This window comes from Chionomys nivalis, chromosome 17 (genome assembly GCF_950005125.1).
Source record: "Chionomys nivalis chromosome 17, mChiNiv1.1, whole genome shotgun sequence".
Lineage (NCBI taxonomy): Eukaryota > Metazoa > Chordata > Mammalia > Rodentia > Cricetidae > Chionomys > Chionomys nivalis.
The window spans coordinates 55,183,502-55,255,590 of NC_080102.1; the positions used below are offsets into that span (position 1 = coordinate 55,183,502).

The 72,089-nt window shown below is 42.5% G+C and overlaps 2 protein-coding genes across 2 annotated transcripts; both read right to left on the reverse strand.

Annotated features, from left to right (window-relative positions):
- Positions 1-21,808: 21,808 nt before the first annotated feature.
- On the reverse strand, positions 21,809-22,738 carry LOC130889136 (olfactory receptor 8S1-like). Its single transcript, XM_057792693.1, has one exon. It carries the CDS (start codon positions 22,736-22,738, stop codon positions 21,809-21,811), a length of 930 nt encoding a protein of 309 aa, XP_057648676.1.
- Positions 22,739-46,391: 23,653 nt separating this feature from the next.
- On the reverse strand, positions 46,392-47,396 carry LOC130888410 (testis-specific H1 histone-like). The gene has a single exon (XM_057791311.1). The coding sequence runs from the start codon at positions 47,394-47,396 to the stop codon at positions 46,392-46,394; it is 1,005 nt and encodes a 334-aa protein (XP_057647294.1).
- Positions 47,397-72,089: the final 24,693 nt, after the last annotated feature.

The window sequence follows — 72,089 nt, forward strand, 5'->3', positions numbered from 1 at the left end:
TTCTAAGTTGGCATTTTCAAAAGCCAGAGATTCAATAAGTACTCATTTAGCATTTGGGTCTGTTACTCCTATTTTTTACAGCCTTAGTTATTATTTGTAAAAAGTGACTAAATGGTTCTCTTTGGCCCTGTTTAACCTTAGAATATGATTCCATTCATTTTCTTGTTCTTGAATCCTGTCCCAAGAATTTAAGGCTGCTTTGTGGCATAAGGACAAGACTTGGTCCTTGTAAAGAGCTTGAACCTGTGGGTTAGCATAAGTGCCCTCACCAAGAGTTTGATCTTGGGAAGTCTCAAGTCCTTTTGCTTTTCCCTGTTCTAAAATTTTTGCCTCTTCTCTGAAATAACATTTCCACAGTAGTTGGGGCCCATCATCCAGGACTGCTGAAGCTAACTGAAGCCAGTTGTGTGGGGTTGCCTTAATGCTAGAAGCCCATGTCTTTACCATCTTCCTAACAAATACAGAATGTAAGCCATAAGTTATTATTGCTTGCTTTTTTTTTTTAGATCATTCTTTTTTTTTTTTTAAGACAGGGTTTCTCTGTAGCTTTGGAGCCTGTCTTGGCTGGCCTCAAACTCACAGAGATCCACCTACCTCTGCCTCCCAAGTGCTGGGATTAAAGGTGTGCACCACCACCAGTAGATCATTCTTTTTAAAAAAATATTTATTTATTTTTAATGTGTACAATATTCTGTCTGTGTGCATGTCTGCAGGCCAGAAGAGGGTACCAGACCTCTTTACAGATGGTTGTGATCCACCATGTGGTTGCTGGGAATTGAACTCAGGACCTTTGGAAGAGCAGGCAATGCTCTTGACCACTGAGTCATCTCTCCAGTCCCCTAGATCATTCATTCTTATAAGTATCCATCTACCTTCTTTGGATCCTTTTGGACCTTTAGAACTTGATGCTTTGTCAGAGTAGATTATAGGGTAGAAAGCTAAAACCCTGGGTAATTTCATCTCTGACAGGTGCTGGTGATATTAAATCCTATCCTTATACCTTCTTTCCCTGCTCATCAGCTCCAATAATTTCTTCAATTATTTAAAATCTTTTTACTACTGTCTTTTGTAAAGCCTGAATCTCCTGGCCTGTATATATTTCTAGTGATTTTATTGAGGCACCTAGCCTCTGGTTCTCATTTTGTACATGTGATTCCAAGGTCTGAAGTATTTTCTTTAAAGATAAAATCTCATCCTTGGACATTATTTGAATACCATGCAGATTGCCTTCCTGGAGAGATACTCTGTTAACCTATCATAACTTTTTAACAGATTTTGATTGTCAAATTCAACAGTATGACTTCTTTCATATAATTTCTCAGTACCCTTTGACATGGATTGAATTTTGTCTGTAAAATTAATGTTATCCTTTTCAATAGTATTAATTTTTTCAGCTAACTTTTGATTTTTGATGGTATTAATCCTATAAGCTATCTATTCATTATTAGTCTGTAAAGACTGTATGTATCATTTCTAAAGTGCCTCATTCTTGGATCTGTTATCAAGCCATTTTCTTTTTTTTTTTTTTTTTTTTTTTTTTTTTTTTTTTTTTTTTAATTTTTTTTATTGTTTATTTATTTTTTTTTTTTTTTTTTTTCTTTTATTTATTTTTTATTCTTTTTTAATTAAAATTTCCACCTGCTCCCCGTCTCCCACCTCCCTCCCCTCCTCCCAAACACTGCCCCCTCCCCCCACTCCCCTCCCCCCATCCCCACTCCTCTTCTCCTCCCCCCACACCATTCCCCCTCCCTCTCGACACTGAAGAGCAGTCCAAATTCTCTGCCCTGCGGGAAGACGAAGGTCTTCTATCTACGTCCAGGAAGGTGAGCTTCCAAACAGGCTAAGCTCCCACAAAGCCAGTTCATGTATTAGGATTGAAACCTAGTGCCATTGTCCTTGGCTTCTCATCAGACCTCATTGACCGCCATGCTCAGAGAGTCCGGAATCAACCCATGCTTATTCAGTCCCAGACCAGCTGGCCTTGGTGGGTTCCCAATAAATCAGTTCCACTGTCACAGTGGGTGGGTGCATCCCTCGTGGTCCTGATTTTTTGCTCTTGTTCTCCCTCCTTCTGCTCCTCATTTGGACCTTAAGAGCTCAGACCGTTGCTCCAAATTAAGAATCTGTCTCTACCTCGATCCATCGCCAGATGAAGGTTCTAAGGTGATATGCAAGACATTCATCAGTATAGGATAGGGTCACTTCAGGCTCCCTCTCCCTCGTTGCCCAAGGTACCCGCTGGGGACATACTCCTGGACACCTGCAAACCCCTCTAGAGTCAAGTCTCTTGCCAACCCTAAGATGGCTCCCTTAGATAGGACATATACTTCGCTGCTCCCGCATCCATCCCTCCTATATCCCAACCATCCCAATCCCCCGAGCTCCTCCCATCCTCCCCTTCTCATATTTCTCATCCCATTTCCCCTTTGCCCCATGCCACCTCACCCGCAAGTTCCCAGTTTTTGCCCTGCAATCTTGTCTACTTCCCCCTCTCCATGCGGATGACTATATGATTTTCTTTGGGTTCACTTTCTTATTTAACTTCTATAGGATCACACATTATATGCTTAATGTCTTTTATTTATGGCTAGAAACCGATTATGAGTGAGTACATCCCATGTTCCTCTTTTTGGGTCTGGGATACCTCACTCAGGATAGTGTTTTCTATTTCCATCCATTTGCACGCAAAATTCGAGAAGTCATTGTTTTTTACTGCTGAGTAGTACTCTAATATGTATATATTCCACACTTTCTTCATCCATTCCTCCATTGAAGGGCATCTAGGTTGTTTCCAGGTTTTGGCTATTACAAACAATGCTGCTATGAACATAGTTGAACAGATACTTTTGTCATTTGATGTGGCATCTCTTGGGTATATTCCCAATAGTGGTATTACTGGATCTTGGGGTAGGTTGATCCCAAATTTCCTGAGAAATCGCCACACTGATTTCCAAAGTGGTTGCACAAGTTTGCATTCCCACCAGCAATGAATGAGTGTGTCTCTTTCTCCACAACCTCTCCAGCAAAGGCTATCATTGGTGTTTTTGATTTTAGCCATTCTGACAGGTGTAAGATGGTATCTCAAAGTTGTTTTAATTTGCATTTCCCTTATCGCTAAGGAGGTTGAGCATGACCTTAGGTGTCTTTTGGCCATTTGAATTTCTTCTGTTGAGAATTCTCTGTTCAGATCAGTGCCCCATTTTTTTATTGGGTTCATTAGCATTTTAAAGTTTAGTTTCTTGAGTTCTTTATATATTTTGGTGATCAGACCTTTGTCTGTTGCAGGGTTGGTGAAGATCTTCTCCCAGTCAGTGGGTTGCCTTTTTGTCTTAGTGACAGTGTCCTTTGCTTTACAGAAGCTACTCAGTTTCAGGAGGTCCCATTTATTCAATGTTGCCCTTAATGTCTGTGCTGCTGGGGATAAACGTAGGAAGTGATCTCCTGTACCCATATGTTGTAGAGTACTTCCAACTTTTTCTTCTATCAGGTTCAGTGTGTTCAGACTAATATTGAGGTCTTTAATCCATTTGGACTTGAGTTTTGTGCATGGTGATAGATATGGATCTATTTTCATTCTTCTACACGTTGACAACCAGTTCTGCCAACACCATTTGTTGAAGATGCTCTCTTTTTTCCATTGAATACTTTTAGCTCCTTTATCAAAAATTAGGTGTTCATAAGTTTGTGGGTTAAACTCAGGGTCTTCTACTCGGTTCCATTGATCGACTTCTCTGTTTTTATGCCAATACCAAGCTGTTTTCAATACTGAGGCTCTGTAATAGAGTTTGAGGTCAGGGATGGTAATGCCTCCAGACGATCCTTTATTATATAAGATTGTTTTGGCTATCCTGGGTTTTTTGTTTCTCCATATAAAGTTGATTATTGTCCTCTCAAGATCTGTAAAGAATTTTGATGGGATTTTAATGGGGATTGCATTGAATCTATAAATTGCCCTTGGTAGAATTGCCATTTTTACTATGTTGATCCTCCCTATCCAAGAGCAAGGGAGATCCTTCCATTTTCTGGTATCCTCCTCAATTTCTTTCTTCATTGACTTAAAGTTCTTGTCAAATAGATCCTTTACTTCCTTGGTTAGGGTTACCCCAAGATATTTTATGCTATTTGTGGCTATCGTGAAGGGTGATGCTTCTCTGATTTCCATCTCTGCTTCCTTGTCCTTTGTGTATAGGAGGGCAACTGATTTTTTGGAATTGATCTTGTATCCTGCAACGCTACTAAAGGTGTTTATCAGCTGAAGGAGTTCTTTGCTGGAGTTTTTGGGGTCGCTTATGTACACTATCATATCGTCTGCAAATAATGAAAGTTTAACTTCTTCCTTTCCGATTTGAATCCCTTTGATCCCCTTATGTTGTCTTATTGCTATTGCTAGAATTTCAAGCACTATATTAAAGAGGTATGGAGAGAGTGGACAACCTTGTCGTGTTCCTGATTTTAGTGGAATAGCTTTGAGTTTCTCTCCATTTAATTTGATGTTAGCTGACGGCTTGCTATAAATAGCTTTTATTATATTTAGGAACGACCCTTGTATTCCTAATCTCTCTAAGACCTTTATCATAAAGGGATGTTGAATTTTGTCAAATGCTTTTTCCGCATCTAATGAAATGATCATATGGTTTTTTTCTTTCAGATTATTTATATGATGGATTACATTGATAGATTTTCGTATGTTGAACCAGCCCTGCATCTCTGGGATGAAGCCTACTTGATCATAATGGATAATTTTTCTAATGTGTTCTTGGATTCGGTTTGCCAGTATTTTATTGAGTATTTTTGCGTCGATGTTCATGAGTGAGATTGGCCTGTAGTTCTCTTTCTTGGTTGTGTCTTTGTGTGGTTTTGGTATTAGAGTAACTTCAGCTTCATAAAAGGAATTTGGCAATGACTTCTCTGTTTCAATATTGTGAAATACATTAAGGAGTATAGGTATTAGGTCTTCTTGGAAGTTCTGGTAGAATTCTGCATTAAAGCCGTCTGGACCTGGGCTTTTTTTGGTGGGAAGGTTTTTTATAACAACTTCTAATTCTTCGCGACTAACAGGTCTATTTAGATTGTTCACCTGGTCCTGGTTTAACTTTGGTATATGGTATTTATCTAAAAAAGTGTCCATTTCTTTTACATTTTCCAATTTTGTGGCATACAGGTTTTTGTAGTAAGATCTAATGATTCTCTGAATTTCGTCTGTGTCTGTGGTTATGTCTCCCTTTTCGTTTCTGATTTTGTTAATTTGCGTATTCTCTCTCCGCCGTTTGATTAGTTTGGATAGGGGTTTATCAATCTTATTGATTTTCTCCAAGAACCAGCTTTTTGTTTCATTGATTCTTTGGATTGTTTTCTGTGTTTCTATTTTGTTGATTTCAGCCCTCAATTTGATTATTTCCAGTCTTCTACTTCTCCTAGGTGAGTCTGCTTCTTTTCTTTCTAAAGCTTTAAGGTGGGCTATTAGGTCTCCAATGTGTGCTTTCTCCGTTTTCTTTATGTGGGCACTTAATGCTATGAACTTTCCTCTTAGCACTGCTTTCATAGTGTCCCATAGGTTTGAGTATGTTGAGTCTTCGTTTTCATTGAATTCAAGAAAGACTTTAATTTCTTTCTTTATTTCTTCCTTGATCCAGGTGTGGTTCAGTAGTTGACTGTCCAATTTCCATGAGTTCATAGGCTTTCTGGGGATAGCATTGTTGTTGAATTCTAACTTTAATCCATGGTGATCTGATAAGACACAGGTGGTTACCGATATTTTTTTGTAACTGTGTAAGTTTGCTTTGTTACCGAGTATGTGGTCTATTTTCGAGAAGGTTCCATGAGCTGCAGAGAAGAAGGTATATTCTTTCTTATTTGAGTGGAATGTTCTATAGATGTCTGTTAAGTCCATTTGATTCATTACCTCCCTTAATCCTCTTATTTCTCTGTTAGGTTTCTGTCTGATTGACCTGTCCATTGGTGAGAGAGGAGTGTTGAAATCTCCTACTATTAGTGTGTGTGGTTTGATGACTGCCTTGAGTTTTAGTAACGTTTCTTTTACATAAGTGGGTGCTTTTATATTAGGGGCATAGATATTCAGGATTGAGACTTCATCCTGGTGAATTGTTCCTGTTATGAGTAAAAAATGTCCATCTCCATCTCTTTTGATTGATTTTAGTTTGAAGTCAACTTTCTTAGAAATTAGTATGGCCACACCTGCTTGTTTCTTAGGTCCGTTTGCTTGATAAACCTTTTCCCAGCCCTTTACTTTGAGTAGATGTCTGTCTTTGTGGTTGAGGTGTGTTTCTTGTAAGCAACAGAATGTTGGATCCTGTTTTCGTATCCAATCTCTTAGCCTGTGCCTCTTTATAGGTGAGTTGAGTCCATTGATATTAAGTGATATTAATGACCAGTGGTTGTTAACTCCGGTCATTTTTCCTTTCTTTCTTTCTTTCTCTTGGTAGTAGAGTTTGTGTGTTTCCCTTCTTCAAGTTGTGTTGGTGAAGGGTCATTAGATGTCTGAGTTATTGTGGGCATTGTTGGACTCCTTGTTTTGTGATTTTCCTTCAATTACTTTCTGAAGGGCTGGATTTGTGGCTACGTATTGTTTAAATTTGTTTTTATCCTGGAAAATTTTGTTTTCTCCATTTATAGTGAACGAAAGCTTGGCTGGGTATAGTAGTCTGGGCTTGCATCCATGGTCTCGTAGTTTCTGCAGTATATCTATCCAGGACCTTCTGGCTTTCATGGTTTCCATAGAGAAATCAGGTGTAAGTCTGATAGGTTTACCTTTATAGGTAACTTGACCTTTTTCCTTTGCAGCTCTTAATATTCTTTCTTTATTCTGTATGTTTTGTGTTTTGATTATTATATGACGAGGAGATGTTTTTTTCTGATCCAGTCGATTTGGTGTTCTGTATGCTTCTTGGACCTTCAAAGGAATATCTTTCTTAAGGTTGGGAAAGTTTTCTTCTATAATTTTATTAAATATATTTTCTGGACCATTGAGCTGTAGATCTTCTCCTTCTTCTATCCCTATTATTCTTAGGTTTGGTCTTTTTATTGTGTCCCAGATTTCCTGAATGTTTTGTGATGAGAATTTGTTGGTAATGCTGTTTTCTTTAATGAGAGTGTTTATTTTCTCTATGGTATCTTCAGTGTCTGAGATTCTTTCTTCTATCTCTTGTAATCTGTTGGTGGCACTTGTCTCTGTAGTTCCTGTTCGTTTATTCAAATTTTCCATCTCCATCCTTCCCTCGGTTTGTGTTTTCTTTATTACTTCCACTTCATTCTTCAAGTCTTGAACCGTTTCCCTTACCTGTTTGATTACTTTTTCTTGTTTCTCTTGGTTTTCTTGGGTATCTTTGAGAGATTTATTCATTTCCTCTACCTTTTTGTTTGTAATCTCTAATTGGTTGTGGCAGTTTTTCACCTCCTGTTTAAGGTCCTCTATTATTTTCATAAAATTCACTTTTGAGTCGAATTCTTCTAATTCTTCTGGATTAGGGTGTACACTTCTCATTTCGGGATTCCTGGATCCTGGTGATGTCACGTTGCCTTTCAAGTTGTTGGGGGAATTCTTGCATTGGCGCCTGCCCATCTTTTCCTTCAAATGGAGCCAGGAGAGGCCTGATGTCTTGGACCAGTCTTTGCTGTGACTAACTCTCTAGGTGTATCTCCTCAGTGTAGGGGCAGGAACCGTTCCCTTCCAGATGAACTCCTCAACACCAAAACATGGATGCGTGGTATTCCAATGACCCGCGTAAAGGAGGCCGAATGCAAGGGGTCGGGCAGGGTCGAGTAGAACACAGGCGACACTGCAGTACAAGCTGGAGGTGCCTGCGCTCCCTTTCGGGGGGTTGCTGAGGCCTGCCCGCTAGGCAGGCACTCACTGCTCTGGTTGGGTAGCCTTAGTGTAGGGGCGTTGTGCTCTCTACCGGGACCGTCCGCCCCAGGATAGTACACACTCACCCGTCCCGATGAAACTTCTCGGCACCTACACAGGAACTCCTGGATGCCCCAATGAGCCAGGGACTAAGGGAAGTAGGGCGCAGGCAGAGCAGGTCCAGGAGATCACAGCAGAGACTGCAGCCCCAGCAGCAGGGGCCCCGCTTTCCCTGGCGGGGACCTTGAGGCCTGCCCTCTAGTCAGGCACTCACTGCTCTGGGCTGGTAGCCTTAGTGAAAGGGCAGGAAACTGTTCCACAGCTAAGGACCATGCAGACAAGGCAGGCTTGGGGGTGGGGGTGGGGGCAAGTGTGTAGGAGAGAAAGCCCTGCAGCAGGAGCTGGGGGAGGGGCGTTTGTGCTCTCTGCCAGGACCTTCCGCCCTAGGATAGCACACACTCACCCGTCCAGATGAAACTTCTCTGCACCTACACAGGAACTCCTGGATGCCCCAATGAGCCAGGGACAAAGGGAAGTAGGGCGCAGGCAGAGCAGGTCCAGGAGATCACAGCAGAGACTGCAGCCCCAGCAGCGGGGGCCCGCTTTCCCTGGCGGGGACCCTGAGGCCTGCCCTCTAGTCAGGCCCTCACTGCTCTGGGTTGGTAGCCTTAGTGAAAGGGCAGGAAACTGTTCCACAGTAAAGGACCTTGCAGACAAGGCAGGCTTGGGGGTGGGGGTGGGGGGCGGGTGTGTAGGAAAGAAAGCCTTGCAGCAGGAGCTGGGGGGGGGGCGTTTGTGCTCTCTACCGGGACAGTGCGCCCCAGGATAGCACACACTCACCCATCCAGATGGGACTTCTCAGCACCTATGCAGGGATTCCTGGTGGCCCCAATGAGCCCGGGACCAAGGGAAATAGGGGGCAGGGAGAGCAGGTCCAGGAGATCACAAGCAGAGACTGCAACCCCAGCAGTAGGGGCCTGATTCCCCTGGTGGGGACCTTGAGGCCTGCCCTCTAGTCAGGCACTCACTGCTCTGGGCTGGTAGCCTTAGTGAAAGGGCAGGAAACTGTTCCACAGCTAAGGACCTTGCAGACAAGGCAGGCTTGGGGGTGGGGGTGGGGGCGGGTGTGTAGGAGAGAAAGCCCTGCAGCAGGAGCTGGGGGAGGGGCGTTTGTGCTCTCTACCGGGACCGTCAGCCCCAGGATAGCACACACTCACCCGTCCCGATGAAACTTCTCTGCACCTACACAGGAACTCCTGGATGCCCCAATGAGCCAGGGACAAAGGGAAGTAGGGCGCAGGCAGAGCAGGTCCAGGAGATCACAGCAGAGACTGCAGCCCCAGCAGCGGGGGCCGCTTTCCCTGGCGGGGACCTTGAGGCCTGCCCTCTAGTCAGGCACTCACTGCTCTGGGCTGGTAGCCTTAGTGAAAGGGCAGGAAACTGTTCCACAGCTAAGGACCATGCAGACAAGGCAGGCTTGGGGGTGGGGGTGGGGGCAAGTGTGTAGGAGAGAAAGCCCTGCAGCAGGAGCTGGGGGAGGGGCGTTTGTGCTCTCTGCCAGGACCTTCCGCCCTAGGATAGCACACACTCACCCGTCCAGATGAAACTTCTCTGCACCTACACAGGAACTCCTGGATGCCCCAATGAGCCAGGGACAAAGGGAAGTAGGGCGCAGGCAGAGCAGGTCCAGGAGATCACAGCAGAGACTGCAGCCCCAGCAGCGGGGGCCCGCTTTCCCTGGCGGGGACCCTGAGGCCTGCCCTCTAGTCAGGCCCTCACTGCTCTGGGTTGGTAGCCTTAGTGAAAGGGCAGGAAACTGTTCCACAGTAAAGGACCTTGCAGACAAGGCAGGCTTGGGGGTGGGGGTGGGGGGCGGGTGTGTAGGAAAGAAAGCCTTGCAGCAGGAGCTGGGGGGGGGGCGTTTGTGCTCTCTACCGGGACAGTGCGCCCCAGGATAGCACACACTCACCCATCCAGATGGGACTTCTCAGCACCTATCTCAAGCCATTTTCTTAAGGATATAATATGAAGAAAAAAACTGAGTCCCAATATCCAATAAATGGATTATCACAATAACCATATAAGCCTTGCATAATACAATCCATAATAGCAGCAAAAAGGTTACTAAAAATTTCCATGGTAATGTTGTCTGCAATTATATAACTTTCAAGTTTATTGATTTATTACTTAATAAAATATTTACCTATGTTATAAAGTCCGATAAATTGTTTTAGGTGTAATAATCTTTATTGTCCAGCAGGTGTCATGGTTGCAAGTCACAACCGGTGGCGCCACAGTCTTGCACCCCTATGGTTTTCTGCCTTGGTGCTGGTTAAATACTGACAAATATGCTTTGCTTGACAAATTAAAAGCAATTAAATTAATTCCATACATGGAGCAAGGAACCCAGAACTCTGGAGAAGGGAGCACAAACCAGAAGCTGTGCAAGTGGCTGTGCGGCAGGGAAGGCAGCAGTGTGGGGCAGAATGTGTGCAAGCTTGGGAAATTTCCAAGTCACCACATGCACTTAGCTCTGCTGTGGTGGGAGTTTTACAAAAAAAGCGCTTAGTAGGTGAAAGCAAGCCAAGCAGGCGAAGGTGGGAGACCTTCTGGGCTGTGGACCATTTGGGGCTTTTAGACCAGTCTACCTGGTAGGTGTGGTGTTTGGATCCACATGGAGCTCCAGATGAAGATGGACGCTAAAAAGAAACCTCACACTAGCTCAGAATTGAGTATAATAAAGAGTTATTTATTTAGGGATAGACTCACAGGTCACAGTCCTCTGCACGAATGGGGAACAGGAACTGAATCCAGCAGCTGGAAGAGAAAGGGAGCGTGCTCTTTACACTAGCATTTATAGTATAAACACATCCAAGTAGGTGGGTAATTTAAAGACCACTGGCTGTAGGATTTCCTACAGCATGGGTGCATTCTGACTGGATAAACACTAAAATGCTGGCATGCATGCATTCTGATTTGAGTGAGTTTTTGTTAAGAAGCTCTGGGCAATTTTGTTGTCTTCTTCCTGCTTCCTCATTTGCCTCTTTTGGTTCTAAGGATGATGCTGGTCAATCTGTGTGACTTTAATACTTTTTTTTTGTAGTTTTTTCCCCATTGGTTCCCCTTTGCCAGGTTGACTGTGGTGGGCAAATAAATACTTAGGGTGCTGTTTGTCTGGGGGAAAGTTCATATTCACAGAGGAAGTAACATGTGGGGGGGGTCTTCTTTGATCTTTAGATTATAACTCAAAGAAGGGTTCCTCAGAGGTCATCCTGTTCGCAGCCCAGTTCTGCTACACAGAGGAGTAACCAACTGATAGTGTGGTTGATTGACACTTTCTGAAAGGGAGGATTCAGTGGTATGCATTACCTTCATCTTGGAGCTTTAGCAGAAAGCCCAGTGGCGGTCACTAGATGAGTTTTTCCCTCTCCACATTATTATACCCACTTATCTCACTGTGGGGAGACCAGCATTGGTGTCATTGGCTTGCTTTGCTCTTTGAATGAACAGCAATAGCTGTTTTTGGCATATGTGCAAGAAAGCCTATTCTCCTGTAGACAGCATGATTTTGTGTAGGTCCTAGTGTCCTTCAGAAAACACTTGCCCTTGACACTCCAGTCCTGGCCCACTTCACATTCTCCCTTTGATGTGACCTGCAGCCTTAGGAATGCAAAGCAGCTTGCCAGAGACATGGTATTTGATGCCCACCTTTTCTCAAGAATCATATAGTCGTCCATGACCATCTGGCCTAAGGTAAAGAACCAGAGAAAATTTACCACATCACCTTATTGGAATTGTCTGCACGGAGGTTGTCATTATCTTTTTATCTCTGGCCTGACTTTCTAGGTTGTGATAACAGAACCTGTCAGTATGTGGAACAAAGCGTGTGTTGTGTGAAACCACACTGTCATGGAGAAGTGATGACAATTATAAAAATCCATTTGCAAGCAAGCATCTCCTCAAGCACTCCAGTCTCTCAGATGAAATAACGTCTAGAAACATGCAGATAATATACTTTATTTATACTTATGCCCCATCTCTTTTTTTAAATTTATTTTTTAAAGAACTATTTTTTCTCATGTTACATGCTATCCATTTCCTACCCCCTCTCCTGCTCCCTCACCCCCCCATCCACTCCTTAGAGAGGGTAAGGCTTCCATGGGGAGTCAACAAAGTCTAACATACACTGCTTTAAGGAAGGACCAAGCCCCCACCCCGCTATATCTAGGCTGAGCAAGGTGTCCCTCCAGAGAGAATGGGTCCCAAACAGCTAGGACATAAATCCTGGCACCCCTGCCAGTGGCCCGCACTCTGCCTCAGTCACACAACTGTCACCCACATTCTGAGGGCCTAGTTTGGTCCTGTGTTGGTTCCCTCGCTGTCAGCCCGGAGTTGGAAGGCTGTCATTTGCTCGGGTAAGCTGTTTCAGCGGTTAGCCCCGCTACGGTATTGACCTTTTCACTTGTATTCTCACTCCTCCCTCTCTTCACGTGGACTTTGGGAGCTCAGCCCAGTGCTCCACTGTAGTTCTCTGCATCTGCTTCCATCAGTTGCTGATGTAGGTTCTACGGTTACATTTAAGATAGCCATCAATCTGACTACAGGGCAAGGCCAGTTTGGGCACCTTCTTCGCTGTTGCTTAGAGTCTTAACTGGTCATCCTTGTGGATTCCTGGGAATTTCCCCAGTGCCAGATTTCTTCCTAGACCCATAATGCCTCCCTCAGTCAAGATACCTCTTTCCTTGTTCTCTATCTCTGTCCTCCCATCTCAACCATATCATTCCCTCTCTTCTTATCTCCTCTTCCTCCCCTTCCACCTTCTCTTCTCCCCCTACTCCCATGCTCCCAGTTTTCTCAGGAGATCTTGTCTATTTCCCCTTCCCTGGGGAATCTATGTATGTTTCTCTTAGGATGCTACTTGTCACTTAGCTTTACTGGGGTCGTGGGCTGTAGGCTCCTTATCCTTTGCTTTACAGCTAGTATTCACCTATTGGTGGGTACGTACTATGTTCATCTTTCTGGGTCTGGGTTACCTCACTCAGGATGGTTTCTTTTAGTTCCATCCATTTGCATGCAAATTTCAATATGTCATTGTTTTTTTTTTTCTGCCGAGTAGTACTCCATTGTGTAAATGTGCCATGTTTTCTTTATTCATTCTTCGGTGGAGGAGCATCTAGGTTGTTTCCAGATTCTGGCTATTACAAATAATGCTGCTATGAACATAGATGAACAAATGCCCTTGTAGTATGACTGAGCATCCTTTGGGTATATGCCCAAGAGTGGTATTGCTGGGTCTTGTGGTAGGTTGATTCCCAGTGTTCTGAGAAACCGCCATACTGATTTTCAGAGTGGTTATACAAGTTTGCATTCCCACCAGCAGTAGAATAGTGTTCCTTCACTCCACATCTTCTCCAGCATAAGCTATCATTGGTGTTTTTGATCTTAGCCATTCTGACAGGTGTAAGATTGTATCCGAGAGTCATTTAAATTTGCATTTCCCTGATGGCTAAAAATGTTGAACATTTCTTTAAATGTCTTTAAGCCATTTGAAATTCTGACCACACTGAACCTAATAGAAAAAAAAAGTGGGAAGTAGCCTTCAATGCATGGGTTTAGGAGATCACTTCCTAAATATAACACCAGTAGCACAGACACTGAGAACAACAATAAATAAACGGGACATCCTGAACTTGAGAAGCTTCTGTAAAGCAAAGGACACAGTCAATAAGACAAAAAGGCAGCCTATTGAATGGGAAAAGATCTTCACCATTCCCACATCAGACCGAGAACTGATCTCCAAAATATATAAAGAACTCAAGAAATTAGACATCAAAAATCAAATAATCCAATTAAAAATGGGGTACAGATCTAAACAGAGAATTCTCAACAGAAGAATTTCAAATGACCCCATCTCTTATTAGTTCCCTTCTTTCCAATTAATGGGTTGCCCCACAAGGTTATTTGTAAGCAGTTAGATCTTATTAGTAAACAGAAATAAAGACTAAGCCAAAGAGGAAGAAATGGAGGCAGTGTGGGAATAGTTCCACGTTGAGAGCCGAGTTGTAGGTGATCTCAAAGACAAAATACAGACTAAGTGAAAGGAAAGAGAAAAGTGTCCCAAGAGCTAGTATGAGATAGATACCACATCATGGCAGACCTAACTCCTGTCTTTTCCTATAGAAAGAGACTCCATGTGCTCTGATCTGTGAAGTGAGTATCTCAACAAGACTTTATCCGTAGGGAAAGAGCAACAACTATTGTTCTCTAGTAAGGTGCCTCCTTTGTCTGTCTAGGTGCCAGTAGGTGGAGGAAGAAACATGAACTCTGGCCCTGAGGCCATAAGGTCAGGAGAGCTGCCCCTGCCTGCCACCCCTTGCAGTACTCAGGAGAGCAGGCCCTACACCTTGCAAGGACAGCACAAAAGAGTCAATCCCATTGATGAAAGTGTGGGTGAGCCAGCCCAGAATTTGTGAGCATGGGATAGCTGTCCCCATTACTCACCTGCCAAGTGGTATCATGAGCAGAGGGGAGCTGGCCCTGAGATGGGAAGGGCAGATCTGCCACTGTTACCCCGCAGTTGCAACACCTGAAAGAGCAGGCCCTGTACCTCTTGAGGGCAGCACAATAGAACCAACCCCATTGGTGGAGGTGTGGGTGAGTCAGCCTTGAAGTTATGAGCATGGGAGACCTGTCCCTATTACCCACCTATCATGTGTAGGTGTGAGTCGGGGAGAGATGCCCTCCTTCCCTGAGGCAGGTGGGAGAGTTGGTCCTGCCCCTCATTAGCTGTATCACTCGAGAGAGTGGCCCCTATCCCACAGCTGGGCAACACAGTAGAGCTGGCCCTGGGGAGTAGGTACGGGAGAGCCAACCTTGATATGGAAGCAGGAGAGCTGGCTCTGCCCTTACTCATGGTTGCAAGAGGTGAACTCACCAACACAATACAAAAGAGCTCACCCTGGTGGTGAGGACAAGGGAGAGCCAACCTGACAACTACCCAGGCCCAGAACCAGGGTTATGTGTTGGCCAAACCCAACATCCACCCCGTCTGTGATCTGCTGGAGCACGTGAAGGGACCAGTCCTGCAGACCCAAGGCTACAGGATTCCCACAAATCAGGGCAACAGCAGAATAACCAAGAGAAATTCCAGCGAGGGCACAGCATCGACAGTGTAGCAGAAATCAAAGGACTCAAACCAGACCAATGACTGCAGTGGACACTTTCAGGTAAAGATATATGGATAGAAGGGTTTGCTGTGTGACTGACTGCCACAGTACAGTTTCCATGACAAGGTTGATATTTTCCTTCTCTCTCATTTTTTCTCTCTTTTTTTATTGCTTAGTGAAACTTCTTTTTCTTTCTTTTTTCTTTTTTTATTGATTTTTATTGAGCTCTACATTTTTCTCTGCTCCCATTCCTGTCTCTCCCCTCACCCCATCAACACTCCCCCAAGGTCCCCATGCTCCCAATTTACTCAGGAGACCTTGTCTTTTTCTATTTCCCATGTAGATTAGATGTATATAAGTCTCTCTTAGTGTCTGCATTGTTGTCTAAGTTCTCTGGGATTGTGATTTGTAGACTGGTTTTCTTTGCTTTATGTTTAAAAACCACATGTGAGTGAGTACATGTGGTAATAATCTTTCTGTGCCTGGGTTACCTCACTCAAAATAATGTTTTCTAGCTCCATCCATTTTCTTGCAAAATTCAATCTGTCATTTTTTTTTCTTCTGTGTAGAACTCCATTTTATAAATGTACCACATTTTCCTTATCCATTCTTCAGTCGAGGGGCATTTAGGTTGTTTCCAGGTTCTGGCTATGACAAACAAAGCTGCTATGAACATAGTTGAGCACATGTCCTTGTGGCATGATTGAGCATCCTTTGGATACATACTCAAAAGTGGTATTACTGGGTCTTGAGGAAGGTTGCTTCCTAATTTTCTGAGAAACTGACACACTGACATCCAAAGGGGCTGTACCAGCTTGCATTTCCACCAGCAATACAGAAGTGTTCCCTTTTCCCCATAACCTCTCCAGCATAAGTTGTCATCAGTGTTTTTGATCTTGGCCATTCTTACAGGTGGAAGATGAAATCTCAGAGTTGTTTTGATTTGTATTTCTCTGATGACTAAGGATGTTGAACATTTCCTTAAGTGTCTTTCAGCCATTTTAGATTCCTCTGTTGAGAGTTCTCTGTTTAGGTCTCTATTCCATTTTTTTTATTATTGGATTATGTGTTCTTATGGTGACCAATTTCTTGAGTTCTTTGTATATTTTGGAGATCAGACCTTTGTCTAATGTGGGGTTGGTAAAGATCTTTTCCCATTCTGTAGACTGTTGTTTTGTCTTGTTGACCATTTCCTTTGCTTTACAGAAGCTTTTCAGTTTAAGGAGGTCCCATTTGTTAATTGTTTCTCTCAGTGTCTGTGCTACTGGTGTTATATTTAGGAAGTGGTCTCCTGTGCCATTGCATTCAAGTGTACTTCCCATTTTCTCTTCTATAAGGTTCAGCGTGGCTGGCTTTATGTTGAGGTCTTTGATCCATTTGGACTTGAGTTTTGTGCATGGTGAAAGATATGTGTCTATTTTCATTCTTCTACATGTTGATATCCAGTTATGTCAGCACCACTTGTTAAATATGCTTTCTTTTTTTCCATTTGATACTTTTTGCTTCTTTGTCAAATATCAGGTGTTCGAAGATATATGGATTGATATCAGGGTCTTCTATTTGGTTCCATTGGTCCTCCTGTCTGCTCTTATGCCAATACCAGGCTATTTTCAGTACTGTAGCTCTGTAGTAGAGTTTGAAGTCAGGGATTGTGATGCCTCCAGAAGTTATTTTATTGTACAGGATTGTTTTGGCTATCCTGGGTTTTTTGCTTTTTTCATATGAAGTTGAGTACCATTCTTTTGAAGTCTTTGAAGAATTTTGCTGGGATTTTGATGAACATTGCATTGAATCTATAGATTGCTTTTGGTAAGATTGGGTCTTTTTTCTCTTAAATTTTATTTTATTTTGTGGGGAAGGTTGCAAGGGCAGAGGGAAGATACAAAGGGAAGGACAGGGAAATGAATGGGATGGAGATGCATGATGTGAAAGACAAAGAATAAATAAAAAGAAAACTGAACTAAAAATAATAAAGAAAAGAAACCTTAATTCACGTTTTCTATGGTTTCAGTGTGTACCCCTGTCATGATCTGGATGACTTTAGACTTGACTGCTGTGACAAGGAGGACAGACACATGTCAGAAAGGTTGGGACGAGTGTGCTATGCACACTGATGGAGATGCACCAGCAGCCTGGAAACTCAATGGGTTTACTTTATGTCTCTGAAAGGAGGCATTTTTATGGCATACAGATGAACAAGGAGGTGGGTTTATAGTATATGACTGAACATGAAGGTGGGTTTCTGGTACATACCTGAACAAGGAGATGGGTTTATGGTACGTGCCTGAACATGGAAGTGAGTTTATAGTACATGGCTGAACACTGAGGTGGGTTTATGGCATATGATTAAATACAGAGATGGGTTTATGGTATACAGATGATCAAGGAGGTGGGTTTGTGATATATGACTGAACATGGAGGTGGATTTATGGCGCTTGGATGAATATGGAGGTGGATTTAGGGTACATGGCTGAACATGGAGTTGGGTTTATGGTATATGACTGAACAAGAAGACAAGTTTAGCTGACCTTGGTAGGAGGTCTGTGTAGCATATGGACTCAGGCTGTAGTCATACAGGAGGAGGAAACTGTGATTGATAATTTCTGTACACTCTATCAACATTTGTACTCAGACCAGGAAAAGACCTGGTCAACCCCTTGCACATGACAGAGAGAAGGCCTTGTCGATCCCAAGGGTGTGAGGCACTGGGACTCTTGACACAGCCCATGTCCATGTCAAACAACACACACTCATCCCTTGATCCACTTCCCACATACCCTCAAATTTGCACATTGGAACCTTAGTCTTTCAGTCTGGCAGCGGTGAGAGGAAAGGTCTAGGGGACAGCGTTTGAGTCATGGAATGGAGCACTCTTGACTGAATTAATGCCTTCCTCATGGACCTGGGCTAGTTCTCCTGGTGGTGGGCGTTCTGGTTCTCATGCGTCTGGAGTGTCACCACCAGAGTGAGTCGTCACAGAGGGAGGCTGTTCTCCTATTTTGTCTTCTACCCACACATGCTTACACTCTGTAGTAGGGGCTGTGGGCCTCTTCCCACAGCCCGGCTCATGGTTGTCTGGCTAGCTTATGCCCCAAAATAACGACACACAAACTCTATTCTTTTAAACACTGCTTGGCCCATTTCTGTTCATGTATGTAGCACCCCAAGGAGCGCTTACCGGGAAGATTCTAGCCTACGTCCATCCTGGGTTGGAGCTTCATCACGTCCACTCTGGAGAGGAGAGCATGGCGTCTGTCTCTGAGAGGAGCTGCCTTGCATCTGAGCTCACTTCCTCTTCCTCCCAGCATTCTATTCTGTTTACTCCACCTATCTAAATTCTGCCCTATCAGATGGGCCAAGGCAGTTTTTTTATTAGCCAATTACCGGGGTAGCCTATCAAATGGGCCAAGGCAGTTTTTTTATTAGCCAATTACCTTCCTCCATCATACACTCCTTGTTTCACTCCGAATTCCAAGGGGTGGACTGCCAGCATCATGCTTGGACAGAGAGCCTAAATATATTTGCTTTCTTCGTAAGTTCCTAAGTCTCGGATATTCTGTTGCAGCAACAGAAAGCAGATGAAGATGACGTGACAGGAGACTTCCAAGTTAAGAGTTCAAAGACATCTTTGAGATTCCTTTATCTTGTGCTGCTCAGAATCAACAACAAAAACTGATTCTTAGAATAGAAACACATGAACAATGACTCAGACTGTTTTAATGCAATCACACCGTTGTCTTTTTTTCATGATTTTCTTTTTCTAAATATTTTTCCGAGGGTGCTATATAAATAGACTTCTCAGGTATAATAATTCAGAAGGGTAACTACACTGGGTGGCCAATGAGTGACCAGCTGAGCTTGCATGTCCAGGAGATAGGTAAATTGACATCTTAAATTTCTTGAATGTTTGCTGCTTTGACTTCAATAGCTTAGTAATTTTCTGATATGTATTGAACAAGATGCCTTTTAGCTCTGTTTTCTTTTTAAGATTTATTTTTATGTTATATAAATGAATGGTTTGCTTGAATGCATGTCTGTGCATTACATGTGTGCCTGGTCCCTGAGCAGGGAAGAAGAGGGTACCTGAAACTAACGTCACAGATGTGATTATGGAAGCTAGCAAGAGAACCTGATTGGCCAGTGCTTTTAACTACCAAGCTACCTCTCCAGCCCCAAATACTCTGTATTTTTTAAATATTTATTTAATTTTTACTTACGTGTGTATATGTATCTTTGTACTTGTAACAGGGGGGTACCCTACGAGGCAGAAGGAGGTGTCAGATTCCCTGGGGCTAGAGTTACAGGAAGTTGTGACCATCCTAATGTGGGTTCTGAGAACCAAACTCTGGTCCTCTACACCAGCAGAAAATACCCTTAGTTAGCCCTTGAGTATCTCTCCTACTTCTAAGTTCCCTTTCTACTTTGGAAAATCGGAACTTGTAAGTTACTTGTTTGTCTCTTTGAACTGTGTATAAATACTGTCTTGACCTCTGGACAACTTTACAAACCAGGGATGTCTTTCTCAAGGACCTAGAAAACATCTCTAAATTAAAAACACAGCAGAGGAAAGTATTCCCAGCTCTAGGTCTCTGACAGCAGAGACGCTGAATATCAAACACAGATGGTCTAATCAGGGAAAAACACTTGAAAATTCAGAAATGACCCAATGCACTGGATATATCTCATGGACCAACATCTCTGATAATGCCATCCAGAACCTTTCTACTAACTCATCCCAGTTTAAAAATTCTCCTGCCTTTGGTCCACTGGAATTGAGCCTCTCTAGTCTGCCACAGTGATCTTTAAAGTCTTCCTGGTCTGTTTAACTCTGACACAACATTTCCTAAGGTGATACAACTAGTGGGTGAATTGAGTTTTACTGCGTGCACAGAGGGATGAGGTGGACTGAGTTTCAGTGCATGCACAGAGGGATAACTTGAATAGAGTGCCTTTGATCATAGAATATTGTCATCACTATGACTCTTTACACATAACTTTCATATAGGCACCTCATCTCTAATGTGCTTTGTTTTTATCCTTTTGTTTATAGGGATTCTTGATTGTTGTGAATGACTACATTTTAATGATAATAAACATAAAAGTGCTTTAGAGTGAATTATACAGACAAGATGATATGTTTGTTTGCCCAGAAAACCCAAAAGATTTTGTAAATAAACAATAAAAACAAAAGTGGAATTTTGAAAATGGATGTTCCTGTGTAGAAAAAATGGAAGCTGCTCCACTTTAAGACAAAATTCACATAAAAGAGCAAATGTTGTATTAAATAATTGCTGTGATGCTAGTTATAAGAAAAGACCCTGTTTTCACATTCTAGAATGAAAACTTTTCCTCAGAATATGTTTCTTTGTCTGGTTTTAGTATCAGAATCTCAGTAAGTTTCCTGAGAGCATTGCTGCTCTTCTGTGTTTTGGAAGATCTTATTTAAAAATTATATTATTTCTTCTTGTAAATTTTGTTTAAAATTCACTGTAAGGTCAGGTAGATTTAGGGTTTCTTTTATGAGAGGTTTTAAAGTATAAATTAAACTTTTTAGAGTCTACTTGAATGTGAAAATTAAAAAAGAATATATTTTCAATGCCAAATACTGGCCAAGATTTGGAGAGCAACTAGGTTCTTCATGTGCTGTTGGTGGGAACATTAGTTGCACAGACAGTATTGAAACTAACAAAGCAGTTTCTTGTAAAGTCAAACATTACAATCACTATGACCCCAGATCTCCTCTCCTAGGTATTTACCCAGGTGGGTGACCACATGCACCTTCGCAGATGCTTCTACTCATGTACGTACATTACAGAATAAATGAGTGGACCGGCATTCCCACGCTGAAGGAAAGGAAGCAGACAAACATCCACTTTACACTGTTACTGCATCTATGTGAAATTCTTGCAGAGGCAAAACTATAGTCATTGAAGGCTGATCTGTGATTGCCAAGGGCCAGAAGTTGAAAAGAGATATATTGTCAAAGGCCCATGGGAACTTTGTGTTAGGATAGAAATATTTTATACAAGAGTGTAGTGGTGACTTCTATTCCTATACCTGCAGTTCTCAAAATACCTTTATGAAACTCAGCACAGTATAGAGCGATTCTTTACCAATACCATTTTTAAAAACAAAGAAATGATCAAACTGTATGTAAAGTTGGTGGGTTGGTAAGTTATACCATTGAAACAGATTATTTAAAAGATAACATCAAGGCAGTCATGATACAGCCACCTCGCATCCGTGGAGGAGAAAAACAAGACAGGAAAACTGTAAGTCACACAGAAAAGATCACAGGTACAGGAAGCTGGGTAGTCTGAGCCACTTTTGAATCAATAGACCACACTCAGGGGCCAGCATTAGAGCTAAAAAAGAATCAGCAGCCCACTGGGTCCCAAGGTCACCCCAAGTACAAAGGACTTGACACTGATACATATAAAATGGTCCAGTGGAATTCTGCCCAAAGGAAAATGGATCCTATCACTAAAAGAAAATAGAAAGTATGGGGTGGGGACAAACTAAGAAATGTCCTCTCCCAGATAAAATAATAAACAAATATGTAAATATGTTTAAATTAATTTTGTAACAGACGAGTCAGATATTTAATGATTTGCCTCTGAACAGAGTTGACCTTAAGGCCACCAAGGGAAGTGGCATTTCTCGAGGAAGTTCCCAGTATTTTCACATAGCATTAACCCCGATGGCATCACTCTTAAATCTCTCCATTTCATGACCTCCGTTCTTCAAGTGTTTTCTTCACGCTGTGTTTTTGGTCGGCTTACTCAAAATGCCGCCAGCATTTTCCAAGCATTTTTCTGATGGCTGTCGTCACCTCCTTGTTCTTCAGGCTGTAGATGAGGGGGTTCAGCATGGGGGTGATGACACTGTACTGCAAAGAGAAGATGATTTCCATGGGGGAGCCCGAGGTCGGCATGGTGTAACGCAGGCCGGCTGATCCAAAGTACAAAATCACTATAGTGAGGTGGGAGGAGCAGGTGGAGAAAGCCTTGCTTCTGCCTGTGGTGGAGCGCATGTTCAAGATAGTGGAGAAAATGCAGCCATAGGAAGCTAAAACCAGAAGAAGAGTTCCAGAGGCATGTACAACAAAAGACCAGAGCAAGACAGTGGCATTAGTGGAGACATCCGAGCAGGAGAGAGGGAAGAGGGAAGGAATCTCACAGTTGTAGTTGTGTATAGTTCCATAGTCGCAGAAGTCCAAATTCCCAGCTAGGAGGGTATTAAGGAGTGAGTTCAGTATGGCCAGTCCCCAGGATCCCCACACGAGCCCTTCACAGAACCAGCTGCTCATGATCTGGCCGTAGAGTAGAGGGCGGCAAATGGCTGCGTAACGGTCATAGGCCATGACTGCAAGGAGTAAGGCCTCGGTGCCTCCAATGGCAAACACAAAGAAGGCCTGGGCCAGACAACCCTTCACGGGGATTGTTTTTGTCTTAGACATTAGGTTTTCCAGCATCTTGGGCACGGAGACTGAAGAATACGAAAGATCGACGAATGAGAGGTGACCCAGAAAGAAGTACATAGGCGAACGGAGGTGAGCATCAGCCATTATGGCTAGCACAATCACGGAGTTCCCTGCCAGGGTCAGGACATAGATCACAAGGAAAATCACGCAGAGTGCAGCTTGGACCTGAGCATCAGTGGACAGGCCAAGAAGGATGAACTCAGAGACCACGCTGACATTTCCCATGGCTGTGTAGTGGTGTCTTCCTCAGAATCTGAAAAGCAAAAGTAATAAACCAAAAGAACCTCTTCTTATATGATGCCTTCTAAACCAAAAGAACCTCTTCTTATATGATGCCTTCTCTTCTTCAAGAAAATAATTTCTTCCATACCCCAGAATCCAAATTTCATTGACTGTTGATCCAGATATGACAACAATTTCTATATTTTAAATGCCACACGTTTGTGATCAGGCCGGAGAGCTGCCCACATTGGTCATTCTCCCACTTCTGACATGGGCTGTTGGGCTTGGGCTGTTTTAGAATGGTTTTAGGTCTGCAGTGCTTCTGAAGAAAATGAGGATGTTAAAAACAACGTGGGTGATGAGTAAAACTATGAGCGGATTCAGAAGACTGGGATTGCCAGTTCAGCGAAGAGGCACTGCAGGCACGGCAGGAGCCTAGGCAAGAAAGAAGACAGAGATTTCAAAAATATTTGATGGTGATCATTTTAACATTGCTGTATAGCAGAAATTTCTTTGGAAGAAAGAAAGATAATGAAGGCCTGATCAACTATTGGCCTTCAAAGTCCTAAGATACACTGTTTTGCAAAATAATAATAATAATAATAATAATAATATTGTGAAATAATGAACTGACAAGGAACACCTGTAAGAAAGCAGAAAAAAAGATGTATAGTGTAGTCAGAGAGTTAATTATAGTTTATTTTTTTTTAATTTCCTCTTGCTCTGGTTGGCAATCAGATAGAAATGTCTAGATCAGGGAGGCTGTTTAATATCAGCATCACCCATGCTCCTCACACTTTTAATCAATAGAGGTTAAGAAGCTGTTTGAGGTCAGAGTTGGCTCTCACAGGACTTAATCATTTTCTCTAGATTCTGTGCAGGTAAAGCAAACAGTTGGAGAGTGTATCTCCCAGGAGTGGTTTACTGACTCGTGAGTAACAGTCTACCCGCAATGCCTACAGGGGGTCTTGCTTTCCATCCTGAGATATATACGTTCTTTATCTCTCGATGACAGAAGAAAGCACTTGGTAGATAATAACATCAATAAATCATTTCTTCCAAGTACAGAGACCACGGTGCCTGGGAGTCAGGAAGAAAGCCATACTGTTGATGGAGTTTCAGATACTTCAGCAAAAAACGTCCCTTCCAAAGTTAGTCCCAGCTTGCTTTATAGAAATGTTTGTGATTTGAGAAGTTAAATCAAAGAAATAAGCCTCTTGCATGTGAGCATGGGAATGTGTGGTTATACACACACACGTGCCCACATGGAGCCCAGGAGAGGATGGGAGTGTGTACTCGCTTCCTTTCTGACCTATCCCTTGACATAAGGTTGCTCATTGAACCTGGAGCGAGACTAGTGGACAGCAAGCTGCAGGCACCCTCCTGTCTCCCCGACCCTGTCACCAGTTCTAGGGTTACAGTAGCTTCTGGCCACACCAAGATCAAGATTTTTACATGAGTTCTGGGAATTAGAACTTAAGTCCTCCTGTTTGTACAAAACTCTCTTACCCAGAAAAAAAATAATAAAACCTGTTTTTGTGGTGATTTCATGTGGAATATGCAAGGATATTTAATGATATTATCAAAGGTCCTCACAGAGGCTTTTGTTTTTACTCAAAGGGTCCCAGAAGGACTAGGGAGATGCTTTAATAGTGAAGGATGCATACTGGTCTTGAAGATAACACAGTTCGGTTGCCAGCACCCACACTGGGCATCTCAACAGAAATATGACATCTTCTTCCAGTCTCTGTGGATCCCTCCACACATATAAATATACACAGACACACATATACAATTAAAACTAAAAAAAATTCAATAGGGTTCCAGAAAACAGACTAATACTTCTATTAAAAATATCTTATTTTATTTCTTTATGTTTGAAACCACACTGGTTTTAGTCATTCATTTCTACAGACTCCAGAGGAACCAAACTCAAGGAAGTATAATAAAATGAGTTTATTGGAAACTAAATGCTGTGTGTTTATTGGAAAATGCTCAAGGGATTTCTTAGAATAACTTACCCAAGAATCACACAAGAAATAAAAACCTCCTCACAGAAGATATTCTAAAAGTTGTATTTGAAACAAATAATGAATGCATGGTCCACAGAGTCAACACCTGGCAGACGTTTGGGTCAGTGTCTTCCAGGATCTCTGGAAGATTGGGCTGGAAGATGACAGACCTCCAGCCTTAGAAGCTGGAGCGAAACTTAAGGTTGAAGGTGCTGGGAATGAGCCTCATTGCAGATTTTGTCCTGACAACATCTGCCGGGCCCATACATACAGGTCTAGTGGCAGAAGAGGGAGGTGGTTCTAATGGCCAAGTAAACAACTCATAACAGCCCATAAACACGACTTGTTGGATTAGGAGATACAAAACAGCTTGATTAAATTGTATTCTTTACATCTTCACTGTTCCCTACCCTTGCCTCAGAAGCCCTGGTGTGACTTCCTGGCTTCCTGAAGGTTCCAGAAAATTCTCAGATGTTCTGATTCAGAGCTGAGGCTCAAGAGGATCAGAACAGAGAAAGTGGCCCCGGGGAGAAAACATCAAAAGTCATTTAACCACTGTGTGTGTGTGTGTGTGTGTGTGTGTGTGTGTGTGTGTGTCTGTCTCTCTGTCTCTCTGTGACTGTGTGTATGTGGTATTTTCCCCAAATTTATATGTGGATGACAGCACCACTAACGAGAACTTAGCACTAAACAAGCCACATCTGATATTTCTAACTTGTTCACCATTCTAATTTTAATTATCAAGTGTTTTCTACCAAGCTAAAGAGAAATGAGGAACTAAGATGCGGGCAAGAAGCAGCGTGTGTGTGTGTGTGTGTGTGTGTTGGGGGGTGTATTTATCACTCCCCGCATGAAGTAAGGTGGGTAGTCAGAGCAGCGGAAGGGAAAGAGAGGACCCTAGTGAGTACAGGAAGCATGCAGAGGGAAGGAGAGGACAACCAGGGCCAGGAGGTGGCCAGAAGAGCTGGCTGATACCATGTTTACCTTGAGTACACGTCCTGCAGAAGGAGAGAGTTCAGTTAATCTGCCTTGAGGGCAAACAGGAAACATTTTCACAACCATCCAAGTCCTCTAGCTGGTAATTCTTTGCCTTTCTAGGAATATTTATGAATAAAAAGAGTCATATTTACAGGAATCCTCTTAGTCAAAAATGGTCAGAATTGCCTCTGAACTCAGGCCTGTCCATGCCCTTGAAGAGAGAAAAAGAAATCAGGAGTTAAAATTCCCATCAGGTCATTGTTTAAGCAACTTATGTCCTACAGCCTTGCTCCCAGGCACACAGTCACTCGCTGCATATGGCTTCCACACATTCTCAGTATCCAAAAGAAGCAAAAAGCATGAAGTCCTCAGGGGTAACTGAGCATGGCAGCCAGCAGATTTAAGTAGTCGATAGATGGGTAGCTGAATCAGATCCCAAAAGACAGCTCGGCTGGTACCTTGTATTCCTTGAAGGCATGACCTAACACCAAAACTTTCAACTCATTATCTCGTTGTTTGTTTTAGTTTGACTTGACTTTAAATTGGCATCTAATACTGTATGTGTTGCTTTGGTGCATGTATGTGTGCTACCATGATCAAGTCAGAATCATTAGCATGCCTGTCACCTCAAACATTTTTTTTTTTTTTGTGATATGTGAAAATTCTCTTCTAGTTATATTTGAAGCGATGCCAACCTATCGGGTTACAGAATACCAAAGCACCTCCTCTTAGATTTGAGTTTTCTCCACCAACCTTTCCCCCTGAACCCCTCTTCCTCCCTCCACAGTCTGGGAACCCATGTTCTGCTTTTGTTGAGGTTCTTTTTCTTACAGAGGCTCCATGTAAGAGTGAGAGCATGCAGTGTCTGTTTTGTGCTTGGCTTCTTTCATTCAGCATAAGAATCTTCAGCTCCAAAACTGTCATAAATGGCAGGATTTTAGGTGGGAGCCCACAGAAGTGGGTCCGTTCCACCTTGACTAAAGGTCAGAGAGTTCAGGCCTGTTCCTGCTCCTTCAAGGCTATTGGCAAGAACTTTGACTTAAGGTGTGGCTGCTAACAAGATATCTTGATCTAGGGTATGGCTACTTGGTGTTTGGGGTATTAAGATGGCCCACAGAGGTGGATCCGTTCCACCTTTGAGGATAAGTCAGAGAGTTCAGGTATATTCCTGCTCCTTCAAGAATATGAAGCCGGGCGGTGGTGGCGCACGCCTTTAATCCCAGCACTCGGGAGGCAGAGGCAGGCGGATCTCTGTGAGTTCGAGACCAGCCTGGTCTACAGAGCTAGTTCCAGGACAGGCTCCAAAACCACAGAGAAACCCTGTCTCGAAAAACCAAAAAAAAAAAAAGAATATGAAAGGAGCTTTGACCCAGGGAGTGGGTTGCCTAAGGACACTTGGACTAAGATGTAGTCACTGCACATCCTGCCTAAACAACAGAATGCTTAACTCAGGATACAGGTGATTGATGCTTCAGGTATTGAAGAGGTAATTGCTCTATTTGTCCTTTGTATCATGTTAAAGCAGTCTGTTGCCTTCCCACCCCCCCCCCCCTTTTTTTGGATTAGGGTATATAAGCACATGGAAAATAAATGGGTGAATTCATTATTCCCTGGATTGCCCTCCCAACTCTAGTCTGTGTCGCTGTCTGTTTTCTTTGTATCTCTGGTCTGTCTGCCTGACATTTCTAATCCACACATCCCTGCCCTGGAACATGCAAACCCACTGAGATTGGATCCCGACAGATGCCCCTCAACATGGGGCTCATGACAATTTTACTCATTTCATGTCTGAACTGTATTATACTGCACTTAAAAGCTCCTTTCAGCTGTTGAGGGACACTTAGGCAAACTCCATATCTGGCCTAAGAAGACTAATTCTGCATGGACGTAAGAATCTGTTTAACGTGCTCATACCCGGTGATGGGATTGCTGGATCATGTGGGAGTTCTAGCTCCAGTTCCACGTGACTATAGTAAACGCTCACGCCCACCAACCGTATGTAAACGTCCCCTTCCCCACATCTCACCAGCACGCATTTGTTCATTTTGTCTTACCATGTATCCCAGGCTAGCCTCAAGTCATAATCCACCTGCCTCTGCCTCTCATGTGCCGGGATTACAAGCATATGCCACCACCCCTGACTTTGCCTGACAGCCTGTTCTTACTAAACTTGGGTTAAATCTGCACGACGTGTTGACTTGATTTTCCCTGATGACTGGTGATACTGAGTATTTTCTCGTGTTGTCATTAGCCATTTTGTATATTTCCTTTTGTGCAGTGCCCATTACAGTCTTTAACGCATGTTCAGCCACTTTTCTATTATTTTACCGTTGAGTTGTTAGCATTCCTTGTACATTCTGGGTATTAACTCTCTGCCCCTACCATGTAGGACATGTTTTTGCTCTATTGATTATTTCCTTTTTGTACAGAAACCTTTTGGTTTATGTAGCTTTATTTGTCTATTTTTGCTTTTATTCTCTGTGCTTCTGAAATTCAGAAAAATCCTTGCCCAGATTAATATCATGAATCATCTTCTTCATATTTTATTCAAGCTGCCTTGTAAATTTAAATTTGGTCTTGTATTTTAGTATTCAGTCAGTACTGAGTTTATTTTGTATGTAGTAGGACATGAGGATCTAGTTTAATTTAATTTCCAGTTTTCCCTAGACCATTTATTGAGTAGATTGTTCTTTCATCAGTATATGTCCTTGATGTCATCATCAAAAATCAGTTCACAGGAGAGGAGGGGTTCCATCATTTTGTCTCTGTTTTTACACCAGTGTCATATTGTTTGAGAACCACAGCTTTGTTCTACTTTCTTTTTTATTCCTTTTCTTTTCTTCTTTTTTTTTCCTGATTTTTCAAGACAGAGTTTCTCTGCGGCTTTGGAGCCTGTCCTGGAATTAGCTCTTGTAGACCAGGCTGGCCTCGAACTCACAGAGATCCACCTGCCTCTGCCTCCCAAGTGTTGGGATAAAAGGCGTGCGTCACCACTGCCCAGCTTGTTCTACTTTCTTAAGATTGTTTTGGCTGTTTGAGACCTTTTTCAGGTTCCATAAAAACGGCAAGATTATTTTTTCTTTTACTGTACAGAGTGTCCTTGGTAGTTTGACAGAGATTGCAGTGACTTTGTAAGTCCCTTATGGTAGTATGTGTAATGGTAAAAATAAAATGCTGTGGATCCTCAAGTGGTTGCTGTGGCAGAAACATTGCAGGTCCCCAAGTGATGACAGGCAGTGGGTCCCAGGCAGGGAAGGCACATGAGACCATGCTGCAGGTCTCCGAAAGCAGCTGGTCCTGGGCAATGAGCCACATGGCGGTGGTGGGCAACAGACAGATAGATAGGTACTGCCATGCAGAGTGAGGTTGGATATTTATTTAGTGGGTTATGGAAGTATGAAAGGAAAAGGGGAGAAAGAGGAGAGAGAGAGAGAGAAGAGAGAGAGAGAGAGAGAGAGAGAGAGAGAGAGAGAGAGAGAGAGAGAAAGGGGGAAGGGAAGAATGGAGAGAGGCAGAAGCTGCCTCTTTGAGAAGGAAGCAAAAAAGGAAGAATCTCAGGCTGTAAGCAGGAAGATCTGCCTGCCTCAGGGGATTGGGGGGTTGGTGGAGGGAGTGGGCGTGGCTTGTCTCTTAAAGAGACAGAACAGATCATTATATTCACATCTCTTTTTTATAATAAAAAAGGCAGGAGGTTAGACACCACAGGTTAAGGGAATTGGGGAAGCAGATTCTCAAGACTGCTTCCTGCTTATTTATGGGCATCATCTTGGGGCGGCGAGCCTGAGAAGGCTGGGTGCTGATCACATCCTGATATAGCTGGTCTCTTTGCTCCTGTCTGGTGTTTGTGGTGTGGAAATGTCTGGTGTCTCTTACACCTGTTTAAGATATTGGCAGAACAAGGGACTAAGTTAAGTTTATGGAAAAAAAAATTAGGACTAGGGAATTGAGAGAGGTGTATCTGACCTGTTTAAGGTAGATCCTTCAATTCGGTTCCTGGGAACTCACAAGAATTCTTTGGATTTGTGAAAACAGAAGTTTTAGACATATACATTGTATAAACAGTAGCATATTTATGTCAGAATGACTGTGACAGATATTTTTGCACAATGAAAAGTATTTTTAAGACTATGCACAATGTAAAGTATTTTTAAGACTATGGAAGGCAGCGTGAGAGAGAAATTTGATAACCTGTATTTGTCCTCACACCTTTATAACTTGCAGGTCTTATATTTGTAATTTACTAAAGTTTGTTTGCTGAGGTTGCCCTTTTAAACTGACAAAACCTCTCAGCTGTCAAACTGCATCAGAGATCTTTGGGAAGGATAAAATTTTACTTGAGTTACTGATTTAAAAAGACAGAACATACTTGGTTGGCACCTAAAGCTACTCCTCAGGGTCCTCCATGGTTGCTGAAGTTCACATTTGCCTTTTGCTGTTTAACACAGGGCCTGCCAGGCTCCAGAAGATCCTGTAGGCTAAGAAATCTGTAGGAAGACAAGTCTACCTTGACCTGAGCATCTAGGCTGTTGATTCCAGGCAGCAGTCACATGTTATATGGAAAAACCATTCAGTTAAGATGGCGGTGAAGTCACCTGACCTCAGTCAAAATGGCAGAGGTCACATGCTGTATGAAAAATCCATGATTTTTGAGCTGCAGGGATTTTAAGGTTAATAATAAGAGAAACCTAGAGGCATGATCTGCCCTGTCGCTGAACCACCATGTCACAAGCCACAATGGGAAGCAAAAAGCTGGAATTGAAAAAAGCTGCCTTGTGAATCCAACCAATCTTGTTGGCAGCAGCAGTAGTGGCAGGGACAGTTTGAGGAAACTCCTTCCATTTGCCTGTGCACTGACAGTAGTGAGAAAACTCCCATAAAAGTGGAGCTGATGGGACATCGGTGGAGTGAGGGTACAAGCTGAAGAAGTAGCCATTAAGACCTGTGGTTTTGGGGCCTCTAAAAGGCTTCTATCCCAGGGAAGATAGACATGGATGGCTTGCTACCTATAGCAGCAACTGTGAAAACCCACAAAACAGCGATACCACAAGGCCTCCGAACAGCCTTTACCAAAACCAAAACAAAACAAGCAACACAGTGGGGGGTAGGAAAAAAGAGAAAGAAAAACTGAGGGACCCTTGGCCCCCAATCAAATGCACTGCACAGAGTGTACAGTGCTAATGCAGGAGGACTGACCCCAGGTCAGTCCGGTCATGATTTTACCTAAGGGAAGCAATCCAGAGATGAATGTCAACAAAGGGCTCAACCATAGCATAATGGGGGAAACTCACCAATTGAAGCCAGTGTTGTGTGGAGAAATCACGCTCAGGCATATGGAACACGTGGTTGTTGTGGAAAAAAATACCTGGTTCTGGATCCTGACCCCAGGAGGGGGGTTCGGGGTGGGAGATCCTCAATGTAAAGGTAAAAATAATCAAATGCCCATACTGTAATGATCTGTTCTGTCTCTTTAAGAGGTAAGCCCCCCATGTCTGCTGAGGCAGGCAGATCTTCCTGCTTGCAGCCTGAGTCTCTTCCTTTTCCATCTCCTCAAAGAAGCAGCTTCTGCCTCTTTCCATTCTCCCCTTCCCCCTTTCTGTTTCTCTCTCTCTCTCTCTCTCTCTCTCTCTCTCTCTCTCTCTCTCTCTTCCCCCCTCTCTGCTCTTCTCCTTCTCCCCTTTCCCTTCCATACTTCCATTACCCACTAAATAACTATCCAGACTCACTCTGCATGACATACCTATCTGTCTGTCTCTCGCCCAACACCCCGTGGCTCACCATCTGGGACCAGCTGCTTTTGGAGACCTGAAGCATAGGAACTGTGCCATTCGTGCCTGGGACCGGTTGCTCTGGGGTCCACTGCCTCTGCCTGCCACCACATGGCCTGCTGTCTGCCACTGTCCCATACCAGCCACCTTTGGCGACCTGTGGCATGGTCTTGTGTACCTTCCTTGCCTGGGACCTGCTGCTTGCCACCACTAGGGGACCTGCAGCATTTCTGCTGCTGCAGCTACTTGGGGATCCACAGCATTTTATTTTTACCATTACATTGGTGTCATCCAAATATAATGGATTAACTAAAAATGCTTTCCCAGTGGGTGCAGGCAGTGGCAACTGGCCATGAGACCATGCTGCAGGTCTCTGAAGGCAGCTGGTCCTGGGCAGGGAGACATGCAGCTGTGGGCGAGAGACAGAGACATGGATAGGCACGCCATGCAGAGTGAGGTTGGATATTTATACAGTGGGTTATGGAGAGAAAAAGAAGAAAGGGAAAAGAACAGAGAGAGAGAGAGAGAGAGAGAGAGAGAGAGAGAGATCCATATCAAGGTAATAAATTTTCATGTATATCTAACAGCTAGCTTTTGTCTTATTAAAAATTCTCAAAGTTGCTGGGAGGTGGTGGCACACACTTTTAATCCCAGTACTCCGGAGGCAGAGACAGGCGGATCTCTGTGAGTTCAAGGCCAGCCTAGTCTACAAGAGCTAGTTCCAGGACAGGCTCTAAAAAAACTACAGCGAAACCCTGTCTCGAAAAAAAGCCAAAAAAAAAAAAAAATTCTCAAAGTTCAATTTAAAACTATGCTTAAGCAATGCTTTCTTTACCACAATGTCAAAGCCAGTCTCATCTACACACACAGCCATACAAATTCATATATTGTTGGGAGGATATTTAATTGAGAGAGAGAGAGAAGGGGGAAGGGGAGAAGGGGAGAAGTGGAGAGAGGCAAAAGCTACCTCTTTGAGAGGGAGATGGAAAAAGGAAGAGAGTCAGGCTGCAAGCAGGAAGGAAGATCTGCCTGCCTCCATGAATGGGTAAGGGAGTGGGCGTGACTTGTCTTTTAAAGGGACAGAACAGATCATTATAGTAATGGGCATTTGATGTTGAACCTTCCAATCTGTAAATTCAGGGGACTTCCCACTTGTCTTCCTTCTCACCAATGCCTTTCACTGTTTGACCATATTCCCTGTAAAGACATTTTCTCTCTTTGACTGAACTTACATTTAGGTGACTTTTGGCTTTTAAAAATTAGCTCATGGTCTTTCTTTCTCAGATTACTCATATGGGTGTGTCTGATAGTGTGTCAAAAATACCTACTGATTTTTGTTGTCCCTGTTTTAACTTTTATTAAACTTTGAAGTTTTCATACATGCAAGCAGTATGTCCTAACCCACCCATCACTGCCTTCCTCCTACTCTCCCAAGACACCTCATCATTTCTCCCTTCCAACTTCATGTATCCTCTTTTGATATTTTTTATGTACTTACGATTTTTTAAACCACTGAGCTCAGTTACTACATGTGGGGGGGTCATGCACTGGTGAATGGGGAACCTAATAGTGGTCATAGTTCTGAAGAAAAGTGATCCTCCCTGAGTAGCCATCAACTACCAGTAACTCTTCAGCTAGAGGGGGTCCCTCAGGCACCCCTCCAGTCTCTATATGCTGGAATTTTTAACTGGCTTGATCTTGCATAGGTCTTGTGTGGATAACCACACAAGAATTCATGTGAATTCATGTGTATAGATCCATGTCATGTCCAGAGGACAGAACTTCACAGCACGCCTACCACCTTCAGCTCTAAAATTTATTCCTTCTGGCCCTCTTCTGCAACATCCCCTGAGCTTTGGTGGGTTTTGGAATGTTAAAGGTCCTGTCCTGGCTGCATTGTTCCCAGTCACTTAGTGTCTTAGGGTTTCTCTTGCTGTGAAGAGACACCATAACCAAGGCAACTCTTATAACAGAAATCATTACAGATTCTGAGGTTTAGTCCATTATCATCATGGTAAGAAGGGGTGGCATACAGGCTCACGTGGTTCTGGAGAAGGAGCTGAGAGTTCTACATCTTGATCTGCAGGCAACAGGAAGTGAACTGTGTGCCACACAGGGTGTAGCTTGAGCAAAGGAGACCTCAAAACCCATCCCCACAGTGACACACTTCCCCTAACAAGGCCACACCTACTCTGGGGAAACCACACTTTCTAATAGTGTTATTCCCCTTCCAGCACTTTGAACAGTGATGTAGCTCTGGATTAATTATCCTCTCCCCACTGTAGTAAGAAACATCCCCAACCAAAGATGGAACAACACAAATCTATGGGATATAAACATAAAGATTTAGAAGTCAGTTTGACAACATGGATATTTATAAGAATAATATTGCTGAGTTCACCCCTAGACCCAGGGGCATTCTTAGCTACAGGTTCTGGCTATGCTCATAGTACCAGTCATTAATTCCCTCTTATGGAACAAATCTCAAATCCCATCAAGAGAGTCTTGAGTTACTCCCATAAATAATCTTGCCACTATTATACCAGTGTGCCACTGATCACCCCAGCCAGGTATGGGGTTTTGTGGGACGTAGTTTCCCGAAGACTAGGTGGGTAAAGATTCAGTGGTGACAAACAGAAACAAACACAGAGGCAGTTTGAATCTGAGTGTATTTTGCAGCTCTCAGACAAGGCTTTTTATACAAAAAGAACAGATATTACCATTCTTAAAAGATGTGTTCATTGAAGAAGTTACAAAGAACAATTATCATAACCACCTGGCACTAGAAGGCACAAAATCAATCAGTTCCTAGACACTGGGGTTAAAGAATCAGTTACAAATGGAACAAATAACATCATAATCACTAAACAGAACAAAATACAAAAAAAATCACTTATAGTTAATGAATGACTCCTAGGTCCAGATCAAGGTAATAAATTTTCATGTGTAATCCTTATCTAACATCTAGCTTTTGTCTTATTAAAAATTCTCAAAGTTCAATTTAAAACTATACTTAAACAATGCTTTCTTTACCACAATATCAAAACCAACCTCATCTACACACACACAGCCATACAAATTCATATATTGTTGGGAGGATATTTATCAAAGTATTATTTTGTAATTATGTACATGATTATGAAGCAAAGTGTTGAATCTCTTAGAAAAGAGATCATGGCCAGTAACCCCAATTTAAGGGGGTGGCTTCTTCTCGGCCGAGGCTATCTGGAATCTTGTCAATATTAAAAGGAAATAGAAGCAGACAGACTGTCATGAGAACTATGGCTCAATAATTTCTCTCCGGCTAGAGAGTTCCACAACTGGTTCCAGGAGACCTCCTCCCTTTGGAGTCTAGCACCTCAGTCTGTGGAACGTGGCTCACAGAATTTACTGGGGTTTGTGTGGCACCAAACCCCAGTAAATTCTTGCCTAAAAGAGGGATACTGTAGCATGTAAAGTCTCTGATCAATAACTTACAGGAAGGTAAGTCATGCCTGGTACTGGGATTCTTACTTGATAATCCATGTCCTCTAGAAGCACAGTTATTAACTAATGTGAGGTATTTCTATTCAAGCACCTTTTAAAATTATATGTTTAATCAGCTTATAACCAAGTGGAGTCTCATAAAGTTTCTTCAGGTGTTCTTGGTTTTCATTAATAGCTCCCTCTCCCTCCTTCCCCAAACTTTATGTCCCCATTCTTCTTAAACTTTTAGTTCCAATTAAAGGGTTGGGAAAAAATATTCCAATCAAATGGATCCAAGAAACAAGCAGATGTAGCTATCCTAATATCTAATAAAATAGACTTTAAACTAAAATCAATCAAAAGAGACAAAGAAGGACATTTCATATTAGTCACAGGAAAAAAAAATCCATCAAGAGAAAATCTTAATACAAAACATCTATACCCCAAATATAAGGGCACCCTCATATGTAAAAGACACACTTCAAAAGCTGAAATTGTACTTTAAACCCCACAGACTATGAGTGGAAGATTTCAGCACTCTACTCTCACCACTGGACAAGTCAGTCAGACAAAAAATGGGCAGAGAAATAAGGGAACTAACAGATATTATGACTCAAATGGACTTAACAGACATCTATAGAATATTCCATCCAAACAGAAAAGAATATACCTTCTTCTCAGCACCTCATGGAACCTTCTCAAAAATTGACCACATACTCAGTAACAAAACAAACCTCAACAAATACAAAAAAATTGGAATAACCTCATGTGTCTTATCAGATCACCATGGCTTAAAACTAGAACAGCAGCAATACCAATTCCAGAAAGTCCACAAACACATGGAAATTAAACAATGCTCACCTGAATAATCAATGGGTGAAGGAAGAAATAAAGGGAGAAATTAAAGACTTCCTAAAATTCAATGAAAATGACCACACAACATACCCAAATTTATGGGACACAGTGAAAGCAGGGTTAAGAGGAAAGTTCATAGCCTTAAATGCCTACATAAAGAGGCTGGGAAAAAAATTCCACACTAGTGAGTTAACACAACACCTGAAAACTCTAGAACAAAAAGAAGCAAATTCACCCAAGAGAACTAGACGGCACGAAATAATCAAATTGAGAGCTGAAATCAACAAAATAGAAGCAAAGAAACAATACAAAGAATCAATGAGATAAAGAGTTGGTTCTTCAAGAAAATCAACAAATAAACAAACTTTTATCCAAACTAACCAAAATGCAGAGTGTTGTCTGAGGTTTTCTGCCCAGTTCATGCAGTCGTTAAGTCCCAAAGTAATCACACAGAGGTCTACATTAGCTATAAACTGATTGGCCTATTAGCTCAGGCTTCTTATTAACTCTTATAACTTATATTAGCTCATTATTCTTGACTATGCTAGCCATGTGGCTCGGTACCTTATTCAGTGAGGCAGTCACATCGTGCTTCTTCTGTGGCGGGGTCACTACTGCAAACTAGGCTTCTTTCTTCCCCAGAATTCTCCTGTTATCATTATCCCACCTCTACTTCCTGTCTGGTTGTCCCTCCTATACTTCCTGCCTGGCTACTGGCCAATCAGCATTTATTTAAAATATAATTGACAGAATACAGACCATTATCTAACACCAGCAGAAAGAGAATATCAAATAACAAAAACAGAAATGCTGGGACAGATGGATGGTTAATCACTAATATTTCCTCTCTCCCCTTATCAGCTCAGTCTGCTCCCTGGAATCCAGCAGTTCCCCAGGAGGGCAAATCTGCAGCCTGGGAAATGGCAGTTGTACTTCTTGCAGTCAGATCCCAGGTGAGTTCTTCCCTGGCCCCATCCTATCCTGAGGTCACTGTAGTCGCCTTTCTATAGCTTTGGCATCATCCTGTTGGCTCGTTAGTTCCCATTAACACTAATGGTATTCTTATAGTCGAATAGATTCTGTTTCTAAGGGATGTAGATTGGTTTTTAATGTTATCTGTGAGATGGTGTGGGGAATTCAGAATAACTAATTGGATTCTTTTGGGAAGGAAATCTATAATCAGGTATGATGGTGCCCAATGGTAATTCCAGTCACTAGGGAGACTGAGGCACAAATGTTGCCCGAGCCCAAGAATTTTGGGCCAGTCTGTGTAGCATGGTGAGTCCTTATCTCAAAAAAAAAATAGAAAAAAAGAAAAAAATCCTGGAAGAAGTGAGAAGAGAGGGTCCAAGGAAAGCATAAAGCAGACTGGGTTGTGTAGATCGTACAGCTTTTAGGAAAGAGAAGAGAAGGAAGAAGCAGGAAGAGAGCACAAGTCTAAAGACCAGCCAGGAAAGACAGCAGCATCGTTAATAGCAACACATGCAGAAAGCTTATCATGTGCACTCTTTCCGGTGCACCTTGTATGTGCTGTGTAATATGAGAGCCATGCAATCATCCCACTTTATTGTGAGATCATTGGGGCAGAGAGAGATGGAGGCGTTCGGATAATACTACTAAGATGCAGTAGAGCTAACAGTCATTTGGCTCCAGATTTTGGGCTTACCCACTGTACCCGTAGCACCTGATGGGACAGCATAGCATACCAGGGGAGCCAGCGTGTTTTGCTCATGTCATGTTGTGTTGACAGAGAAGGGAAGGTCGAGTGGAGGAAGGAGGCTGTGGTACAGTCTGCGAGAAAGGATGAGGAGGTAAGAGGAGACTTAGTAGACACCTATAGTTAAAGAGGGAGCGATGCCTTTGTCACGGCTCTGACTTCTCACGGTCTCACACGGGAACCTCGTCTAGTGACATGATCCTCACTTACTCCTTGATCTCATTTCTTTACTCTTTTTCTCTTTATCAAAGCTATGGGTCTTGCCTACTGACCTGTTGTTGGCAGTTCTCTAGCTGGGTCCTCTCTCGCCCTCCTTCCTGGACTATCTCAGCCCTTCATAGTAAGATCGTATTTTCCGTCAGAGCAACTGCTGACAGACAACCTCTGTGTTTGTTTCAGGGACTGGTAACCATCAAGGATGTGTCATTGTGCTTCTCCCAGGAGGAGTGGCGGAGCCTGGATCCCTCGCAGACAGACTTTTATGGAGAATATGTCATGCAGGAAAACTGTGGGATTGTCGTCTCTCTGAGTAAACAGGACATTCTGCTTCCTGAAAGGCTCTCCTGGGAGGGTGCGACCACCTGTCTGAGGGCTGTTGGATAGTACCTGCCTAGGGGGGCTTTCCTTGGCAGGGACTCTGTCTAGGTAGACTTCCACTAAAGAAAGAATGTTGGAGATAAATCTAAAAGAGTTGAAGTAGGGATCTTTTTGTACATAATGCCAAATTATGGAGGGAAAAATTGAAGCTCATCTTGGTTGGGAATTTGAGACTTCTTAGAGAGCAGAGACAGGGACACCTGGAGCTAGATCCCTGGGACCTGGAGCGCCCCTATGGGAAGGTAAGGGTACTGCAGTGGGACTGGCAGTGGATCTGAAGTACAGTCGTGGCCAGAAGGACATGGCCCTGCAGGAGGTGAGTGGAAAAGGCTGTAGATTTGCCTGGCAGCTGGTGAGGGTAAAGAGCCCTCTGAGAGGGTTCCTCTGTGTTCTGGGAATGGCTTTACACCAAGACTCTTGACTCTAAGGTTAGCCACCTACACAAGAGCTCCCACGAATGCTCTCACGTCTGTTGGCTCATGAGTTCGCCACTGTTTTCGTGTTGGTTGTGGTATTAATCTTACAATCCAACCGGTCTTACAATGTACAATTTATCTTCTATAAAAGAGAAGTTTGGAGTTGGGGAAGAAAAGAGCAAAGTACGTAAAAGTGGGTATTTTTCTCTTCAAGGTTTTCATGCTGTTTTTGTTTCCCCTAAGATATTCGTTTCTCGAACACAGTTGGAATTAGCCAGAGAAACAGGAGGAAGTGGTTTGCAGCAATCTAGTTGATGCGAGTTCTGCTCAGAAAGATCTGGGTGAATCAGACAGAGCTCTTGGACCCTGGGCTCAAGAGGAATTGAAATAGAGACCTTTTGCTGACAGGGCATCCTGGTTACTTAAGCATCCCTACCCCAACTCCCTCCTGCTGCTGAGACTAAATGCATTTGTCTTGTGTTCTGATGAATTCAGCAAAAGTGGGCAGACCCTACCCTAGGCCCCAGGAACAAGGTCAGTCTGGAGTCAATGTTAAGAGAAAGAGAAAAATCTCCCACTTAAGTCAGTTCTGGGCAATGCCCTCTGTAAGAGAACACGTTTCAAATGCTCATTGTGGTGTCTCACACCTGTAATTCCAGTGCTTGGGAGGAAGAAACAGATGAATTGCTATGTCCTGGTCTAGGGACTATATACTGAGATTCTGTCTAAAAAAACAGAAGTAATATATTCCTGCCTGACTCATGGTTGTTGTATAGACGCCTGCATCAAGAAGTACAAGGCAGGGCTGGAGGGATGGCTCAGAGGTTAAGAGCACTGGCTGCTCTTTCAGAGGTCCTGAGTTCAATCCACAGCAACAACATGGTGGCTCACAATTATCTATGAGATCTGGTGCCTTCTTCTTGCTGGCAGGCATATACATAATAAATAAATAATATTTAAAATTCTACTATAAAAAGAAAGAAAAGAAAAGAAAGAAGTACAAGGCAAGATTCAGGACATATTTTAAGGATTAAAATTCTAGAGGAGTGGAGAGATGAGGACAGGGCCGGGCCTACACTACTGGGTCTGCTTACACCATCCTCTGTCCTGAGGGACACGGGCCCACTCACAGCTCAGCTCACACAGCTGGCTTTAAGGGCATGTGGGAGTTACCTTTCGTCCTATCAAATTATGCCTGATGATAACCACACTTAACCTCCAGCCTTTTCTCTCTCGTAATCATCACAGGGATAGGAAGTGGAGCCCCCAAAGTGCAGGTGCACGTAGAGCACCCCGCTGACAGGGTCCAAGGGCTTTGTGCCTTTGTGCAAAAGGAACAGCCCTTTGGCTCATTCCCTCATCTGGTCTACCTCGGTCCAATACCACCGGCTTTGGACAAATAATAAAACAAGCAACAGCCATTAAATGAATGAATAGGTCTGTTTCCCCACACACACAGGAAACTTTCCACAGCTTCAACCTTTCACCTTCTCAACTCTGTACCTCATGACCACACTATCCCTTTAACTTTTTAATGTTTTGTGTGTATGAGTGTTTTACCCGAATGGACGTATATGCTCTACGTGTGTCTGATGCCCTCGGAGGTCAGACATGGACAATGGATCTCCCAGAACTGTCATTATGGACGATTGTGATCCACCGTGTGGGTGCTGGGAATGGAATCCCTGTGCTCTGCAAGAGCAACAAGTGCTCTTAAATGTCGTCACCTTTCCGGAGCCCTGCACTGGCCCCTTTAAATAAAATGTACCAGTGTTCTCTCTGAGAAATTGTAAATAGGGTGGTCTATTGGGAGGAGCCCATTGTGCATCCCCGTTTGCGGTATGTCTTCACTATTCTGGTTATCCGCCCCTTTCCATCTCCTAGAGAACCCTCACACAGCACACGATAGCCCAGAGGGTATTGCTTTCTCAAGGCGCTTTGTGTTTTAGAGAGATGCTAAGCTTTCAGGGGAGGTATGGGGGCCATAGTTTGGGACAAAGCTTCTCCCTTCCCAACACTCCTACAAGGAAACCACTGTTTCCTGTCTCCACCAAGGGCAGTGTGAGCCGTGCCCCAGACCTAGAGGTTCCTTCTGTCCCTCTTCAGCCAATCACACTGAACAGGGCTGGGTGAAACTGAGCTGACAAAATCCCATCTTTCCTTGTGTGCTCTACCACACTGTGCTTCTAAAGTGTGGTCTTTGACCCCAATGATGTTTTTTAAAGCATGCCCTCCAGAATTGAGGACCACTGGCTGGAGACTCAGATTTCATCCAAGCAGAGATGCTGCTTCACCCTCTAAGTGGAACATCGCACTCAGGAGACCCATCATGGGTCCTGTCCCATACTTTCTTTCCTTGTCCCCGAAGAACTAGCGTTGGCCACCAATATCTGAAACATCAAGTTCCTGTAATCGACTGGGACTGGAGATTTCAATATCTCATTATTTTACACTCCAAACAAAACAACCGCTTGAGTCCACACCTCAGGCGCTGCCCCTCTTTCTTGCCACCACTTCTGCTTTCTCATAAGCGACACACTTCCTGTTCCTTCCTACTTCTATCTGGGTTTTGTTTAGCCTACGCAATCTCACCCCTTTCCAAAGGTATCTTATTCTGCCATATTTCTGACTCTGAGAACCTAGTTTCTCTCTCAAGCTTCTGGCTAATTCCACTCCATTGTGATCTTATCTGTTCCTCTGCCCACTGCCGAGTTTGAGTTTCATCTTTTTTTTTTTTTTTTTTTTTTTGGTTTTTTGGTTTTTTGGTTTTTCGAGACAGGGTTTCTCTGTGGTTTTGGAGCCTGTCCTGGAACGAGCTCTTGTAGACCAGGCTGGCCTCGAACTCACAGAGATCTGCCTGCCTCTGCCTCCCAAGTGCTGGGATTAAAGGTGTGTGCCACCACCGCCCGAGATACATCTTTAACTCTATCATGCTGAGGTTAACCCTTTCTTTCCATTCCTTCCCCTAAATTCTTGGCTCTACTGGGGTAGGCAGGAAGCCCTACAAAGATGATCTAAATAGCTGTATTCTAAATTTCTATTCCCTGTTCATCTCTCCAGATTTTTTTAAGGCCATGACAGAGTATTGCTAATGGGTGAGTTGGTGGGGTGAAAGGCAGGTTGAGCCTCAATCTGGACCAGCCCCCAGTTGCCCCTCCAAATTCAGCCTCAGAAACAAGCCCCCTCACCTTGCCCAGCTCCCAGTTTTACTGGGTCAGTGACCAGCTCTAGAGGGCGCTGCAGTGCTGCATGGAGAGGGTGGGGACCTTGAATGAAGACAGACCTTGGACACTCCCCTCCCCAATTCTCCACCCAGTCTCAGGGCCACTCTGCAAGGGCCTGGAGTATGGAGCCCCAGGTGGTGATGACCTCCTCCAACTGACCTCAAGGCAAGTTCACAGAAGCTAGGTATTTAGGGGAAGCTAAAAGAAGCTTGAAGGTGTACAGGTGGGGTTAAGACACAGAGAAAGCTGGATCTGGGGTTGCTTTGAACTGGACAGGACAAGGGCCATAGAGGCTGATGACTGACCCACTGATCTATTGAGAACAAGCCCCTGGGCCTGCAGGCAGAACCTCTTTACCTCGTGAGTGTAGCATAGGGCTGTAGGGACTCCATGCAATAGAAAGAAGCCTAGGGGACCCCTGCTTAAGGGCGGTGCTTCAGATGTCTCTGAGGATTTCTCAGCCTGATTGTCTCCTTGTGATTGCTCTCACTTCCCCTCAATCACTTTTAAGAAATCTGGTCTTTTCCACTACATGGTGAAAAACCCAGACAGATATTAAGGAATTGAGAAAAAAAGAAAGGACAGCCATTGTGATCATGGAATCACTTGGGGCGCCTGTTTCTGCAACTAGCTTCTCCAGATACTTGAAATTCTGGCATGCTGTCTACTCCATCCAAACTTTCATGCTCACACCACCTCAGGTTTTAAGTTCTTTTCTTTTGATCTTGGTATGTTGTCCCTATATTAAGTCCGCAGACTTCCAGTTTTCATGTTTCTGGGATCCTGGCTTTTGGCTTTATTGAGAGTCAGCTCAAGCAGGTAGCTTGCCATGTTGGAGTTCCCCAAAGGTGAGAGGAGGAGGAATTTGCTAATTTGAGACCCTTAACATTGAAATGATGTGGAACTGGGTTCTGGGACATGAAACCTTCACCAACACAGAGACAATATAAGGAAGTAGATTATAGAAAGACACAGTGGTGTAGATGCCAAAGGTACACAGAACACCTAATAGACCAGACCAGAGAAGAAAGCTTAGTGAAAACACCAAATACACACAGCAGTGAAGAGGCTATTGACAGCTTCAAGGGAAAAGACATGAGCCATGCTGTGAAGACAAGATCCACGCTGTGATGGCTCTTCTTAGTTGTCATCTTGACTACATCTGGAATTAACTCTAAAGCCCAAGTGGCCAGGTACGTAGCTCACAATTTTGTTCTGAAGTAAATCATCTGAAGTAAGAACAAGGCCTACTTGTATGTTGTAGTAGTTTGAATGCAATTGCCCTCATAAGCTCATAGGAAGTGGGACTAATTGGAAGTGTGGCTTTGTAGAAGTAGGTATGGCCTTTTTGAAGGAAGTGTGTTACTGTGCGGGTGGGCTTTGAGGTCTCATATATGGTCAAGACATACCCAATATCTCAGACCACTTCTTGTTATCCATATATTAAGAAGTAAAACTCTCAGCTCCTCCAGCACCATGTCTGCATGCATGTTGCCATGTCCCATCATGATGAAGACACCCCAATAATTTTCTTCTTTATAAGAGTTGCCATGGTCATGATGTCTCTTCACAGCAACAAAAACTCTAAGACATAAGTCTCACACTCTGTTGGTGAGACATATTTTGTTTCACCTCCTAAAACTTTAATTTTAATATGCAGTTTTACCTCAATTTGGTTTTCTTTAGTGATTCTGTTTCTAATTTCAGACACTGAACTGTTTCATTCACTTCCTTCAACTGTTTATGCTTTCACAGCCTTTATTAAGGGGTTGATTGATCTCCTCTTTGTGGTTCTTAAGCATATTCATGATAGCTATTTGAAGGCTTGGCTTGGCTTCAACTGTCTTGTCTCAGGGCCTACTGTAGGAGGGTTGCTGGGCTCTGGCGGAGGCTTATAGTTTAGGGTGGTGTGGGTGTGCTTTCTCAGTGGCATCTGGATTTGTAGATTTGTGGATATCCGTGATTGTAGGTGTTGATACCTGGCCTTTGTTGGGTTGAGGGCTCTGTTCCTTGGTTCTGTCACCCGCTCTGGATCTGAGGAAACTGTGGTGACTATGGGTTGTCTGGTAGGGAGTACTTCTGAGTCCCTGCCATGTGTGGTTCCTGGGGCTTCCAGGTAGAATGTGTTTCTAGATATTGGGTGCTGGCGGAAAGGAATGGGCTTGGACCAGGAGAGTAAGGATCTGGAAGGGTCTACAGGGAAAGGAAACGGGACTGCCACAAGAGTTAACAAAGCCACCAGAGAGTGAAGTCAGAGAGCAAGCGGTGGTCTCACACAGGGCCATGAGTGGTCTTATGCAGGGCCGTGAGTGATCTTAGGCTGGGCTGGGAATGATACAGCTGTCTTTGAGTCATTTCTGCTCCTGTCAGTAACCTCTCACCCATATTATTGTAGCCCCAATAAAACTCATTGTTTCACCAATTTGGACTGAGGTTGTAGCCTCACTTTGATCTGTCATGTTCCTTATCTGGGGTAAACAGATATTTGTTCATGTCTCCCCAGGAATAGTTTCACATAAATGTTCACTACAATGTTACTCCCAATAATAATCTGATTATCATTGTATTAGACAGATGAGGTAAGAGGAAAGCCAAGAACTGAGGTTAGGGACATTCACTTCCTTGCTCTGATTAAAAGAACCAAAACTTCCCATGCACTGTACATTAAAAGGTGTGGATTTTGACTTATTCATTTTAGTGTTCTCAGTATAGGACCCAGAGTCTTGCATTAATGACTGGATGTGAGGAATACAATTAGCTATTTGGAGGAAGTCCTTTGGGAGAGCACTCAGATAGCCCAATGAGCTGGGCAACCTGAAATGAGTTCATGAGTTCCTGTATTTCCCCAAAACAGTTACTCCAGAGTTTATCAATGAAAATAAATGGAATAATCATCTTCGTCCAGACAGGCTCAGGGTTTGGATCGCCTATTTGCTACTGATTCTAATCAAGGTAATATAAGGTTGATTAAGTTGTACTGAATGGAATTTTGCTTAAACAGTAATAATAGAAGTGTAGTGTTTTCTAGGAAAAATAGATGAGTGACCAGAGTCATTAACAGCTTGTTTTAGGTAGAAATAATTCTAGGCCATTGTATTTGGGGTTAAACCCAGGAGTAGCAAGGTATGCCGTAACCTCCAGCCATAAGGGCATTTGGTTTTGTTGTGTGTCCAGTAGACAATGTTCCTGTCTCCAGACCGACCCTATTATCACTCCCGTTGCTTCACTCGGCCACTCACATTCAAGTGCTCAGAACTGCAGATGTGGGGGTTCACACTTCAGATCACATCCACGGGAGACACACGGCCAGGGCTTTTCTGATTGGCTTTGGTGAAAATAACATGCTCATTCCTGTGCACGAAAGGAAGTTCACAGGAGCATGCTTTCCTATACATAACGTGAACGCATACTGATTGAAATTTCCCCTGTGGAAGATGAAGTTTCTCCTGGGGAAAACATGGCCAGCTGTACAGCTGGGAAAAGTGCCCATGTCCATCATGACCTTTTTTTCAAGAATAAAAAATACCCCCAGCAGCATCCATTTTCTCACTTATTTGGCTTCACTTGGAGGCAGACGGTCTGTGTCCTAACGCCTTCCCTATCCAGGAAGTTAGAGATGCAGCTGTGGCAAGAGAATGGCTCCTGCTACCCGTCACCCTCGCATGCGGAGCTAAACCATACTGTGCTCACTCTAGGCTCATGCGCCCAAAGTAGACTTGTTCTAGACAAGTGCACGAGCAAGTGCTCCTTTTCTGGCCGCCTTCTTGCCTGCACTTCTCATAAGCGTGTTGTCAATATTAGCAGTTCCCCTCTGAGATTCACACTTTCCCAGCTCTCAAATCCCTCTGCTGAATTTCCCCACATCCAGTTCTCACTATGAGGTTTAGTCCTTTTTTTCCTGACATTGTGTGACAATCCCAACATTTTACAAAGAAACAGTTCAAGACCACAGGTGCTTAGGCGAAAGACACGGCTAAGGTCAGAAGAGCCGAGCTCTAACTGGAACCCTGAGTGTTCTAAGTCCCCATCTGGTCCTGCTCTGCGGACACCAGCGCCCCATTGGGAACCACTTACACACATTTAACACTTGTCCCGGACGCCTACACTGTGCCACACCCCATGCTGAATGCTTTAACCCACGACCTCATTTAGCCTTGCATTCACATCCAAGATTTTATATACTGCATATAAAATACTGTAATTCAGGATAAAAGCTACAAATTCACTATAATCAAGTTTTACACTAAAATTAATTTTAAGACCATGTCTGAATTAGTAGGGCATTCAGAGGTTATTCTTCTCTTGCCCTTCTCTCAAAGACTCATTGAGGATTTGATGGTGTTCCTCGCGGGCATTCTTGTGTAGCCCTGGTGATTTCCCTCTTCCTATTTCCTTTCTTTATGAAAGGTCCCGTGGGAATAGCAGAGTCTCAATTCCCGCTCCCCTCCCCTTCCAAGCCCCTGCTATAGATCTCACCTCAACACCCACTCTTTTCCCTTCTAGTGGCGAGCAAGAGGAAACACAGACACAGGAAGGTCTTGTAAACAGCTTCAATGAAATAGAGTTACTCTCCTTGGAGCCTGTCTGGAAAGGAAACAGCGCCCAGAAACACCTTCAGCATTAAGGATTAAGGACTGTCGCTTTTTGCAGCAGCCTTGGTGCGTGCTTTTCCTTGTAGGCTGGAAACACTGTTAACTATAGCCACAGCTGGTTTCTGCATGGTTCGTTTTACCACCCTCTCAGGTTCCTGCCTCTTCTCGTCCCTGGATTTCGAGTTTGGCCTGCTCTCATTTTTAGATCGAGACCTGCCGTCTTCTCTTGAAGGTCCTGTTCTGATGTTGTCCATTGCCTTGGCCCTGGTTTGCATCCTGGCTCCCATATGTGCCTCTTCTCTGGTGTTGGTGCACTCCTGCTCTCGGCCCTGGACACACTTCTGTATCTTGGCCCTGGCACGAGCCTGTTCCTTGCCCCTGGCACAAGCCTGTTCCTGGGCCCTGGCACACACCTGGGCCTTGGCTCTAGACCTTGCTCTTGACCTTCCCTTCGACCTCGCCCTTGACCTGGCCCTTGACCTGGCCCTTGACCTGACTCTTGTCCTAACCATTGATCTGGTTATCCTGGACTTTGACTTCAAAATCCTAGACTTGTGATTCCAGAATTCTCTGGCCTTCTTGGCTGCCTTGCGACGCGAGCGGGGTCTGCGTAGTCTTGGTGATGTTGATCGGGATCGGGATTGGAGCAGGGTCTTCCTTGAAGAGCGGCGGCCCAGCACCAGCCAGGACTGTCCCACCTTTTTCCTCGATTTAGGAACCTTCCAGACCCTGAAGTAGCCTGTGGTATCGCTGCCACTGACCCGCAGAAGCGTACCCCTCTCAGACCTGGTAGAGTCCCGGTTGTCTCCTTTGATCTTCCGGCGCACTTCATAGCCAGCATTTCCCAGCTCCTTCTTGAGCTCTTCCAGAGTCAGCCGCGGTTGGTCAGCGATGGCCCTGAGCAGTAGCTGGGACACCCTGAGCACTGAGCGCGTGCCCTTCCTGGACGGTGTCCCCAGTGTTCTCCCTGCAGGCTCTTTGATCTGGATCGTAATTTCTGAGCCTTGGGATTTTCCTCTGGGCCGGGCCCCCTTAGCCATGAGCCCTGCTTCCCTACACGGGGCCACCTACTTTGATCTGGCATCAAGACTTACAAAGTGTGGAGCTTTGGGGCACCCACGTCACAAAGGGGGGCCCGGGCCCCCATGCTAGTGCCTTGGTGGGAGGGCAGACACAGCTTGCCTGCAGACTGACCTCCTTTGACATCTGTGACTCCCATCACCCCTCCGCACCCCCAGTTCTTCAGAGCTGCTTGTCTCTTTCCTCCAGGGATTTGATATGGGTCAGTTCCTGCAGGAGTTCTTATCTTTCCGGGACTGTGCTAACACCCACCCAAGAAAAGAGGAGCTGCCCCCAACCCACACCAAGAAACCAATATGATGTGTGTAAAAAGGAAAAGGGGATCCAAGAAACAAAAGCCCAGGGCCACCCCCCCACCCCCCACTGCCACCTCTGCTCTTATGTCTCAAAGCAACCTGGCTGTGCAGTGGAAGGAGCCCAAGGGCAGGAGAGAAAGAAGCTCTTCTGTGGTCTCCCTGCTGTTCAGGTTCTCACATGGGAAGGTGAGAGGCCTCCTTCCCATAGACAGGATGGCCAGACTTAACCAGGTTTCGAATCCCCAGAAAATACTTCTTGGATTGCCTATCCACTCTGCTTTTTTCCCTGCCTAGACAAACTTTCAAGTTCTTGCTAAAATTCTTTCTCCAAAACTGAAGCTCTCCAGGCCAACTGATCCTTCTTAATTACCACAAGCACAATTATTTCTGTAATCCTACACGCTTTTTTTGCTTGGTTTTTAATTTGGTATGTAAAAGTACAGTGCATGTAATAAGTTTTAGAAAAGAAAAAACCTGGATTTTGGTTAGGAGACATAGGTCCATAAACCCAGAATGCTACTTTAACATAGAAGGTGGTCCAACACCTCAAGCTAAAACGCCAACTGAAACCAAGCCGAAAGCTTCACTATGATGAAATATGTCCTAAGATTTTCTGCTTATGTGTGTTACTTTCCTGGCTGGTTTCATGTCATCTTGATACAAGCTAGAGGCATCCCAGAGAAAGGAACCTCAGTTGGAGAAATGCCTTGATATGATCCAGCTGTAAGGCATTTTCACAATTATTGATTGTCTTGGGGTTTCTAGGGCTGTGAAGAGACACCATGACCATGGAAACTCTTATCAAGGAAATCATTTAATTGGGTGGCTTATGGTTTAAGAGGTTTGGTCCATTATCATCATGGCAGGCCATGGAGGTGTGTAGGCCAACATGGTGCTAGAGAACGAGCTGAGAGTGAAGAAGGAGCTACATCTTGATCCTGCAGGCAACAGGAAGTAGTCTGAGTTACTGAGAATAGCTTGAGCATATATGAGACCTCAAAGTGACACACTTCCTCCAAAAAGGCCATACCTACTCCAACAAAGCCACATCTCCCAGCAATGCCATTCCCTATGAGCTTATAAGGGTCAATTACATTCAAAATACTACAGGGATCAAGAGGGGAAGGCACAGCCCATGGTGGGTGGGCTTATCCCTGGGCTGGTGGTCCTAGGTTCCACATGAAAGCAGACTGAGCAAGCCCTGTGGAGCAAGTCAGTAAGCAGCACTCCTCCGTGGACTCTGCATCAGCTCCTGTCTCCAGGATCCTGCCCTGTTTGACTTCCTGCTCTGCTTTCCTTGGGTGATGAACAGCAATGCTGAAGTATATAAGTCTAATACTCCCCAACTTGGCTTTTGGTCATGGTGTTTCATATCAGCAATAGAAATCTTAATTAAGATTTTACTTTTAATTAATTTTTTGAAGTCATCATGAAAGAGGGTTTACGTTATGGCATCCTCATACATAATCTTCATACATTTTTCTTTTTATCCCCCTTCCCTAGTGCCCATTCCCTTGCCTTCTTCTTGGTTTCTGTTGGAGAGGGCCGCTTGTTAGTTCCAACTAGCTTAGACCCGAAATAATCACACAGAAACTGTAGTAATTAAATTACTGCTTGGCCCATTACCGCTGACTTTTTATTGGCTAACTCATATATATATATATAATTTAACCCATTTCTATTAATCTGTATATTGCCATGTGGCTGTGTCTCACCAGATAAAGTCCCCACTGTCTATTTCCAGTGGCTCCATGGCTTCTCTCTAACTCTCTAACTCTGCCTTTCCACTCCCATGCTATAGGCCAAGCCAGTATCTTTAATCATTACCCAATAAAAGGAACCCATAGACAGAAGGATCTCCCACACCATTATACCTTTTCTGTTTAAACAAAAAAGAAGGCTTTAACTTTAACATAGTAAAATTACATATAACAAAACAGTTATCAAGCAAGAATTTCAGTTACAATATTTATATCTACTTCTTTTATCATAACTAAGGAAAACTATAACTATAAATTCTTCAACTCCATCAAAGTCTCCAGAAGCATATAATATTACCTAAGTAAGCAGGAAGTACATTGCAAGCAACTTCTAAAATTCTAAAATTGACAGAGACACCTCCCTACCTAGACAGTCACCCAAAGTTCTTCTGTACCATTGGGGCATCCATCTTCATCCAATAGGCCCATAGTATCCAGCAGACATTTCCACAAAGCGGGAAATTTCAAAGACAGTTCTGCCTGTACTAGCAGTTTGTCCATCATATTTTTCTGTGTCCTGCAGATTGTCTAGCAGACTCTTTCATGAATCAGGAACCCCAAAGGATCATCTCACCTTTATGCAAGTTTAGCAGTCATTTCTCTGCAGGTTCTGAATGTCCAGTTTATCAAGCAGCCTAGGCAAGAGCAGTTTCTTGCCAAATGATCAACCAACTCCATAAGGAATCTCTTCAATGCCCATCATCCTCTTGAAGTAATTGGTGCTACCAGGAGCAGATGTGTCTCACTGTCTTAAAAAGTCTTCAGTTTTGAAACATTTTAATTGCCATATTCTGAAGGTCTCTGAAAGATTTGAAGAATACCTATCTAACTGAAATATATCTCTATACATCTAGAAAATCTAACATGAATATAAGCTTGACTATTATAGATGATTATCTATTAACCTATATTTAAATTATACATTACATTTTTAACATGAACTACACAATCACAATATTTTAATCATGAGCAGAAATATACATATAACAAGATTGACATTAAATTTGTATCAATAAACCAAGATCTATACCAATGCAAATCTTTACAGCAAATCCCCCTTTAAATGTAAAGAAACATTTACAAACAATATTTGGGAATATGGGTGTAGTTTTGTCCAAACCTCTTCCTGCTGTTTATTGCATACTTTTTGAAGGTGCTCAGGGCAACCTCTCAGGGGGTCATAGTCTATTAAACCATATTAACCTACAATGAATTTACAGGTTCTCATCCTCTGTAGAAACCAAAGAACCTCTTTTCTAAAGCAATATATCCTTAGACCCAAATTCTGAAGTAAAGATACCTTTATAATTGTTATGCCCCAATCCGTGGGTCCCCACAAAAGCCAGCAAAGGGGACCAAGTCCCATATGTAAAAGCAATGAGCCTTTATTTTAATCAAGTTTGCAAACTCGGTCTCTCTGCCTATCTAACATATTGGAATATCTGAAAAGCCCCGAGCTCAATTAGAATTTGATTTTTATAGTATAAAGGTGAGAGTAAGGGGTCTCTGAGGTCCAGGACCCCTGGTTGGCTGACATTTGTCTAGGTGTGTCCTGGTGCTGGTAGGTGTTTCTATCTACAGTGCTTGGAATGCCAGGAATTTCCTTTAAATGGTCTGCTCTTGGGTGGGGGTTGGGTAATCTCAGCCTGCCAGGCATTGTCTCAGGGTAAACTATTGAGACTCTAGACTCCATTTAAATTTATCAGTGGCCAGAGTCCTGGGTGATAATGGTTGGAGGAAGTAAAGAACTTTTTTCTCCCCAGACTTAGATTATCATGGCTGGCCCTCACAATAGAAACCCTGTCTCGAAAAAAACAAAAACAAAAAAACAACAAAAAAAAAATGCTGGTTTAGCATAGTAGCCTACACAATGAAATGTCTCTCTGTACTTAGCTCCTTCACAGTCAAAAAAATTCAAAGAAGACACAATAATATACATAATCCATACTTTCTGTGCATATTCCATCTTTACGTGACTTATTTTTACTCTATTACTTTTTAATATTTATTTTATTATCTTTACTCCTTTAATTTATGATTGTCTGTACTCTGTCTCTTTAAAGACTTTATTTTGTTTTTAAACCATTTATTTCTTTTTATAACTCTCTATATTCTTTTTTTCTCTCTTCCAAGCCTACGTACATTTATCCAACACTGTGACTCATTTAGAGGTCTTTTATGTCTGAATCTGTCCTATTATATATCTGTAATTCTTTACTGTCTTGAAGTGCTTTTAAAACGGTAAGCAGCTTGGCTGCAGCTGCTCTGGATGCTGGCACCTCTTCTCTCCACTTTCAAAATGGTGGAGGCACCATTACCACCAGCTCTGGGACAGCCAGGTAGGAGCTGCGCTCAGCACTTTAACTCTGATAATGAGCATGCAGCACATAAACCCCTTTTATCTGAGTAGTAGCTAAATATGCCAAGTAGAGCATAGTGTGGCCTGGAAATATCTCTGTGTTTGGTGACAGGAATCCACCATGCTCTCCTGCTTGTACACTCCTAGCAGTCCTGTTCCTGCCACCTGCCCAGGTGTGGATGCTGAGCACCAGGTATGGTCTCAGTAACTTTCCCAAGCAGGCATACAAACACCAAGCCCACAAACCCCATTCAAGTCTCCAGAGCCATTTGTGCTGGTAAACCAGAAAGTTGCTGTTTTGAAACTGTGGCTTTTTTTCCTGCTACCTCTGAATCAGGAAAACCTCTCTTAAAGGAGCTGTGGCAAGCCACCAGCTGGAAAAAAAAATGCAGCTAAATTTTGTTTTCTTGTGTGTGTGTCTAGAGTTCCTTTCCAAGCCCTCCCAGGTTTTACGTGGATTTAGTCCACCAGGTTGGCACACCAATTTGTAGTAAGGAGGCCACTTGTTTGTTTCTGGATGTTCAGCACTGAAATAATTACACATAAACTGTATTATTTAAATGGTTGCTTGGCCCATTGGCTCTTGCTTCTTAATGGCTGACTCTTACATATTAATTTAATCCATTTCTATCAATCTGTATATCACCACATGGCTGTGGCTTACCATGTAAAACTCCCAGTGTCTATCTCTGGCAGCTCCATGGCTTCTCTTTAGCTCTGCCTTCTTCCTCCCATGCTATAGGCCAAGGCAGTTTATTCATTAACCAATAAAAGCAACATATAGACAGAAGGACCTCCCACACCAGCTTTCCCTTTCCTCTTCCTGAGGAAAGACTTGAGGAGAACAGAAGGGATGGCATTTTCCTCAGTGTTATGGTCTGCATGTGACTGTTTCCCACAGGTTCATGTATATTTTTAAATACCTGGTCCCTAGCTAGTGTTGCTATTTTGGAAGAATGTGGAACCTTTGGGATACAAGACCAAATCGAAAGGATGAAGCTTAGGGTAGGGGGAAGGGCACTGATATTATTACTCTTTCTTCTTCCTGGTCCTCGAGACTTGAAAGTTCTTGCCTCAAGTTCCCACCACCATGATTCTGCCATATCTTCCTCACTATGATGCAATATATTCAATATATTCCCCAATTATGGGTCAAAATAAATATTTCTCCCTGTAAACTATGTCAAGCATTTTCTCACAGCAACAGGAAAAGGAGTCCAGAAAATTAGCCCAAGAGACATGGTTTGTAGGCCTTGACAGATTTGCACAAGGAATGTGGAAGAGTTAGGAAGCTAGGAAAGCCCTATCCATTTCAGAGGGAAACCCCACCTCTATTCAGATAGAAGCTAAGAGCCATTCTTGTTTTACATTCTGGCAAAGAGCCTGAATGTGTTCTGCTCTTGTCCTGAGAACTGAAGTGAGTCTGCGTTTAGGGGTGATGTATTATGGCAATATTTTGTTTGTACCCTAACAAATAAAGCTTGCCTGAAGATCAGAGAGCAGAGATAGACACTAGTTAGGCACAGAGGTTTGGAGGTCTGTACAGACAGACAGGAAGTGACATGGCTGGGCAGAGAGAGGAATATAAGGTGGGAGGAGACATGAGGTCGGCCCTTTTTCAGCTGAGGAATTCGTAAGGTAAGAGTGGGCTATGACTTGCTCTTTTCTCTCTCTCTCTCTGAACGTTCAGCATTTGACGCAGTATCTGGCTCTGGGTTTTTATTATTAAGACCAATTAGAACTAGTGCAACAATGTATTAATATGTTTAGTGGAGGAAAGTTCAAGACAGCACAACATCCAGGTTATGGAGTAGCTATTGTTCAATGCCCTTAGCCATATTTACGGAGACAAAGAGCAGAACGTGGAGCAACACGGTGTGAAAGATACATAGTTTGGTAAGAAAAGAAAGGGGAGCAAGTTTAAACTCGTGTAAAAAGGAAATTCGGGCAAAGAGAAAGATTGAACTTTCCCTAAGTGCTCTGCCAGCCCACAGAGATCTCCAGACGGGCAGGTTTCCATTTACAGACAGTCCTGTCAATAACCCAAGGACTGAGAAAGCGAGCTTGTAACCAGGCAAGATGAGACAGTAGAGGAGAGTGTAAGCACTTGGCAGTAATATAGTGTCTATTTTCTCAGATGTCCTTCTCATCCAGCAGGGTTTGCTGACTTGTCTAGCTTGCTGAGACTACCCTTCCAGAAGCCCACAGAAGACTATGGAGGAGGAACCACATTGCTTCCATGAGGGAAATATTCAGACTAGGAGCGTTCAGCTTTTTGTTTCGTGTTACTGCTTCTCTTTTTTATTTCACATTTTAGTTGTTTAGATTTTCTTTTGCTCATTTAATTTTTTGCAATTTGTTTATATTTTTACTAATATTTACAATTTTATATGTTAAGCTACTGTGTCTTAATTTAGATCTCCCTTCAAAAAGACTTTTATGAGTGTCCCTTGTTATTCCACACCAACAAGAATCTCTAGGATATTTCTTTTTTATAAGAAAGTAATAAAATTTATTTTTATATTTTTTCTTTTTATCTAGTCTCATTTATCTATAATTGTTCCCTGCTACCTGATGGAGGAGGGTCATCTGTTCTCATTCATACTTTACTCCCTCTCTCCTCCTTTCCCCTTACCTACCTGTCTTACTGTTAGCATATTGATATCCTTATCCCCAATCTATAGGCTGCACTTTCTCAACCGGAAACAGTGTCTCATGCCTGTAATTCCAGGACCTGAAAGACTGATGATCAAAGTTCATTAGAGGCCAGTCTGGGCTACATGGTGAGTTCCGACAGAGCTTGGCCTACAGGATGAGATATTGTCTCCAACAAACAATAATTATCATACTTCTCCCAACTAGCACCCCAGCACCACTCTCCCTGAACCTTAATCGACACACAAATGGGGTACACAGACGCACAGACGTCTCCTACAGCATATGAAACTGGAAGTCCTGGGAAATGAGTAGGAGTGTTGATGTCCATCTCCCTCCTACACTGGAAACAATTCCCAGTGAAGCCAATGCTTAAGAAAGACTAAACAAAACAAACAAGTCAAAAGAGTGGGTAAAAGTTACAAGAAGAAGATCAGTCCCAACAGGTGTAGAAGCCACTGCTAAGAGACAGAACATGCAACGGCAGTCCCCAGAAAACATCCTCAACCCCACAGCTTGTCACTGAGACAGCTGACATGTTAGAGAGAGAGAGAAAAAAAATCAGGCTTCTGCTTTAAATAAAGATTAATGACCAAATCTAGGACTTAAATAAGCAAAACAGCAAACTAAAAGCAATTCAGGACCTAGATGGAAGCTTCGTGAAGAAAATGATAATTTAGAAGAGAAATGTGAAAATATGGAGGAACAATCAAGGCTATTAAAACACTGACAAAGAACCAGAAGGAATATTTGGAAGGGAATTGTGGTTGGGGATACTTGGGGTTGGAGGAAAATTAGAGTGGGGGTTACTGTCATCAGAATGTACTTTATGCATGTATGAAACTGTCAAAATATAAGTCATTTTTAAAATAATCCCAAGACACAGGAGATTCAATGCTGAATTCTGGCCAACTTTTAAGGAAGACCAATATTTTTTAAACCATTCCACAAAACAGCAAAAGAATTAACACCCCAAATTCAGTTTATGAAGCCAGTATTACACTGAGATTTCTGGAGTTAATTGTCAGCTTGATGGAATCCAGACTTGCCTAAGAAGAGGTCCTCTGAACGTGCCTATGAGCGAGTGTTGTGTTAACTGAGCTGTGAAGACCTGCCCAATGTGGGTAGCACGATTGCCCGGCTGGGATCCTGGACCACCGTGAGTGAGAAGGTAGCTGAATAAGAGCATGGATTTACTGCTCTTTTCTCCTGCTTATGACCAGCACTGTAAACCCCTGTCCCCTGATCTTCCTTGTTGTGATAGACTATATCCCTAAACCACAAGCCAGAATAAACCCTTTCTTCCCAAAGTTGCCTTTGTCTGAGCATTTTTTCAAAGCAGGGGAAAACAAACACACAAAAAAACTGAGACAAGCACTGATAGCAACACTATCATAAAACAAGAAAACTACAGACTAACTTACCTGATGTATATGTATGCATGCAAAAATTCTGCAGAAAAGACCTGAAATTCAAATTCAAGAACACATTTAAAAGATCCTACACTGAGCTGGACATAGAGATGTTCTTTATTTACTTTATTTACTAAGCACCAGATTAAACATGGAAACCTTTTTCCCTTGAATGTTAACCCATCTTCCCCCATTAGTATCATCTACTACTGTATACGGCAATGTCTCATCAGTAGACTCTGGAAACTATCTTCCCTTCCAGAAGAAACCAGACTGCATTCCTTAGAACATAAGCAGGTAGTGCCAAAAGTGCAAGGGTTCCAATGAAGGAAGCACAGCACACACACCTTTTCTGGGGGTACTCTTCCTTGAAGTTTGTGCCACAGCCTACATGAGACTCACGCAGACTCCACAGGAGGTGGCATGATATATTTTTAAATGTATGTTCTACCATGTGGGGTTTTTACCCTCCTTTCATTCTGGATCTTTGACTTGTTCTCAGTATGCCTAAATTCATCCCCAGTTCCTCTCTCTCCATGTAAGTCCTGTCTATTCTCTCCTGCCTAGCTATTGGCTGTTTAGCTTTTTATTAAACCAATCAGAGTGACACATCTTTACTCAGTGTACAAACATACATAACATATAAGACAGATGTAATTTGTTCATTATGACCTTCAGTTATGTATAGTTTTTCTGAAAATAACATAACTTTGTCTTCTTTGTGGTTGAAAATACTCCATTGTGTATACATACCACATTTTTTTAGCCATTTTGATGGACATCTATTTTGATGGACATCTATTTTTTCCAGATCTTAGTTATTGTAAACTGTCACTGATGTATATCTTTGCATAGCTGACTAATGCGACAGGTCTATGTTAATTTTTTGACAAATCTCAGAACTAATTTCCACAGCATCTATCAGCAGTATATGACGGTTTGGGGGTTTGTTCTTTGTCTATATCTTTGCCAGCATTTCTGATTATCCATTTCTTTAATGGCAATCATTCTCACTGGAGTGAGGTAGAATCTCCATGTAGTTTTAATTTACATTCCTTCCATGGCTAGTGTGGTAGCCTGGCTTTTGAGAGCTCTGTGTTTATTCCCTTTGCTGATAGTTATTGGCTCCAAATGTGTAATGATAGGCACTGTTCAGATTGGGAGTAAGGCTTCTGACAAGTCAGACATGATTCCTGTTCTGAACTGACAAATCTCCAAGGGGATTTCAACATTGATCATAATTGTCACACCAACAATGTCTCATGGGCATTGTTAAAACTGTCTTCTTGATAAGGAAAACTGAGGAACTGAAATACTAAATCACTTTCTCAGAATCCTAAGATCAAAAGTGGCAGCATGTTGGAGAAATAGATGGCTTCTGGTGTCCTTCCCCTACACACATGCAGTGAACTCCAGCACTCGGGAGTACTCTGCCCAGAGGAAGACAAAGTTCAGTGGAAAACTTACATACTGGATGAACTGGGAAAGATCTAAGTCAGATCGAGTAGAAAAATAACAGACATACTCTCTTACAACCTCTGAACACAACACCTTATGATTAAAAACAAAATCCTCAAATCCAGTCTCTTTTGAGTAGAAAGGAGTTGGTATCATACTGTAATGATCTGTTCTGTCTCTTTAAGAGACAACACACACACACACACACACACACACACACACACACACTGACTGCTCTGGGGTCTGCTGTCCAGTCTTCTAAAATGTAGTTACTGTCTTCTGATAGTTTGCAGGCTTGTTTTGTTTTGACTACAGGAAGCATACTGCAGTGAGCATGTGTTGTCCCTCTTTCCTTATACCTGTAGCTCTCTGGAAACAAAGTTAGACATCTCTGACTGAAGAATATAGACATCAAATTGCCTCCAAAAGATCGGAATGATTTGAAATTCCATCAGACAGAGTTTTACTGCTATAGTCTCTCCAGGGACATGATTGAGGAAAGCAGACATTGCTGTCACCCCTAACTCCAGGACTGTCAGGTCTCTTTTCTAGAGTCACCCAGTTTTACTGAATATTCGTCCGTTATGGTGACAAAACTCGGGCCATACAGATGTCACTCACACCTTTCACTGGTTCTTTACCAGACTGCTTGCTCATGGGAACTCTACACATTTGATGGGAAATAAAATGATGGTTATTTTCTGGGGTGTGCTTATGACTGGTACTTAGATACAATTGTTCCATGGCTAATACAGCCAGCTTTAGAAAACACCAACTTTACACAAGATTGATGTGCTATTGTAACTGAACAATACACAAATGTGAACACCATAGTGCATGGTGGAAATTAGAAGACGTTCAGTGTGGTGTTTCATAAATGTCCAGTGTATTTCCATAAAAAGAGATTCCCCAATCTCCTGTAAGGTAACAGAGCTTAAAGAGGCAGAGAATAATGTGAACAAATCTCACAGGGAATCTACCCCATAGGCAAGGCCCATTCAACACAAAGCAGGGGAAGTTGCAAAATTCTAAGTCCAATCACTCAGGATAGGCTCAAGCTCCTGTGGAAATGTTGGGGTAGACTTTATACTGTGACTCTTGGGAGAAGCTACTGTGGCCCCCAGAAGGAGACTCATGGCAACATGTGAGGTTCTTTGTTGCTAGGGAGTGGTGCTGGTGTAATCCAGCAAAAATGCTGAAACTCGCAAGCACTCACAGTGTGGCGCTATTGCCCCCTGAGTTCTCAGTTTCTGAAGAAGGTGCTGGTGGGTGGCAGCCTACCACACCCTCACTTGTAACTGAGCTTTCTTTATGCTGCCAGCTCCTGGAGACTTTTTATTTGTTATGAAAACTTGACCTTAGTTTAGGCTCGTTCCAAATTAGCTCTTAAAATTTAAATTAACTCGTTTATATTCATCTACCTTTTGCCACATGGCTCTCATTACCTTTTCTCAGTCGTGTATGCTCAACATCCTTTGAGTCTTACTGACAAATACCCCAACTCAGATTCCTTCCCAGCCTTCCCACCTCTACCAGCAAATCCAGCCTAACATCTTCTGCCTAGTTATTGCCTGTTCAGAAGATGCCATAGGCAGGCAAGGAGGGACAGAGACACACCTTCACACAGTGTGATTGAATATCCTGCAACACCCGTCTCTCAAGCAATGGTCAACTTTCAGTTTTAATATGATCTGAAGTCTAGTAGTTGAGGACAGTAACTCATGTCTGTGTATTCTGATAACTTAAAGGATGGTTTAGTTCTAGAATGTGGGATCTTAAGTCACACTCTTGAAGGGAAAGAGAATACAATCCAAAATAAAAACATCATGTTAACAGGCTAAATATTTGGATCATTGCAAAACTGTATTACAGATATTCTGTGACCATGTCTAGACACAGGCAGACAGGATACTGGACAATTCACAAAAATAGCCAAATGGCCCTCTCTCTCTTAGCTAACATGAGGGCTGATTGCTGTTTGTTCATTAGTCTTTTGCTCTGTAGTATTCCCAGTCTCGACGACGACAGGCTATCCAATCAGATTCTCCTGCTCATTGGACTTCCCCTTAGCATAAGTCCAACGTACAAAACATTTCCCCATCTTCTTACTGAGACACCCTCAGAGATTCTCCTCTCTCCCTCCTCTCTCTGCCCTAAGCCCACCTTGCTCTGGTATGGGGGCATCCACATGTCGGTCCTTTGCTGTCAGGCATGGAGGGATATCTTCTCCTTGCTCTTGTGGTCACTGGATCCTGTTTATGGTATTTTCTGTCACTGGCACGTTTCTTATTCTATGTTGTTGGTTTTTAAGATCATCTCTTACAATGGCTTCTTAGCTTTTACAATTTGCATCTCTACCTTAGTCATTAATAAATCATCCCACATTTTAGTGTTTTAAAGTGTATATAACCCATAAGAATTTTAATTTTGCAGACAGATAATGGGTATTAAAGGAAAAAATTAGTATTTTTTTTTTGCAAACCTATGCTACTTCAGGAATTAAGGAATAACTACCACTTAAATTATTTTACACTTATTTATTTGTGTTTTGTGTTCGATTTATTTATTTGGTGTCTGCAGTGAGGTATGGATGTGGAGGTCAGAGGATAGCTCTCCTTCTATGTGGGTCCTGGGTATCAAACTCAGGTGGTCAAGTTTGACAGCAGGCTCCTTGACTGGCTGAGCCATCTCGGCAACCTAAAACTGTCATTTTCATGAGTAGAGGGAGGGCTCATCATGACTCCCTCCTTGCCTCTGCAGCCTGCCTCACATATGTACACAGAGCACACACCACAGTAGCCATCACTCTTTGGAACAGTTTCCTGAGAGCAAAGCAGTGTTTTATTACCATCTGACCATCCAGCGCTGCAGGAGAGCCAATCCTATGGTCATTAGCATGGCCATTGATAACTCTGGAGTTATCCAGCAAGAGCAGGGGCTGGAGTGGCTGTGTTTTCTATGGACACCTGGACTATTACCTGCTGGCATTGACCTTACACTCACTTGTTTAATACAACTCAGCAGCTTCTAATCATTTGGGTCTGTCACTTAAGAGAACTGCTGTAGGCATCTCTATAACTAATCTACTGAGACTCATTTAGAGTCAAAGCAAAACCCAGACTGCTCTTAATTGAGCTGGAGGAAAGCTGCCCCTGGAGATTTCCACATTTGCAACTTCTGAGAATGTCTAGGTAGCAACTGCTAATGAGGCCCTGAGAGCCTCTTCTTGAATTCCCTTCTTTCTCTCTCAAGTAGACCTACTTCTTCAGACATCAGAGAAGTGGGGAGAAGAAGGAGTCCTGACTGGGCAGAGTATGGCTGTGGCTTAGGAGCCTCCTCCGACTGCTACCCCAAGCCCTAATACCTGTCTTCCCTTGGGAGAAAAGTTCAGAAATACAGTCGTTTCTGTGACCCTAACTAGCAGGTGCCTGCTTCAGGAGCTCCTTTTGCTCCTTCAGCCAATAGCCTTTAAGATACCAGCCCACTGGGCATGGTCTCTTATACTTTAAAAAGCAGTGAGAAACAGGTTTTCTCTCTCTCTCTCTCTCTCTCTCTCTCTCTCTCTCTCTCTCTCTCTCTCTTTCTTGCTTCCAGCTCCTGTATGGGTTGCTAGACGAGAGGATTGTTGTTTGGGATGGTGATCTGTAAGTTTTCCCCCTCAAATAAATAACCTTTTTATTATCAATAATTCTTAATTGGTGTGGGATTGGTTTGCAGCTCCATCTGGCACCCAACTAGGGGCCAGTAGTTAATATAGAATCTCACACAGTGACTTTTCTACAGTTCAGCCACTGTTCTTTTCTCTTTACATGCCTCAGTTTGGCTTTAACTACCCATGCACCCTACTGTTTGCCTCCCACCAGAGCACACTGCAGACACTTCAGTGAGATGGGGTTTCCCCTGTCTGAGCCAGCTGTTCTGCGGTGTTCTAATGATTTGTTTGCATTTACCTATTCCATTGCTCTAGACATCCACAGAACATACAGTCTGTGATTTATCTTTTAGCATTCTACTCTAAAATCAGATTTAAGACCTGCCACAGGTGAATTCACATGCACCACTATGCCTTGCTGGATTAGTTTTGTAGGTGGCATGTGACACTTACTGGCAGGTTACTATTATTGCACCTGATCCAGCTAATTGAGCCACAGGTAATATTTAATATCCTAAATATAGAGTATAAGTTGCTAATTTAAAAGGACAATGTGTCAGACAATCTAACCATCCAAGGTTTCAATAGCCTATTTACTTATACCATGTGCGAGGTTTTACAAGACGTATATGATGTCCCTTCTACATCACTATTTTTATTTCTGGGGATTAGTCTTCTACTCAATATTTTTTTCTTTTAAAAAACGGTTTGACAATAGGACTAGGAATAAAGCATTTTTAGAAAGGGTACAGTCTTTTCAGACTGAAACCACACTTCTCAGGAAAGAGGTTGGAAGTCTGTAGAAGGATATGGCCAAGTTAACTGACAAAACTCAGTCAACTGAGATACTTTTGGAAATGGTACAGACTGACAGTAATTTATTTAAAGGAAAATTCAGCACTCTAGAGGAGGAAACAGCTGATTTGGCACATAAAACCCAATCAATGACAGTGGGTGCTGAAACGTTATTTGAGAGAATTCATCCTGTTGAATGTCTTAATCGGACTCTGTCAAAGGAGTATGACAGATTGACTGATAGAATGTCTCTCCAGGAAGGTAATATGCATGCTATAAAGATTATGTCCGAGGATGAGACATTATCTTTACTGGACAGACTTTATACATTGGAGTCCTCAATGAGGGCATTAGAGCTGGACACTGGATTCAGACATTACAAAAGGCAATGGTAAACAGATTTGAAAAGGTTGAGGAAATTATCGAAATTGATGACGAGGAACAGAAGGTAAAAAGGCAAAATTTAACCTCGTTGGTAAGTAAAAATCTCTGGGATAGCTTCCCCAGAGTTCTGCCTGCCTTTCTAGTAATAACATCGGAAAAAGTATCTGGCTCCAAGTAGCCTAAAAGTTGTATCAATATACAAAATGTCCTAAACCGAGGTAGAAACATGCACATATATAGCCTGACAAAATAACTTTGTATATATGTACAAATAATGTAAACAAAAGTAACAAATATAATTTGAACTTGTATCAATATACAAAAATTATACCAATGTAAATTATCCATAAATAATAGCTCACAAGTATGGAGAAAACTATGTTTGTTCAAAAAGGGTGGGGGATAATAGTAATAGTGTATAATAGAGTGTCACACTCCAGGACAGGCCCCGTGTCTATGAGTAGATGGAAAGCACAAAATTAACTCCATGCTTTTTTTTTGGGGGGGGGGGTGATGGTTTAAATAAAATGCTACAGGCCCCCAAGTGGCAGCAGTGGGCAATGGGCCATGAGACCATGTCGCAGGTCAGCAGGCAGCAGGTCCTGAGACCATGGTGGTCCACGAAGGCAGCCAGTCCCAGGCAAGAGCCTATGAGGGGCAGCAGCTAGTACCAGGTAGGGAGCCGCAGGAAGCTGAGAGGCGGGGTGAGAGACCAAGAGCACCAAATGTCAGGCAGGGAGCCACATGGTGGGTGAACATTGCTTTTCATTGAGTGGGTCCCTAGACCATGCTACAGGTCCCCGAAGGCAGCTGATCCCAGACAGGAAGCCATGTGGCAGGTAAGAGACAGAGACATGGATAGGAACGCCATGCAGTGTGAGGTTGGATATCTATTTAGTGGGTTAGGAGAGGGAAGGAGAGAAGGGGGAAGTGCAGAGAGAGAGGGGGAGAGAGAGAGAGAGAGAGAGAGAGAGAGAGAGAGAGAGAGACTGAGAAACAACTGAGAAACTACTGAGAAACTGAGAGGGGGAAACAGGAAAAGTGGGGAGAAGGGAGAGACAGAAGCTGCCTCTTCAAGAGAGAGATGGAAAAAGAAGAAACTCAGACTGGAAGTGGAAGAAGGATCCACCTGCCTTGGCAGTGGACGAGGAGAAGGTGGGAGGGGCTTGTCTCAGACAAGGAGGGCTTGACAGACCATTACAAGGAGTGCTTTCTGTTTAGTTTTGTTTTGGATTTTTTTTTTTGGTCTTATTGGTATTTTGTTTGTTTCGGTTTGGGTTTTTCGACCCAAGACAGAGATAGAAGAAACACAAAGTTAGGTGCAGAGGGAGGTGGGGAGGAGCCGGGGGAGGAGGAAAATATTCAAAGTATATTGTAAAAATTTTAATAAAAATTAATTGAAAAACTATGAAAGGAGGGTGTAAAGTAAGGAAGGGGATATGATGGGAAAGAATTGGAGTGAGAAGTGAGGGGAAAATACGGTTGTAGATGAAGGTTTTTCTCTGTTTTATCCGGTCTCATTGGACTGGTTTGTCTCCTGCCCATTAGTCCCTGCAGCCACTTATAAAATAACCACTCAGAAGCTTAATATTAATTATAGTTGCTTTACCAATGGTTCAGGCTTATTGTTGGCCATTTCTATTAGTTTATATTTTACCACAAGACTTGTGGCTTGTTATATCACATTTTGCTTCTCTGGTAGCTGCTGGCTTTCTTAGTGGGTAGAGCACGGGACTCTTAATCTCGGGGTAGTGGGTTCACATTGGGCATCAGGTGAAGTGAGAATCCACAAAACTCTATTTAACAATTCATTAAGAGGTGCAAGGAAAAGCAGACTCACATATACAGAACAAGGTAGACACCACTGATCTAGCTGTTACTGTCTCGTTGCTCTCCCAAGGGCAATGAGTATCAACTGCAAGACTTGTCCCAGCTCTGACCACCCAAGAGAGAATGTGCAACCCTTCACCTCCATTTTATCTGGTCACATCTCCAAAGAAAATCACGCCCATAGCAAGTCACCCCCAAATGTCATTGGCGAAATGGATCAAGCGCCCACAGCATATGATCAACATATATTATATACAGGTATAAAATTTTCAAAGAATAAATAAAATAAAAATGAAAGAATTAGAAATATAAGGTGGAGAACAACTGAAGAATACACCTGGCACTGGCCACTATACTCTACACACATACAAGCAGATGTGTGTGCACAACTTTATACACACACACACACACAGAGAGAGAGAGAGAGAGAGAGAGAGAGAGAAGTACAGCTTGAATCAGAATTTCTAAAACTTTAGAAAAACATATAGAAATGAAGTTAAAGTCAATTGACCTAAACAAAGGAATAGAACAAAAAAGGCAAAAAATGGTCTCAAATATAAAAAATAAAATTGCAAGTTGTCTTAGATTTAATAGAGCTAAATAACATGCAATGGGGGTAAGAAAAGAAAACAGACAATAAAATAGAAATAAAGCAAAAAAAAAAAAAAAACCCCACCGTAACCATAAGGGATTAAGTGTTGGGAAGGCAGAAGAACTCAACACATATGCAGTTAGAATCTCAGAAGACCACATATAACTGATCAATAAATATGAAAAATGTTCGACATCTGTAGTCATCAGGAAAATAGAAATTAAACAACATTGAGATTCCACATCATCCCAGTAAGGATGGCTGCAAATAAGAAGAAAAGAATAGTCAAATAGTGGAGTACATGGGGAAAGGTGGGGATGCTGCTGGGGATGAAAACAATCAGTCCTGCCACTGGGAGCACAGTGTGGAGGTTCTCAACACACTAAAGTAGAATTCTCACAAAATACAGCCAAACACTCTGAGAGTGTACCTGAAGGCCTTAATCAACGTACCATAGAGATGTTTGGACATGTACTCAAATTAGTCAAGTGTGGAATCAGCCCAAATGCCCATTGACAAAAGAAGAAAATGTGATTGATGCACACAATAGACATTTAAAAAGTCACAAAGAACAGATGAACCAACCTGATTCCATCTTAATATTAAAAGCCATCCCATTATAAGGTCAAAATAAAGACATTCCTATTTTCTGTTTTCCACACCTTATCACCTGACCATACACTGACCTCCACCCTGATAAGAAATTCTGTCAAATAATTTTGAGATGTTCTGCCAAGTTCCTTAGAAACCCCCTAGCTTTGCAGTTTGGGATTATATAAGCCCCACTTTCTCCTGTGTTCCACGTTATTCTCTCAAACTCTGCTTTAAGGAAATAGTCCCATCTGACAGAAAATAGAAGATATCCCTGTCTGACAGAAAATCAAACTTGCTTAATTTGACCAAAACTTTGGGTCAGTGGTATTTACTTAGATTTGGTTTGATTAGCATTTGGAGGCCCCACTGAGGTTAAGACCCCCAACACAAGCTCTGAAGCAGGACTCACTACTCCAGGATTCTAGGACTGGAATGCTGCCTCAAGAGATGCACACCTTGAAGCTATTTCAAGGCTCCAGAACATGCTTTTGGTTTCGTAGATTATTGGAGCAAACTGCTGAAATAAAAAGAAACCACCAAGCAACTGTCTAAGGAGGCCTCCCCCAGTAAGTCATAGAGGTTGTCTCCTTCTATGACATCTTTTTCTGGTGGAATCCCATCTGGGGACAGCGAGGAGCATGAACTTCCTGTCTAGGGCACTAATAAGACATTGCACTGCCCACCTGGCTTTTTGGTGCCTGATTCTTGGTCACCTGTGTTTTGTTCTGTATTTTGTTTGGCTCCTGTCCAGGGCACAAACAAAAAGTTTCTCTGCCCACCTGGCTCTTTGATACTGGCATCCACAATGAAAATCATCAAGCCCAGTTAAATGTATGAATTAAGGTGGCTACCACGTAATTTGGTTTTGATCCATCTCTTTTGACTACATAAAAAGTCTGTATTCTATGTTTAGTAGTTTCATTTTTGCTGTCTTCATTCCTTTAAATCTGCCATTGTTGCAGCCCAAAGTGGGAGGAAGACTTGGTGAGGGAAGACTGACCAGCCCCACCTTCTCTGTAACTATTGCCCTGTCTTACCATAATTCTCCTCACTGAATTCAGTTTTTAGGTATGGACAATACTGAAATATTACTTTATGTTGTTCATCTTTACTGAAAAGCTGGCTCTGGAGTTGCACATCAAACTAAACTCAAGCAAGTTTATTTAAAATTTAAATTTCTGTTCAATGCCAGGTGATCCACTTAATTTTGTTACCCTCAGTCAGAACTAACTGAAAGTCCTATCCCCAGTAAAACGTTATAGTTAGATTATATAACCAAGGTACCCAGGTTAGAAAAGAAACCAACCCCCAAAGACTGGTCCAGCACCACGTTTGTGTAAATGTTCAACTTGTTAATTCAGGCACCTCTGATGTGGGATTTTTTTATTGCCATTGGTTAATATAGAAGCTACTTTGGCCTGTGGCAGGGCAGAATAAATACAGGTGGGAAAGCCAAGCAGAGATATATATAGATAGAGTAGACAGAGTTGGAGAGTTGCCATGTAGCTGCAGAAGAAGACAGACACCAGAACTTTACCAGTAGGCCACAGACTCACGATTTTACATAGATTAATAGAAATGGGTTAATTTAGTACAAGAGCTAGGTAGGAATACACCTAAGCTACTGGCCAAACAATAGTGTAATGAATATAGTTTTGTGTGATTATTCAGGTCTAGATGGCCAGGAAACTAAAAAAGTAGCCTCTGCTTACAAAATGGTGCCCACCATCTGTGGCATGGATCCATATAAGAGCTAAAAATGCTTTTAAAAAAAATGTTTCTAGACCCACAAAAACAGGAGTCAATTGAAGCTTCTTGGTGGTCACATTTTTTATTTTCAGATAGGCTCTCTTTGCTGGTGGTGAATGGAGGTATGACTCCATTAAAGAAGCCTTCCTGACTCATCATTAGCAACAAAAACTGCATGGCTTCTTTGAGAGACAGCTTCCTAGTTCATGTTGGCAGCATGAATAACTCTGGATCTTTCAGGAGGCCGAGGACTTAAATGTAGTTTGTGAGTAGTGTGCTACTAGTTGCTTAATGGTGACATAGCTACATTCCTGGAGCTGGGGCAGTGACCATGGCTAGCAGAGGGGTGAACATATCTCTGCCAAGTTGGATGGGGCAGAGCCAACAGGCAGGGCCACAGGGTTGGTCATAGCCACACTTGCTTAGCATTTAAAAGAAAAAGATGCTCCTGGTCAGAAAATGATTACAGATATGCAATAAAGACAGATTCAGACAAAAATAAATGTCTAAATGAGTCACAGTATGTTTTAAGAAAATCTATGTAGGCTTGGGAAAGAGAAAAAAAGAGTACAGACAGTCATAGATTAAATGAGTAAAGATAATAAAATAAATATTAAAAAGTAATAGAGTTAAAAAATAAGTCATGTAAAGATGAAAAATATACAGAGTCTGGATTGTGTTTATTATTGTGTGTTCTTTGAATTTTTAACTGTGAATGAGCTAACTACAAAGAGATATATCATTGTACAGGCTGCTAAGCTAAACCAACATATATATTTTAAAGGTATCTTGACTTCAAAATTTGAGTTTAAGGATATATTACTTTGGAAAATAGGCTCTGCTTTATTTTCCACAAAAGATGACAACCTGTGGATTCCTTCCAGGCTAATGTGATTTGATGGAACAAGATCACTCCCAAACAATCTCCATGAACCCTAAAATTACTTTGCCCAACAAATAACAGAAAGCAGTTTGGAGAAAACAATGCCCAAATTCCCAAAATGATTGTTTATAAATGTTTGTTTTCATTTAAAGAAGGCTGATTATAAGTGTTAATGGTCACAGTCAATTTCTAAAAAAAAAATAATAATAATAAGGAAGATATGATATAGAGATGAATACTTTACATTGATATATATCTTGGTCTACTGATAGGGCACAGAAGAAAGTTATTGACAATCTGCCAATATAGGCAAATTTCCTGCTTTATGGAAAAGTCTGCTGGATACTATGGGCCTGTAGGCTGAAGATGGGTGTTGACCAAGGTTTTTATCCAACCTAGTCCCACAGCTGTTCAGCCCCAAAGAAACACACAGAGGTCTACATTAATTATAATCTGGTTGGCCTATTTACTCAGGCTTCTTATAACTCTTATAACTTATATTAGCCCATAATTCTTGTCTGTTTTAGCCATGTGGCTTGGTACCTTTTCCAGTGATGAATTCTCATCTTGCTTCCTCTGCATCTGGGTGATGATTGTAAACTGAATCTTTCCTCTTCCCAGAATTCTCCTGTTATCATTGCCCCGTCTCTACATCCAGCCTGGTCGTCCTGCCTATACTTCCTGCCTGGCTACTGGCCAATCCGCATTTTATTAAACAAGTATAAGAAACAAATCTTTACAGGGTAAAACCATTGTCCCACAGCACTTCTGACAACCTTTCTTTCAAAACAAGAACTCTTGAGTTGAATCTCTTTTGGTTAGCTTTCTTTCTGACCATTATCCATACAACTTGTAACCAACACTCTAAACAAAGAAAAGTATTCATAATCCATTTTTTGGGAATGTGGGCATAGTTTTCCAGGCTACTTCCTGATGATTGGGGGTGCTAATAATCTTACAGGGACCTAAAATAATTTAGAATTACAGTCAAGTCCTGAGTGGAAAATTTTGAGGCTTGATCATCTCAGTTAGCAGTTTTGAAACTTTTCTGGATGTAAAATTCAGAGGAAACTCCAACAGAAATCCTTTGAAAAGTTGGATCATCTAGGCCATCTGCTACTATCAGAGATTTCTCAGGGGGTCTTCTTTGAACAAACCTGATTTTTCTTATCCCAGAATGAACCCACAGCCTCTCATTTCCTATGGAAACAAAAACAAAACCTCTTCTCCAAAGTAACATATCATTTGACTTAAATTTTCAAGTCAAAGCATTTTTAAAAATATATATGTTGTATTAATCCAGGAGCATTTATAATCAAATGTCTTTTAGCATCTGTTGTTCCTTCCTAAGCAGTCATACAATTAAGACAACACAATAATATACAGTATCCAGACTTTCTATGTATTTTTCATCTTTATGTGGCTTTATTTAAAACTCTATTTTTTTTATTTTTATTTTTTGGTTGTGTTTTTTAAAGACTGGGTTTCTCTGTGCTTCTTTGGCTGTACTGGCACTCACTCTGTAGACCAGGTTGTCCTTGAACTCACAGAGATCCACCTGCCTCTGCCTCCAAAGTGTTGGGATTAAAAGTGTGTGTCACCACACCTTGAACTCACAGAGATCTCCCTGCCTCTGCCTCTCAAGTGTTGGGATTAAAGGTGTGTGCCACCACACCTTGAACTCACAGAGATATGCCAGCCTCTGCCTCTCAAGTGTTGAGATTAAAGGTATGTGCCACCATTGTTCAGTTTGTAGATCTTGAGACTCTTAATTTCAGGGTCATGGGTTTGAGCCCCATGTTAGGCACCAGATGATGGCAGGAGATATAAAATATTCCCACACTGTTCAGAATTACATATAATAAAGGGTTATTTATTTATGGGAGACCCACATATCACTGTCCTGTATTACTGCTCTCTCCACGAATAGGGAACAGGAACCAAATCTAGCAACTGGAAGTGAGAGCTGGAAGCAAAAGAGTAAGCACATGCTTTACAGCTGCTTTTTTAGTATAAGAGACCATGCACAAGTGTGGTACCTTAAAGGCTATTGGCTGAAGGAGCTGAAGGAGCTCCCACAGCAGATGGGTGCTCCAATGTCACAAAAGAACTTTGGGTGACTGTCCAGGCAGAGATATTTCTCTGTCAATTCTAGAGTTTTGGAAGTTGCTTACAATGCACTTCCTGTTATCTTAGGTAATATTCCTTCTGGGGTCTTAGATGAAGTTAAAGAATAGATAGTTATAATTATAGTTTTCCTTAGTTCTGATAAAAATAAAGTAGATATACATATTGTAATTGTAATTCTTGTTGATGCCTGTTTTGTTAAATGTAATTTTACTATGTTAAAGTTAAAACCTTCCTTTTTATTTATACAGAAAAGGGGAAATGATGTGAGATTCACCTCTGTATGCTATGAATATGTTTTATTACCATTGGTTATTAAAGAAGCTGTTTCAATCAAGGACTTAGTAGAGTAAATTCAGGTGGGAAATCTGAAGGTAGATAGATAGATGATAGATAGATAGATAGATAGATAGATAGATAGATAGATAGATAGATAGATAGATAGATAGATAGATGGCAGAATTAGAAGGACACTATGTAGCTGCCCTTGGCTGTTTCATTCTCTCTCTGGCCAGAGTTGGTGAGCTCCCATTAGCCCAGGTAAGCTATGTCAGTTGGTATCCCCATCATGGTCTTGACCTCTTTGTTCATATTCTCACTCCTCCCACTCTTCCACTGGACTTTGGGAGCTCAGTCCAGTGCTCTGCTGTGGATTTCTGCTTCTGCTTCCATCAGTTGCTGGATGAAGGTTTTATGGTAACATTTAAGATAGTTATCAATTGAATTACAGGGCAAAGCTAGTTTAGGCACCCTCACTACTATTACTTAGGGTCTTAGCTGGGGTCATCCTTGTGGATTCCTGAGAATCTCTTTAGTGACAAGTTTCTTGCTAGCCCCATAATAGCTCCTTCAATCAAAATATTTTTCCTTGTTCTGTTTCTTACCTTCCCCTACCTTGACCATCGCATTCCCTCAAGTTCTCCTCCCCCTCCTCTTCCCCTTCTCCTCCCCTCCCACTCTCCCTTCTTCCTATATCCCCATGCTCCCAATTTTCTCAGGAGAGTTTGTCTATTTCTGCTTCCAATGGGATCTATGTATGTTTCTCTTAGGGTTATCCTTGTTACTTAGCCTCTCTGAACTATAGGCTGTTTATCTTTTGCTTTACAGCTAGTATCCACTTATGAGTGAGTACATACCATTCTCATCTTTCTGGGTCTGGGTTACCTCACTTAGGATGTTTTATTTCCTTTTCTACCAGTGAGTAGTAGTCTGTTGTGTAAATGAATCATGTTTTCTTTATTAATTCTTCAGTTGAGGAGCATCTAGGTTGTTTCCAGGTTCTGGCTATTACAAATAATGCTGCTATGAACATAGTTGAACAAAGGCCCTTGCAGTATGATTGAGTATCTTTTGGGTATATGCCCAAGAGAGATATTACTGGATTTTGAGGTAGGTTAAATCCAAATTCTCTGAGAAAGTGCCACACTGATTTCCAGAGTGGTTATACAAGTTTGCATTCACACCATCAATGGAGGGGTGTTCCCCTTACTCCACATCCTCTTCAGCATAAGTTATTATTGGTATTTTTTATCTTAGACATTCTGACAGGTGTAAGATGGTATCTCAGAGTCATTATGATTTGCATTTCCCTGATGGCTGATGATGTTGAACATATCCTTAAGTGTCTGTCAGCCATTTGAAATTCTTCTGTTAAGAATTCTCTGTTTAGATCTATACCCACAAATCAAGATAATTTCTTGAGTTCTTTGTTTATTTTAGAGATCAGTCCTCTGATTGATATATTGATTTTTGAAGATATTTGCCAATTCATTAGGTTGCCTTTTTGTCTTGTTGACTATGTCCTTTGCTTCCAGAAGCTTGTTGCTCAGTGTCTGTGCTACTGGTGTTATATTTAAGAAGTGATTTCCTAAGCCAATGCTTTGAAGGCTACTTCCCACTTTCTCTTCTACCAGGTTCAGTGTGGTAGAATTCATATTGAGGTCTTTAATCCATTTGGACTTGAGTTTTGTGTGTGGGGATAGATATGAATCTATTTTCATTCTTCTATATGTTGACATTCAGTTACGCCAAAAACATTTGTTGAATATGCTTTCTTTTTTCCGTTGTATAATTTTAGCTTTTTTGTCAAAAATCAGGTGTTCACAGG

Coding starts and splice junctions, on each gene's coding strand:
- LOC130888410 (XM_057791311.1), bottom strand. CDS start 47,396: ATGGCTAAGGGGGCCCGGCCCAGAGGAAAATCCCAAGGCTCAGAAATT.
- LOC130889136 (XM_057792693.1), bottom strand. CDS start 22,738: ATGGGAAATGTCAGCGTGGTCTCTGAGTTCATCCTTCTTGGCCTGTCC.